At 38.9% G+C, this 72,089-nt stretch overlaps 3 protein-coding genes and 2 pseudogenes across 4 annotated transcripts; 4 read left to right on the forward strand and 1 right to left on the reverse strand.

The window, feature by feature from the left end:
* The first annotated feature begins 1,836 nt into the window (after positions 1 to 1,836).
* On the forward strand, positions 1,837 to 14,441 carry LOC116294735 (epithelial sodium channel subunit alpha). Of its 2 annotated transcripts, XM_031702389.2 has the most exons (13): positions 1,837 to 1,937; positions 3,737 to 3,991; positions 5,249 to 5,354; positions 5,606 to 5,816; positions 6,899 to 7,038; positions 7,994 to 8,157; positions 9,072 to 9,179; positions 9,300 to 9,414; positions 10,298 to 10,370; positions 10,816 to 10,873; positions 11,405 to 11,466; positions 13,095 to 13,170; positions 13,718 to 14,441. In XM_031702389.2, exons 2-13 carry the CDS (start codon positions 3,743 to 3,745, stop codon positions 13,898 to 13,900), a joined length of 1,545 nt encoding a protein of 514 aa, XP_031558249.2. In that variant the 5' UTR covers positions 1,837 to 1,937; positions 3,737 to 3,742; the 3' UTR covers positions 13,901 to 14,441. The 2 variants fall into 2 exon arrangements, with proteins under 2 accessions (XP_031558249.2, XP_031558257.2); XM_031702397.2 differs by lacking the exon at positions 9,072 to 9,179.
* A 6,818-nt stretch (positions 14,442 to 21,259) lies between these two features.
* LOC116294645 (FMRFamide-activated amiloride-sensitive sodium channel-like) lies at positions 21,260 to 22,557 on the forward strand. The gene is made up of 3 exons (XM_031702283.2): positions 21,260 to 21,394; positions 22,046 to 22,121; positions 22,364 to 22,557. Exons 1-3 carry the CDS (start codon positions 21,291 to 21,293, stop codon positions 22,514 to 22,516), a joined length of 333 nt encoding a protein of 110 aa, XP_031558143.2. The 5' UTR covers positions 21,260 to 21,290; the 3' UTR covers positions 22,517 to 22,557.
* Positions 22,558 to 25,156: 2,599 nt separating this feature from the next.
* LOC148906266 (uncharacterized) lies at positions 25,157 to 28,569 on the forward strand. Its single transcript, XM_089037712.1, has 2 exons — positions 25,157 to 28,368; positions 28,410 to 28,569. Exons 1-2 carry the CDS (start codon positions 25,157 to 25,159, stop codon positions 28,567 to 28,569), a joined length of 3,372 nt encoding a protein of 1,123 aa, XP_088893838.1.
* Positions 28,570 to 54,943: 26,374 nt separating this feature from the next.
* The window catches only part of LOC116294653 (epithelial sodium channel subunit alpha-like), a 20,339-nt pseudogene continuing 3,193 nt past the window's right edge, over positions 54,944 to 72,089 (forward strand).
* LOC148906267 (uncharacterized) lies at positions 58,722 to 60,183 on the reverse strand (annotated as a pseudogene).

Below are 72,089 nucleotides of genomic sequence, written 5' to 3' on the forward strand. Positions count from 1 at the left end.
CCTCCAAAATCATGGCTCTTTCCTGTTTTTAGAAGGGTAACTTCATATTTTTCGAATTGGTAAAAGATATATAACATTTCTGTATTGATGGATGTGATCTTTTGAAGTTGATTACATTGGTAATCGAACTACCATATTCAATATCATATTCTTATACTCATTAGTTGTGCATGAGCTCATCGACCAACCAGGGTTTCTTATTCGTACCACGTGCAATAGTTTGAAACCCCCATCAAGTACGACCGCACCCATATCAAAGTTCTAGTACTTTGAAATATTTCAAAGCCCTGCTACTATAGAACTTTGAAATATTTCAAAGTACTATAACTTTGAAATAAAAGCAAACATATAACATGTACAAAAAGAGTATAAGATGTCGTGTCAAATACTCGTCACTGTATTCTATTGGGAGGACGGTACGCCTCGGCATTTGAAACTCCACTCGGATTTTGAAACCCCAATAGAATACGGTAACTCGTATTTGAAACATTACTTCTTGTCGTATTTCTGAAGAATTTACCGTTTTCATGCATATAAACTTTGTGTTTATCAATCTCACGGTTTTCAATCGATAATGGTTCGTAAAATGGGGTGACAATTTGGCAACGCTTGGAGGATCTAGGGGGCGGGTCATTTACGTTCTTATAAATGGGAAAACCTCTAACGCAAATTAATATTCGTGACGTGCTAATTATTCGTAGGCAATACCTTTATATATAGCAGCTTATTCAATGCAATGTTTACGCAGCAGGCAACCCAGGTCACCCTTTAAGAGCGTTTTTTTTTTTTCAGTGGGGAGTGTTTATGTTCTAGGTTCCTTTGTTTCTCTACTACAAGTGTCCCAACTAACCATTATAGATTCTTTGTAAATATTTTTGCCACTTTTGAAAGCCTTTAAACTTTAATTTTTTTTTCATTCAGACATGTTCAAACTTGCCAGATATTTTCCCAATTTAGCGTGACAAACCTCTGGGGGAATGAAGAGCCATTGTTTTGAAACCTGTCGGGATATCATCGTTACTCGAATTTTTCGAAGAGTAAAAAAGAAAGAAAATGAATCCCCTGGAGGTTCGTCACGCTGGATTGGGAAAACATTGTCACACCACAAATAAGGTCTATGAGACAACAATTCAAAACTCGCCCTAGTCTATACCTCTATGTGCTATAGTGGGCTATAGGGATATAGAGATATTTTTGCTATATCAGTAAAATGAAAAGCTTCGGTTAGTAAGTGGACGGTCCTCATGCAACGTACATACTTTCTCGACAAAACTAGCGCTGTTAAAATTATTGGCTATTGGATATTTTTAAATGTGACTTAAAAAGAGATCCCACTTGGTTTTGGCACCTGGGTTTTTCCTGTTGACGCCTTTAGACTCTAGCAGAACTAAATTCTTATTTGTATTTTTTCGATAACTAATAAATTATAAGGTCTGAGCCTTTCTTTTTAGTAATGAGACTTTTTCATCTTGATGTTCTCTTAAATGTATAAATTTCTTTTTTTAATTCAAGCCAGCGGTACATCAATGAGGCTAATTGAAAGCTGCCTTGGCATTTCTGAAGTCAAAACGTACATGACAACTTACTTTTGGACATCTGTTTCATCAGAAAAAATAATTTCTTTAATGCGGACTCCTTTTTTTATTTATTTGCGTCAAAACGTTTTATTGAGTGGCTGAAAATTGAGATTTAGAATGATTTCATCACTGGAATAAAAAAGTAAAATAGTATCGTTTGATGGCCAATCATTTTTTGTCTAAATAAATGAGACTCACCAATAAATACCATACATATTAGCATCACAATATCTTGAGGTAAAACGGCTTGGAACGTTGTCATACGCATCGGATGCAGATGTTACTACTTGATTCAAGGTCTGTTGTCTTAACTGAATCGCTGGAAAAAGCTCCGTCTTTGGGTCCTTTTTATTACGTCAGGTAAACATTTTGCTTGAAAATATTCCAAAGTATTACCACCTTTTTAGAGCCTATTAACACAGTTTATAGTTTGATGCAAAAATATCTTTAATTTTGGATTTGGCTTGGTGTCTCTGAAATCTAATAATCGATGATTTATTGTTACAAATCAATCATTTTACTTATAAGGATAATGTTCAAGATTTTACCATACATAGTTAACACGTACATTAACACCCCAAATCCACTTAGCAATCGTAAGAAGTAGATGGTTTGTATGGCGTTTATAATTAAACCGACGGGAAAGTTATTCGCTTTACGTGCACAATACCGAGTATTTTGTATTTAACAGATGATAGGACGTCCTATCACCACCTCAAGGGTTTTCTTGGGTTTCAATCTTTACTTTTACTTTTTATTGACCTTTTGTGAGCTTAAATCGACTTTTATTACTTTGAAGTTTTAACTGAATTTAATAATATCTTTTCGCCAAATACCTTCATTCGCTAAGCTTTCATGTTTACAGTAGAAAATGTAAAGCAAGGATAACCTTGGCATCGATCTAATAAAATCCATTGTGTTTTTTTTCCGTCGCCGAATAGAAGCACCTGTTTGGTATTCTGTTCTACTACTGCTGCTACAATATCCAGTCATCAATAATACATTACTGATGAATATATTACTAAGCATGAAATTTAATAAGGAAGCGCTTCATTTCCGTACGATTAAGATGTTTTTGGGAGCGAAAGAGTGATAAAGTATGGGTACTAATTAGTAATTCGGCATTATTGCTCTATATTTGACTCAGCAATATAAATATTTCCTTCTCAGACAAGTTTGACAAATATATGAGTAGTATAAGATAAACAACTAAGTAAAGTTTTTGAGCTCCAAATAATTATGTAAAGGATGAATTGGTTTTCTGTGAGAGTAAGAAGACTGGCACAAGACATGTACAATGGTTGAGTTTTACATATGAGCACTATTTAGACCGGCTTAAGGTGGCTCGCGCCTATTTCACAGGGAGACAAGACTACAAATCTAATTTCGAATTTTTGTGACGTGATAAAAGGATGTTTGAACGTCATATTTAAGGAGAATTGATATTGAAAAAATTGACTGATTCCATGATGAATAAGCAGCTTTCCAAACGGGGATAACACAAAAGCCTTCCTCTCCACAAAGACACTGAGGCAAAGTTATATTTTTTCGTCGGTCCAATAAACTACAGGCTTTTAAGGAACTAATTTTTACGTACTGTTTTTTAAGGGACGATAGAACTTTCCAGAACTACAAAAAAAAAAAAGAAGACTTAAGAAGAAAAAGGATTGGTCAAAATCAAATACATCGCAAGATAGTGGAATATTGTGTCTATATGAATCATTAGTAATTTAAAACATTTCTCTTTTCGGTTACTGCAAAACATGCCTTGAACTAGTACCTCTAGGCATTACTCGTTAAAGCGCACACTATGGTTTTTCCCCGATAACAATACTGTTGCATTTAACACTGACGCATTGTTGAATCACTTTGACTCTGTTCCAGTCGAAACATCCTTTTCATATCTGTTTACTCAGTTAGCTCATAGCTAACTATTGTGAGCTTAGCAGAGTAAGTGCTAACTTCATTACATATAAACGTCTAAGTAAATTTCAACAAAGACATAATATCGCGAAATTAAAGTAAAAAAAACAAAACAAAAAAAAAAACAAAACCAAAAAAAACAAAACCAAAAAACAAAAAACTAGTCATTCTTGGTGTACTTGTTTTGTAGATCACACACAAGTGACACGAGTAATTTTTGGTGTACTGTTTTGTAGATAAAGATGATACTTGAAGAAAAAACTCCTCCGAGTAAGTCTGTGGACTCCTATGTACGAGAATACTGTCAGTACACAACAACACATGGGTTCAGCAGACTTTCCGAAGCTCGCGATCGTGGTGTTTCATGGCACGTGTTTTGGATTTTCATGTTAATCGGAGCCCATTCTTTATTTTATTATCATACCTATCTACTAATCCAAGACTACATGGCAAAACCCATCAGAACTAAAGTAACGATGAGACATGGCAAGGTTAGTGACGTGAATGAAAGTCCACTCATACGATCCGAGAAAATCGTCTTCTGAATGCTGTCTTCTTATTACGATATATAAAAAAAAAAAAGAGTCGGGCATAATAACATCTAAAAATGGTAGATTCTGCTTAGAAACTTAAAACACTATGGAATCCGTGGAGTTCCATCTGAATGTTTCCTTTCTTATCTGTCTAATAGGAAACAATTTGTTTCTAAGAATAAATTCAGAGTATCAGTCACCTGCAGAATCCCTCAAGGCTCCGTTCTAGGACCTCTTCTTTTTCTCATCTACATAAATGCTATTTACAAATCCTCTAACGTACTTGACTTTCATTTATTCGCTGATGATCGAACTTATTCCTTAATGATAGTAATTAACAGCATTTAGAAAATAAAATTAGTTCTGAATTCTATAAATTTTCACAATGGTTAAATGCAAACAAATGATCTCTCAGTATTGAAAAAAAAAACCAAAGTTTATCCTTCTCCATCCCTCACAAAAAACGATTCGATATCCATTAAAACTATCAATTGGAACTCATCTAATTAAGCAGAAGAAATCCGCTAAATATCTAGGCCTCATTATTGACAATAGCATGAGTAGGAAACAGTATATTCATGAGTTATGCGTGTAACAAAATTTCTAGAGGCATCGGTATATTTTCCAAACTGATACACTACTTCAATTAATCTGCTCAAAATCGGATGGACGCCACGGCACTGAGGACGTAAAGAGACCCTGGCAGTGACCAACCTCAGTGTCTGGCATTTAGTAATGATTTCTTAATGGTTTATGGTGGTATGGGTATGGGGTTTTTTTTTCTAAAGGGGGTTGAAAATTGGTGCAATGTACTTCGAAAGGCTCTATACCCTGTGTCTAGATCTTATTGTACAGCGGCCAGCCTGCGGGCAAAATAATCAATATATATTTCGTAGCACTATAAAACGTAACCTTACGATCACAGTCATTGAGTAGAATCATCAAATCTACAGCTATTTTTAGGTTCTCGAAAAACATTTATAGAAGTCAAGTCACAGCCGGCTACTTTGAAAGAGTTCACAAAGAAATTCAACCCACAACTTTCAAACCTTAAAGTGCTACTTGGACGAAAATCGCTCCAAAATTAAAACTCTTTCATTTGAGCTGAAACTTTGCTGAAATAATCCAAGTAGCACTTTAATTAATGGTTGAAAACATACTACTTTGCATTTGTTTATGATTGTTTGTTATTTTGTTTTATTTTATTATCATTAGAACTTGGCATTTCCTACTGTTACAATTTGCAATCAAAACTGTCTAAGAAAGAGCAAAGTTCCCTTGGATTTTAAAAATGAAATTACAAGAATTACAAGAGCAGCAAGTAAGAAGTTTTTTTTTGTTTTATCACTGAGTGGCAGATTTAGGGTTTTGAAAAGGGGAGCTATGACACACCCAAAACATGCAACCCTATTCAACTATTTATTTAAATAGCTTATTTGAATAAATAGGCTGTTTGGCTGGTCCGTCCAACCAACCAAACAACTGATGATTTTATAAGAACATGCGTAATAGGTAAATTACGAGCCTTACAGCCTCATCTTTCATGAACTGATGATTTTAGTTGATTCTTAGGTGGAAAAAAGACGAAAAATACAACACGCAAATCCCCAAGTAAAAGCGCTTTACCAGATCCTAAATTGAAACATGCTGACCATGCTGAATGGGAACTAATTCGAAACCTTTTTAATAAATATGACACAAATGAACTGAAAGAATATGGGCATCAATTGGAAGACATGATACTGGACTGTAGATTTAATGGCGAGGACTGTACGCCGGGGAGGTAACACTTTTATTAAGATGATTATTCTTATCCGTTTAAATTTTTGTCTGTTTTGTTTGATTGTTTGATAGTTTGATAGTTTGATAGTTTGATAGTTTGATAGTTTGATAGTTTGATAGTTTGATAGTTTGATAGTTTGATAGTTTGATAGTTTGATAGTTTGATAGTTTGATAGTTTGATAGTTTGATAGTTTGATAGTTTGATAGTTTGATAGTTTGATAGTTTGATAGTTTGATAGTTTGATAGTTTGATAGTTTGATAGTTTGATAGTTTGATTGTTTGATTGTTTGATTGTTTGATTGTTTGATAGTTTGATAGTTTGATAGTTTGATAGTTTGATAGTTTGATAGTTTGATAGTTTGATTGTTTGATTGTTTGATTGTTTGATTGTTTGATTGTTTGATTGTTTGATTGTTTGATTGTTTGATTGTTTGATTGTTTGATTGTTTGATTGTTTGATTGTTTGATTGTTTGATTGTTTGATTGTTTGATTGTTTGATTGTTTGATTGTTTGATTGTTTGATTGTTTGATTGTTTGATTGTTTGATTGTTTGATTGTTTGATTGTTTGATTGTTTGATTGTTTGATTGTTTGATTGTTTGATTGTTTGATTGTTTGATGTTTGATTGTTTGATTGTTTGATGTTTGATTGTTTGATTGTTTGATTGTTTGATTGTTTGATTGTTTGATTGTTTGATTGTTTGATTGTTTGATTGTTTGATTGTTTGATTGTTTGATTGTTTGATTGTTTGATTGTTTGATTGTTTGATTGTTTGATTGTTTGATTGTTTGATTGTTTGATTGTTTGATTGTTTGATTGTTTGATTGTTTGATTGTTTGATTGTTTGATTGTTTGATTGTTTGATTGTTTGATTGTTTGATTGTTTGATTGTTTGATTGTTGATTGTTTGATTGTTTGATTGTTTGATTGTTTGATTGTTTGATTGTTTGATTGTTTGATTGTTTGATTGTTTGATTGTTTGATTGTTTGATTGTTTGATTGTTTTGTTTGTATTCTGATCAACTACTGACCAACAAATTAGCCTTCGAATTCTTATTATCACCTGCTTTCTTTCTGAAGTGCTCAGTACGATGAAGCTTTCACGTGGCGTCATGTTTGGCTGGACGAAGTTGGAAACTGTTATATGTTTAATCGAGGCCTGGATGATAATGGGAAGAATGTTGATATATACAGGTCAACCTTGCCTGGAGATATGAATGGTAAGTGAATTTTTGAGCTTTTGATTTACTATTTATATATATTTTGTTGAGGTCATATCCTCAACAATCTAGTTTTTTATGTGTTTTCCCGCCGTGTCGTAAGTGTGAGTCCGCTAACCGGCTAATATCGCGGTCTCCTTGTGTGAACGTGTATGTTATTGTGTTTGATGGGTTGCGACGTGTTTATGTGCGTTCATCTATTGGTAAGTTTTTTAGTGTTCGCTCGCTAATATTTGTCGTGATTGTAATGAATTGTTCTTTGTTTATTAGGATTTTACTTTGGGAAGTGAAATTGTAAAACCTTTGGATGAATATTAAAATAAATGCACGTTTTCGCGCCAGTCAGTGTGATATCACCCTACATGTTTGTCATGTGAATTGCGATCTTCTGTGTAAGTGTACTTAATCTTGAGAAATACTGTTGTCGGTGGTGACTGACGTTTCGACCACCGGAACGGAAGTCATCTTCCGAATCCAGCGAGAAAACGAGAAAGTCAATGGAACTTATAAATATTTATCTGGATAAATCAAAGCGAAGGAGGCAGTTTTTTTAAAATCGATATCGCCGTCGTTGTGGTTGTGGTTGTGGTTGTGGTTGTGGTTATGGTTGTTAAAAGGTAAGAAAAGATAGACTGATGAGCGCTGTAAAAGCTGTAAGAAAACGGTTGACTACAGACAAAATCAGGCAAACTGAATTATTATCAATTTGGTCCCCAAGAATATCTAACATTTTTAATCAATAAAAATCAATAAGCTACTCACTTAAATAAAACGTTTCATGTACCCTAATTAAACCCGAATTCCGTCAAACTTCCTAGTATCCCACCATTTTAGAAAAAAAAACTTTTCATTTTAGCTTAGTATGACTATTGATTGATTATTTTCAGTTTATTTTTAGATAGTTTGCAGTTGCCCAGTAGCAGTTATATTTACTCAATTATCTTTCCTTAAATAGGACTACAGCTGATTTTGAATGTTGAGCAGTACGAATATTTAGACGACATATCACCATATGCTGGAATTAGAGTTGCTATAGCAACACAAGGCCAAATGCCATTCCCTCAATCACATGGAATAGACCTTGCTCCCGGTTTCTCCACTAGCATTGAATTAAGAAAGGTAATGGCACTTTTGTAAGATAATTCCGCTTTTCTGCAACGAAGTCCCACAATCCTGTGTTAAAAAAGTAAGATAGTTAAATATTTATAATAGATATTTATATTCTAAAAACTAACTTAAAAAAAACATAATTTATAAAAATATGAAAACATGGTTGAAGCACAAATTAGTTTTTGATCTGATCAACCGAAATAAGCTGTCTTAGGGCATATATACACTTCAATCCAAAATGGGGCACGGCCAGTTGAAAACGAGGCATCCAGGGCCAAACTTACAAATTTACAGTATTTTCTTGTAATTTTATGCTGCAAAATTGTCGCGTTCCTGAATGTAAGAAGAAAAGAAAGACAGAACAAGTGAACAAGTGTATACTATGCATTGGCACTATGTTGTTTCTTTGCATTTGGCCCTGGATGCCTCGTTTTCATGTAACACACTCGGCCGTAAGCCATTTTGGACTTGGGTGTATTGCTTTGGAGTTTATTAAAGAGAAAATAGCAAATTCGGATTACGAAGATTGTGCCACTCCAGAGCCCTCCTCCACTCAGTCCCATGTATGGATAAGCCTACCAAAACCAATGGATAACTGGCGGCATATAATGTTGGCCGTAAACTTTCTGCGATGAATTAGCATCCCTCTCATTTAATAGGCGTCGTGAAACTCTGCGTGTTATTATTATATAGAACCTCTGGTACTATTTTTATTTCTGGTTTTAGTTTTGATATGTCTGCTCGTTTTAAGGGAGGGAAAGGGTAAAGATCACGTAAATTGTATGGATTATAAATAAAACTTATATATGCCATTTGGAGAAATCATCCTGGTGTTGTTCTGAAAATTGAAAAACTTTAGTGTATAAGAGACTATAATGGTTTTCAGTTATTGATTTTCAATATTTGATTCCTATCGTCTTTAGAACCACATTACAAGATTGGATTCGTTTAGGAACAACAGTTGCGAAAAGACTGGTAAACTAGAGACTGCGAGCGTGTTTTGGCTTTACAACATGACCTACTCAAAAATAGTGAATACCGTGATTTGATTGCAGCCAACACCCGTACTATTGTTGTTAAATTCGATAAATTAAGCTTTATTCCTTTTTATAGATTGTAAAAATATCTTGCTTTCTCATTTTTCTTTTCAGGCATGTAAAATGTCCTGCCTTATTTCAATGCAAACCCATAAATGTAAATGTGCGCAGTTCCATCTAGCGACTATCAAGGACTATCGGTTCTGTGATTATTCCAACACCACAATCAGTAAGTTACCGGGATACTGAGTTACTGAGATACTTGCTACTTATATGGCAGTATACAAAGTAGTAAACTAGGGGCAGGCTGTGTCCATTAGTTTGGGGCATGTGCATTGTACAGGCAATTCTCATCAGCTCGCATTTATGAGACGTTCTCGATCAAGGACAATGAAAATAAACGATCAAACGAACGAACAAACAAACAAACAAATTAAATAAAAAACAACATAAAACAAATAAAACAAAACACACACGAAAAAAACAAACACACACACACACAAAAAAAACCCCAAATATTAATAAACAAAACAAAAAAAAAAAACAAACAAACAAACAAAAAAAAAAACAACAACAACAACAAAAAACCCCCCCCAAAAAAACAACAACAAACAACTAACACAGCTGAGGAAGCAACCAAATGACAAGCAAAAACCAAGCAAAGTAGAAAACAACATCCGAAATGCAGGAAGTAGAGAATATTGTAGGTATTTATTACCCAGGTATCATTCATGCCCTTACCACGTGCAACAGATAAGAGCTGCTATTATGTATTCTGAAAGCATTTAGTCATTACCAGACAAATCAAGGTAGCCGATATAGGGGACTAGATCTTCGGTTTAATGTCTTGACAGCTGACAGCATCATTTCTTTGTTGTGCATAAAAGATGCATGGATATGGATATAATTCAAAAAAATAAATAAATAAATAAATAAAATAAAATAAATTATATTATCAGGAGAAAGACAAATGGTATGAAATGGGAAAACATTACTTCTAAGTCAAATATGTCTATTTTTTGTATAGGCATATTGAACGTCTAATACTTTGAACGCGAAACGAGTTCGTGGTTCATTAAATCCGGCTTGCTTTTTCATTATTTTTGTTTTAGCTGAATGCCTCGATGATGTATATAGCCAGTTTCTCGATGGAATATGTGACACAAAATGTCCCCCTCCCTGTTCGTAAGTATCATCAGAAAGCTTGGTTTTTATGCACATTACTATTAGCGTCGCATTGTTTGTACTGACTTGCTTTGTCGGTTAAGGCGAAATGATTATCGGAGGAATTTACCGAGCCACGAGTCTTCGAAGTAAATTCAACATTCACGTGATAATCACTGAGCCTGATGGGAATAAGCGTTTTGTATAAGTTTAGACTTGAATATCAGAGAAAAGTGAAAATTAAGGATTAAAAAAACGTTTTAGTATTACTTTCATTTAGAAAGCTTTGGAAGACTCATAATCACTGCTCCAACATTTATTGTCGTCTCAGATTCACTGGTCGCTAGACCATGAATCACAGCACGATAAACTCTACAGTCAAGTATAAAATCATACTAAATTCCAATATTAATTGTTGATTTAAAATCATACTTTTTAATTAAAAGAAAAATGCTATCTATTTTAGGGAGGTTTACTTTACTACAACTATATCCTCATCGAAGTGGCCTTCAAATAGTTACGAGGTTGGTTACATGGGCGGATCCAGGATTTTGTTCAGGGAGGGGTGCTGTGCACAAAATTAACCCAGGGAGGGGTACACCCTTAGAATCAATGGGAAAAACAGTATTATATTGGTAATCTTCGAAGTAGGAGCACAAAGTGGAACCAGGGAGGGGTGCGCACCCTCTGCTCCCCTCCCCTGGATCCGCTCCTGGGTTAAGTCAAAGAATGATAACCTTAATCTATCAGTAACCACTACTTGAAATTGATTTGATAGTCAAAGCTCTGACTTGTCATTGGCGTCTGGCGTACAGTTAAAATCGGTTAAACCGCCAGCACTACTGGCTTCGGCCATGGATAGGTCTTATTAGACTTCTTAGGGATGAATTCTCAATTTGTCAGTCTGTGCAATCGTATGTTTATGCATCTCGATGGAAAAGTAAACAATTTTTGGTCCGCTCATGTTGTGATGTTTTTTTAAAGTCTACCGCCTTGAACCTACCTATAATAACCGATAAATGTTAAGTCAATTTTTATTTGTTATTCTTTCATAGAAAAGACTAAATGAATCACTCAAAAACGACTACCAGCTGTCGATGACAGAGGATGAGATAAGGTAACTAATATGCTGAACAACAATCAATGATATATCGATATAATATCATGGTAAAAAAAAGTATGTTTTCCTGGAGCATGCTTTGCGCGTCGTAATCATTATGCACTGTCTTTCACTGTCTGTCTTTGTCTTTTTTATTTTGAAAATTCCTTCTTGACAAATGCAGTCTTCGATTTGCCAAAAAAAAAATCACAACACTGAGTCGTTTACTTATTATAAATTTTTTGCAGTCATACTGCATCCATATAATAAGAAAGTGTAGACATATCTTTGTGACATGGCTCGGTACTTTTGTAATTTTTGCCATATGAAAAAAAAAAAAACCTCGAAATATGCCTTATTTATGATTGCTGATGACAAGCATTAAAAATTGTTTCGGTAAGGGTTTTTTTTGTTGCTTTGAATTATGTAGGATTAAGTCGAAATTAGACGAAGATTATTTAAAAAGGATATATCAACGATAGGCCTTAATTTTTCCCTTCCCCTTAGGCCTCCTTGAGTCTCCACTTTTAAGTAAAATACGGTCAGGTCATTGAAATGTCCTCTGAAAATCCGCCATGTGTTTCACTTCTTCTTGTCTCATGTCCTCGAATTAACGTGACTTGCGCGCGCTAGATTACCATAAATTGTGTTTTTGAGTATTTTACTTATAAAGCAATTTCATAATCTTAATTGATTTAAATAAATTGAAGATAGTTCCATCACTGGCAAGAGGAAAAAGGGTAAGACTTATTAGAGGAGCTCCCGCGCGGGCCCGCGGTTTATTGAGGTCATCTTTGTGCATGTTTTCAAAATCTTGAGGTTGGCATTTTTCCTCACATAATTCTCGTAAAATCTTGATTGCTCGTTTAGTCGATTTTTAAGTGCATGTAGAATCCTTGTCTTCTAGTAAATTGAATATTTCCGCCTATCCGCGGCAAGAAAATCGGGAAGACTCCATGTTTAATCTGATGTTTCGTGAAAGAAAACCTTTGAATGAATTTTGCAAGAGCGCGCTCAAATGTGTTGCTTTCTGGTTTCCGGTTTTTATATTTTTTCAATCACGTGACTTCCGGTTTTGTTATTTCCGGTCCATAACATAATATTCCCCTCCCAGAATGGTCGCCAGGAAACAATCTCGACCAATAGAAATTTGAAAATTGAATTTTGACACTTGGTATGTCATATATATATATATATATATATATATATATATATATATATATATAATATGCGCTTGTACACGTATCCGGATATTTTTGTATCCGCAATTTTTTTTTGCGGATGCGGGTTACGTCCACACGTGTCCGCAAATGTTTGTTGCCGTATCCGCAAATTTTACGAAAATGGATACGTGTGGACGGTGAAAACGATTCGAATACGCTGCGTGTGGACGCGAACATTTTCGTATCCGCAAAAAATTATGGACGGGGCATAAATCAGATACAGAATCCTGTTCATTTGCATAAGCCTTAAGATGGATTTTCTTGGCCAGATTCACTTTTATCTTAAAAATTTTAGCGAAACACAAAGGAACTAACCTAGACGTTTCATAAGGCTACGCCTCGAGTTTGTATATCGGATACAACACAGCCACTCATACTGTATATATTACATGCTATCGTAATACTTCCATGTTGTATGTCTAGTGACAACCTGATAGAGATGCATGTCTACTTTGCGGACCTGGACTACGTTCATGTAGAGGAGACACTCAAATATGAGGTAGGATTGAAAAAAAAAGAAATATATATATAGATAGTATTCAGATGATGTAATTTATACGTGAAACCTATCTTACTTGGATTTCCTCTCTTTTGTTTTTGAGATGACGAATCTATTGATTGCTCTCAATAAATCTTGAGATCATTTCCGTGTTCACATTAGGAAGATTGATTTTTCCTATCCTAATCTTTACTCGTTCCATAAGGCCCCGTCCACACGTATCCGCAATTTTTTGTATCCGCAATTTTTTTTGCGGATACGGGTTGCGCCCAAACGTGTCCGCAAATTTTTGTGGCCGTATCCGCAAATTTTGCGAAAACAGACACGTGTGGACGGTGAAAACGATTAAAATACGCTGCGTGTGGACGCAAACATTTTCGTATCCGCATAAAATAATTTGCGGATACAAAAATTTCCGGATACGTGTGGACGGGGCCTAAGACTCTGGAAAAAAAAGTGCACATTTGGCATTTTATCATCCATGATTTTATAGTACGTCTTTTATTTTCTTTTTTCTTTTTTCTGATTTCGATTTGTGTTTATATAGTTTCAAGATATAATATCCAATGTTGGTGGTCAGTTGGGGATGTGGATTGGTGTCTCCGCTCTCTCTATAGCTGAAGTCGTCGAGCTCTTCATTATTGTAGTTAATTTTCTTATCAATAAGAGGAAAACGCAAAGTGCTGTTAATGTTCAGCGTATTGAGGTGACACAAAGTGACGCCAGGTGAAAATCAATTGGTGAGAAGAAGGTGAACTGAGTCACATGACATGCAAGGCATGCTTTGAGTAAATAATACTGTGCGTTCGCAACACAGTCTATTCACAACAAGCACGCTAGAACGAGCACGAATTAAAGATTTAGTCGTTGAACTGATATGTCAGTGTTTAAGTTAAACTAAAATCAAGCAGTCGGTGGATAAGATGTCATTCGATACTGTATTGGCACTAAAACAACCGGTAAGATTGCAGTTTCCATTACTCAATAGTAGAATAACAGAACACGAGTCTTGCTTCTTTTTATAAGAATTATACTATATTGATTATTTTGATATCATCTTTAAATACGATTGTAACATTAGTGCATGAACAGCCTAGTTGCATGTTGCACATAAAATCATTAAGCATTACTGCAGTCTGTATCGTGAAATGGAGAGAAAACAGGAATATTGTCAAATGTATGCAAGTGTATGCTACTGAATGTCATCTGATATTGACATTAAAATGAAGGATGTTTTAGATACAAACAACACAATAAACCCACGAAAAGTTGTTTTTTTTAAACTAAATTTAAAACTAAATTTAAACTAAATCGACAGTTTTTGTATGACCGTGAAAACGTTGCTGCCGTAGGTGTGCCTTGCTGCGACCGTCATAATGAAGCTTTTTTTTAACGCAATGTGATTAATCTGGGAGTGCCATAATAACCCATCCGCGGCCGCAGTCCTCAACGTGTTTGTGCAGTGTTTCGGGTATAGTATTTGATTGGATGCAGAGCAAACTTTCGCACATTATGATTGGTCTGGCGTATGCCTTGCCGCTTCGCGACCGTGTTCATGCCGGGTGGATCAAGGGTGGATGCAGCCAGAATCTTTTTTTTTTCGGTGGGGGGAGGGGAAGTGGAGGGGAGGGGGGCCAATTGAGTTTAGGAGAGGCTAATTGAGTTCTTCCGTCAACACAATGGAAAACAATAAAAAAATGCATCTAATTCTTCAGTTTTGCTTGTTTTGTTTTTTGATTTTCTGCTGAAAGGGGCTTTAGCCTCTCAATGCCCCCCCCCCCCCCCCCCCCACCTCCTGGATTCGCCCTTGGTCCCCTAGTATCCGTTTGGCTAACGTCATAAGGAATCATAATAACAGTCTAATTTCCAGACTTGGAAAACAACCAGAGCCAAAAGTGGGTTTATGGTGGATTTACTGTCTCATAGCACCCGAAATTTATCAAGAATGCAGCATTGGCAAGTGTTCTTTGATTCTGCGGTGAAATTGTGGCCCAAGCTTTATTTTTCTTGCATTTATTGAGATTCCATTAGAGGCTGGTGTTTCCGTGAGTGTGCAGCCTTTCCATTTTCTTTAGTAGGAGGACGAAAACAAACCCCCATAACTCAGTTAAAACGCACCAAACTGGCCTCAAAAGATACAACAAGCTATCAAGGAAAGTCGTTTTTTTCTTAAGGTACTTAAAGGGGAGCCGGTGATGAATTTGGAAAGAAACTGCATACTTCAGCTTAAACTTTCAAATATTTTCTTGAATCCTCTTTATTCTAAGCCAATGATGAATGATTGATGGAAAGTTTAAATTGAAAAAATAAGTAAGCGGAACTAAAATAGTTTTAATTATCAAAACCTGGCGTCATGTAAACAAAGTAAAAGAGGTTTGATTCTAGTTTTGAACTCGCTTAGTTTCTCTCGAAATATACACCTCCTCAGAATCGTTGTAGCAACAAAAGCCTAAAGCAACAAGCCAAGACCGCTGTAATTAGTTTATTCATGGTGCATTTTCATTTATTGACTTCGCAAATTGCTCCAAGCAAGGCTGCTTGGGATGATAATTAGTAGAGAGCTGAGCCTTGGCTTGTTACTTGAAGCTCTTGGTGCGACAACGATTTTCGAAATAGGTGTATATACTGAGCTCCACCGTATAGCCTAATTTCTATATATGCATATTTCTAATACCGCTGGATCGCAGGGGCGAATGCATTAAGATATATTACATAATAGTTCTATTGGGCTAAATATTGCTGATGTATTTCAGGGTTGGTTACTTCACTAAAACAATATCTTCTTCCAAGTGGCCTTCAAACAGCTATGAGGATAAATTCATTCAAACGACGAGAACTGAGTGATAGAGAAAGAACTTGAAAGGAAAATCATGTTCTCAGTTCGAGCTGGGATTTGAACTCACTGCCGGCTTCCGTGTTGTAGTCGGATGCTCTAGCCATTAAGCCACTGGGAATTCTACTAGTGAACTACGGTCGTCTATAGGTTTCCTTGAATTGAAAACCAGCAGACGACTGTGACATATGAGTTAAGTTAAGCGTTGTATGCATATAACATTGAATGTAGTGGCAGACGAAAATTGTCCCCAATTAGTGCTAAAGCGCTAGAACGACTACACAAATAAAGATATTTATATGGAATGCAATAGAAGTAGTATAGGGGATGGGGGTTCCAGAGCAACGACCACCGGAGGATTACCCGTCTAAAGTGAATTCCTCGATTCGTACCGCGATTACCCGCATCCCGTGTTTATGTAGTTAAATATGTTAGTCTATATATGGAGTGCGAAGAATGTAAGAGAACTTTTAAGAAAGAAGTGGACTTGAAGAAGCATTTGAAGATGAAGACGAAATGTATGAGCAGCTATGATTGTGGATGTGGTAAGAAGTTTGAGACTAAGGTTAGATTGTTTTGGCATTGTCAGGATTGTGAGTATGACTACGACGATCTGAAAAGGGTCTGGAATTAGGTATAAGATATTTTCTATTATATAGATGGAATCCCAAAGCAATTTCGAAACGGTGTCAATACCCGGTAACGGTGAGATTGACGTTAGACAGTTTTGGCGTCAGTCAGAAAGGAAGGTCAAGAGGAACGCTTCGAAACGGTATAGAAGAATTAGGAGCCCTGAAAGCGAGTATAATGGTAGAAGTAAGTTTGTCAAAAGATGAGGTAACGACAACAGCAATGCTGCGATCAAAGTCACTGGTTATATTAGAGTCCACGAATCTGGATAGGTCACTCAGCGAAGCCTTAGAAGCAATAATGGAGTCGCTGTCTAACTACACGAAAGAAGGATCAGGTTGGACAGTGGAGGAGGTAGAAGGTATGGAGGTTAGCATGGCAAGGTACGTGCCAATACGAGGAGGAAGTTACGTGCCCCTGCCGGTGTGGGTAGAAAGGACGAAAGCCATAGTGAACGTAAAGAATGACGACAACCGCTGCTTTATGTGGGCAATACGATCCGCACTGTATCCAGTAGATAAGGATCCATGTAGACCAAGCAAGTACCCAACAGATGATTTGGAGTGGGATGGCGTAGAGTTCCCAATGCAGCTGACAGACATACCGATATTCGAGCAGGAAAATGACCTAGCCATTTAGAAGAGTGTATAGAATCCCATCGTTTCGGCAACCATTTTCGGCTACCTTTCTACTCCCACACAGGCATTCCTCGTAGGCACAAAGTAATATTTTTTGTGTCCTCGGTTGTGGTAGCAAGGGTGTCCGCCAGAATGACGCCCTTTTCTACTCCTGCCAGGTAGTATTTTTTGTCCACCAGTATCGGCACCCTTTGCAAGGGAGGCGATTCACCTCCCTTCTACTATCTACGCCGCGGTAGCTGCGCCAAAGTGGCTACGTAGCCCGGTATGCGAAGTCTGTAGAGACTTTCCAAGATCTCCAAAAGTATTTGTGTAGTTCTCTGTTTTCCTAGCACGTATGCGACCATACCCGCAGCTATGTAGAGATACATGTCTATATCCTATGGACCCACGGAATACCCCTATGGATCCATAGTGTTTGTCCATGGAATACCCATGCCCAAACCCGTATCCACAGATATATATGGCAACACCCAAAATACTATCAGAGGAGGAAATCGCAGGATTGTTGGAAGATCGACGAAATGGCGTAGGGCTGCAGAAGGTAGCCAAAAAGTACGGCATAGGCATACCAAAGATACGCAGGATAGAGCGAGAGAATGGTCTGGAGGTAGCAATCCCCGAAAAGCCACCAACTACAGACCTGCAGAAACATTTCCTAGAAGTACAGGATTCCTTTGCTATAGTCTTGGACGATCTCCAAAAAGCCAGGGAAGAACTGCGGGACGCAAAGGAGGAATTGCTAGCCAGGATGGAGCAGGAAGAAGATTCGTTCGAGAAAATAGACGTGGAAGAAATAGAGAACGAAGTAGAGGACGTATCCACGAAAATAGACTGGCAAATAGCCGGCAATGTACTATTTGCAGTCGTAGGAATAGCTGCCGTTGTTTGGGCACACAGCAAGCCACCCAAAGTAGTCTACTACAGACATCCAGCGGAGCCGCAGAGAAATTCTAGGATTCCGGAGATGGAGTAGAGACGTGCACCAGTCGGTCTTTCTTCTTTGCTTTGGTTGTCTTTTCTCTACCAATTTTGCAGTACAGCGGTGGTGGAGACGTCCAGTCTATTTTCTGCTCCTCCAGAAAGTGTCCCCATACCGGAGTGGTGGCGTGCTCCACCGTACAGCCCTCCAAAACGCACTCCGAGCATTTTTCGGAGAGAAACAGGATTGTCCTTTCTTTTTTCCTGTACGTGGTTCTAGCGTATTTCCAGCATTGGTATTCGCCCGGCTGCATATGCAAAGCCTGCACGCATTCTTTGTTGGGTGGCGCAGGCACTTCTAGTAGTCTTTCCGGGTGTTTGGGATGTTCTATTTTCCTAACCAATTCGTAGTACGTATCCAAACCAGGTCCTTCGGGCACGAAGACAGTGGCTATGTTGTTCTGCCACTCCACCAATATTTCTTCTCCTGGTATGGCAGTGCGTATGTTGCCGTTCGCTTCGAACTTTCCAGCCGCACACGCTTCCAATAGGGCTTCTGTGGCCCATGCTACAGAAGTTTCCCTATTCCTTCGCAACACTACGCGGTGCCTTCTTGCCAACCAGTTGGCATCCAAGTGTCTGGGGATCGCATATCCTAGTATCTTGTAGTCTCCTGCAGGTATTTGGTCCATCCTATGCACTTTGGCCCTAGGCGTCTCTGGGCCAAACGGGCTTTCCTCTCCAAAGAACAGTCTACGTAGATTGTCTGTCCTTCTGGACATTCTATCCAATGTTTTCCTATATTTTTCCAACTCTTTTTCTATGGCCTTCCTGTCTTCTTCTTTTTGCCGCAGGATGGACTGCCTTTGTTCCGACAGTTCTGCGTGGTATCTTTTTGTAGCTTCTACCCACTCGTCGCCTTCCAAATCGTCCCGTATGTCTTCCAATCTTTGCTGTCGTTTTCTTTTGGACAGGAAGGATATTCTGCGGGAGGAAGGCACTTCCAAAATGCCGAACGGACTCTTTTCTACTCCGATCCTTTGTGCCTTCTTTGTGCGCCAAACCCACTCCACGTGTTCCGTTGGGGGTAGCATCGTGGCAATGGCGGGTGCATTTGCATGCACTCGAGTGGGAAACTTGGACTCCGCTAGTATGGTTGGGGAGTCCTTCGTGTAGCAGCGCAGTGGAGCTATTTCCACCGGGTCTGTTCCTAGGATATCCACGCGGAATATAGGACATTTTCGGAACCCAAACTCTGCTATCGTCCAAAGTACGCATTGTTCCCACTTTTCGTTGCCTCGAACTCGCACACCGGCTATGCGCCGTGTTCTTAAATTGCAGTACCACGCTAGGAATATTTCTCCCGTCTCTTCGCAGCAAATGCAGCAGCATCTATCCAAGTGTTCTGCGAGAGCCAACCACATGTTCTTTGGCGGCTGTACTACGAATATGTCCTGCAAAGGTTCTAGCGTCTCCGCAATAGCGTTGGTGTGGGATTTGGAGAAGTCTTTGCCGTAGATGGATATTTCCACTCTACTGCATCCTCTCGCCTGCACATCTGGGTGCAGGAATGTCTTCCTAAGATGCTCGTTCGGACAATCCACGTACTCTGCCAACTTTGCGCCTACTGGGTTTTGCACTTCTCCGGCTTCGAAGTTGGAGACTATTTTGTTGTATATTTTCGTACGTTTTCCGTCTTCTACCCAAGTGCAAACGTGTTCTCCCACAGCATGCGTGTTCTCCAAAATCGTACCGTTGCGCCAACCGCCACTATGCTGCGGCACGTATCCCAACTCCCGCAAACGACGTACCAATGCAGCTCTATCCAAAGTTCCGGAGAAATCCTGTGTGTAGTCCACGGAGTATATTCCATATCCGTGTGCTTGTAGCAGCCTAGCAAACTTGGAAATGTTTTCGTCTACGGCTTCTATGGACAACTCCGAGGTGTCTACTTTGGCTACGAATACCGCGGCGGGTTCTCCTTGCAAACTGGACCACTTGGCTGTCATATTGGAGACGCGGTCTACTATGTTTCCCTGCCTGCACGTGTGCACTATGCTGGTTGGTAGGAACACCCCAAATGTCTCCGTGGCTGCAATGGATATCTTGGAGACTATTGCCTTCGCATTCCTACAAAGCAGCTTCTTTCCATACAAATTCTCTTCGGAAACAAAACCATAGACAAACACATCGTCTACGAAAGGAGGCAATCCTTCCAGCGGCTGCAGACTGGTTGGTCCTTCGTTGCCCCGCAAGTAGTCGCACTTAGATATGTCTGGCAGCAGGTTTCCGTCGCAGGCATTGTCCAGCAGCAAATGTGCTAGTAGCCTACTTTTTGCCCGTATACCCATCTCTTGCAATGTAGTCGAAATACTCTTTTGCTCCTCCATCTTCTATATATAGTAGTAGAAGCTTTTGGGCTACTATAGCGGTCTACAGACTTCGCATACCGGGCTACGTAGCCACTTTGGCGCAGCTACCGCGGCGTAGATAGTAGAAGGGAGGTGAATCGCCTCCCTTGCAAAGGGTGCCGATACTGGTGGACAAAAAATACTACCTGGCAGGAGTAGAAAAGGGCGTCATTCTGGCGGACACCCTTGCTACCACAACCGAGGACACAAAAAAAATATTACTTTGTGCCTACGAGGAATGCCTGTGTGGGAGTAGAAAGGTAGCCGAAAATGGTTGCCGAAACGATGGGATTCTATACACTCTTCTAAAGTCCACTTCTTTCTTAAAAGTTCTCTTACATTCTTCGCACTCCATATATAGACTAACATATTTAACTACATAAACACGGGATGCGGGTAATCGCGGTACGAATCGAGGAATTCACTTTAGACGGGTAATCCTCCGGTGGTCGATGCGCTGGAACCCCCATCCCCTATACTACTAATAGAGCAGTAACTAATTATTTCAAGGGTTCAAATCCATCTTTTTTTATCACTTCCTATAATTTTGTTTATTTTATATCATTTGTGTCTAATATATGTTTTTAAGATCATGTAATTTTAAGGATAATGTAAACTTACCGTATCTAAAACTTCATTCGTCTAATTACCAAGTAGTTCGCTATATCTTGAGCTAATGAGTATTACATGATGATAATCAGCCTCCCACTATATATTTGGATTTTACAGAAAAGACTCAATGAAACCCTTAAAAGGGATAACATGACTGGCATGACAGACACCGAAATAAGGTAGAGGTACTCTAGACTTAGCGCATCTGCAGTATGTAGCAGAATAACTGTGCCTCATATTTTCAGGCAATAGAGCTTATTCCTTGTGGTGCAATCAGTCTTCACATCACAGATAGACCACCTGCACAGTAAATCGGAAAGGGCGGTTTTGGCCCCAAAAATGGGGCCAAAAGTTTGGCCTTATAGTGCCCTCCTTAAGTAGGGTTATTGTGGCAATACCGGTAGGGGCCATTTCTTAGCTCTGATTTTGGGACTGTTGTAGCTCCTTATATGGATTTTTCTCCTGATTTGGCCTAGTTGAGGGGGGCAAAACAGTACTGATAGACCCATACCAATATGGCTTCTGTGGGGCCAACATTGCATTGTTCTATTTTAGCCCTTGCCTGGGCTAAAATACAACTACTTTGAAAAAGCCAGAATTGCTCTTTGGGGCCAAATTGGTCCTCTCAAATTTTTTGTGTGCCATTCTCTAGAAAATAAGATTCTTCGTTTGAGTTATACCATATTCATGTGGCTTTTCATGCGCATCCGTTAAACAAAGAAGTGACACTCTTGCAGTTGACACGTGGTCAGTAATGGGGAGATATTTGATCACGAACAATAATGTCTAATTAACTGTACTTTACTAAAACGCATACAACTATTTTATAGGGATAATTTGATAGAGTTACACGTGTACTATGCAGATCTGGACTATGCTCACGTAGAGGAAACCCCAAAATATGAGGTACAATAATGATGTTTTTAGCGTTTCAATGTAGGTAGTAAACCGTCATTGCATTGTGTTTATTACAAATGGGTTATGAGACCCTAATGCGCCGCCCTTCACGGCTGTTTTTGATGCTCGGAAGTCAAATCATCATGACAAAATATTTGGGACATTTGCTTTTCATTTTTGAAACTTGGCCCCAGACCCCTGAATTTTGTGTTTTTGCCCTTTAAGTTGTGAGGTATATTTTTTTCATTCAGTTTCAGGACATAATATCCAATGTTGGTGGTCAGTTGGGGATGTGGATTGGTGTCTCCGCTCTCTCTATAGCTGAAGTCATTGAGCTCTTCATTATTGTATTCAACTTTCTTATCAACAAAAGGAAGACGCAAAGAAGTACAACAAATAGTTAAAGGATTAACAGATGGGTACAAAGTTTACTGAAGTTTAAAACATAAAGAGCAAGTCTGATATTAATCTGCTAAACATCTTTGCTATGTTGAATTACCTAACAGATTCATAACAAAAATCAACCTTTAAGGTGGTATGGAACCATACTAATTCATATCTAATTTTGGATATTTTCATTCTCGCTCGCTTCGCAAAACTAGTGCGTCAATTTAGCTGAATTTTTATTTTATTTTTAAGATTTTTGTAAGTGTTAACTTTATTACGGCTGAAAATCAATCAGTGCTATTTTCAATTTTTGGCTTTTGTCTCCTCATTCTCATGTACGGTGTTAGCTGGTGTTTCTGAATTTTTCAGAATCATATCATCTAGTACTAATGCAACTTGTGTATAAATTTGGATGGAAAGTCTATGGCAAAAACATTCGACACATAAAACATTTTTTTGTTTGATTCCATCTTAAATTGAATAAAAAGCTGCATTTACACGGCACCGGACGAATTTTTAAAGTTGTACGTTTTGGGGTTACGTTCACGGGTGGCTGAGCTATCCGAATAGAGCTCGTACGCCTAGCCGTGCAAATTTGAATGAGGTTTGTATTTTCATACTTTTAAAGAGACGGTTCTGTGTAAACGGAATGTACAGGTCAAAGTTTTAACAGGTTAAAAATTCGCCCGGTACCGTGTAAACGCAGTCTAATGTGATTATCATTTCTTCACCTTTTATCTCAAAGTTAACCTCCTTTAACTTCAAACTTTCGTCGAATGTGTGCTTTTTTCCTAATTTTGAAGCTCGGGCCTATACACCCCATTGATTCAGAAGAATATGTGGTGAACGTCAAGCTTTCAACTAGTATATGTACAAATTCTCTGTACATTTGAATCCAGCTAAAGCATGGATCTTAATACTAGAAACGTTTCTTTGAAACGTTGCGATATGAGGAATGGTAAAGATCGATAACTATATATATCTATACTAGTTATATATAGTTTTATAAAATAAATTAAATAGTACGCACGCTGTGATTGGTTGATAGCCATGTTTGCATGAGGGTATATAAACACAGTTGTGACGTCACAACGTCCTTGTTTTCCCGGTACAAGTTCAAAAATTAAAAATTTACAATTTCTTTGGAGGAAAAAAACGCCCCCAAAAAAGTATTTTGAAGACGAAGTTCCAAATTTTGACTTGGGTCAGCGCCACAGGCATAACCCTGTGGTCTCATGCAGGTCTTTCTGATCGTAATATCATGACAATCTCTCGTTGGTCACCGCAAAGAGAATTCCCTCAGGAGCTACAACACACGTCCTCCGTCAGGACAGCTGCGGTTGTTCAACGACGTGTTTTCTCATGATTTAAATGCACCGCCCGATAAAGAATACAAGTATTTCAAGGAAACAGTCAGCAGCTTCAAACGTTTTCCAGCGATAGCTCTTCAGCTCCACAAAATATCTTCTCGAGGCAAGACGAAACAATCAACTTCGCTGCCATGTTTTCTCGCTGTCAAATTGAGCAAAACCACGTTTCTTTCAACCGAGAATTCCATTCATAGTGACACTTGTTATCCACTTTTGATCACTTTCGTAAAGATAATCAATTCTGAAATCTTTTATTAAGATTTCTATTCAATCTTTGGACATTTCTTTGTATTTGTTTTAAAGTTTTAGAATGATAAATGTTTAAAATAGCTAGCGATTCTTTCTCGCTTCACATTTGCCTCCTTGGCGTTTATTACACAAAATTTGATTGGCTAACGATCGAAGTTCGTGATGTATGGAGAATTCGTATTTTGATATGAGAATCAAATTCAAATAAAGATTTATTTTCTTGCAAGTGGTAATGCTTTCCCTTTGTATCTATTTTATAAAAGCAATAGAAAACTTTTTCCTCTGTGTTTATATAGCCTGATAGCAACACTCGGGGGGTTGGGAGAATTCTCGACAGTTATGCAAACCCTCGACTACGTCTCGGGTTTGTATAACTGTCTGGAATTCTCCCAACCTCCCCTCGTGTTGCTATCAGGCTATGTAAACACAGAAAAAGTTTTCTATTGCTTAAATATATCACACTGGTTTTTAGCTAGTTATATCTTTTTATATCTATATATAATTTGAATAGAATGAAGAGCATAGCTGTATAATTCGTCATCATTGTAGTGCTGACAGTTCACCGACGACATTTTCAAATGTTTATAAAAAGTCTGTATGATTATTCTTAGGAAAAAATAAGTAGTATAGGGGTTGGGGGTCCCAACTCACACACCACCCCGAAATAACCCGCCTTAAAAGCATACGCCCCGGTTTCATTCGGGTTTTAAGAGCAACGTGGCCCGGGGGTTATTCCACCAAGAGATTACGGGATCTTCCCGCCATCCACGACCCATTTGAGACCGTGAATACGGCCACCAACGAATGCCATTAAATATGCTAACATATATTATGAAGTGCGAACGATGTGAGAGGGAATTCAAAAGGAAGGCTGACCTAACCAAGCACTTGTCAATGCAAATGAAAGAATGCAAAAAGTCTTACGAATGTTTGTGTAGAAAGGAGTTTGAGACGCGTGTGAGACTGTATTGGCATTGTCAAAGTTGCACATACGACTACGACGACCTCATATAAGGTATAAGATATTTCCTATTATATATGGAGTCACGATCTAATTTCAACACCGTTTCCATACCCGGCGCAGGAGAAGTTGACCTCAGACAGTTTTGGTCTAAGACCAGAGAGAGAAGAAGGAAGATCTTAGCGAAGGGAGTTAAGGAATTGGGTGCGATGAAGGCAAGCATTGTGGTAGAACTAGACTTAATTAAGGGTGATGACACCGAAACTACGGTCTGGCTACGCTCCAAGTCATTAGTAGCACTACAGTCTACTAACCTAGCACCGATTTTGTCGACTGCCCTTGAGGATATGTTAGAGACACTCTCAAACTACACCAGAGAAGGATCGGGATGGGCAGTAACCGAAATAGTGGAGATGAAAATAAGCATGGCGCGGTACGTACCAATTCGAGGTGGGTCTTACGTACCTTTACCAGCCTGGATAGAGCGAAAGAAAGCAATCGTAAGTGTTAAGAATGACGACAATAAATGCTTCCAGTGGGCAATTAGGTCTGCCTTATACCCAGTTGAGAAAAACACAGCGCGCACGAGTAATTACCCGACAGACGACCTAGATTGGACTGACGTTTCCTTTCCAATGCAGTTAAGTTGTATACCAGACTTTGAGGAGCGCAACGACCTAGCAATAAACGTTTATGGAGACCGGGAAGAGACCATTGTTCCACTAATGTTGTCAAAGCACACCGGAGAGCGCATTCACCTATTTTACCACGGCGGTCACTATTCCTGGGTTAAGAACCTAAGTCGATTATTTTACAGACATACCAAGCATAAGTGCAAGAAGTTCTTCTGCGAATCCTGCCTGCTTCCCTTTCCCGACTTAAAAGCCTTAAAAAAGCACGATGAAATCTGCCGTGGCGTAGAGGAAGTTGAACAGCGTATTCAAATGCCAGCAAATAAAGACTTATTCTACGAGGATTTCAAGCGACAAAGCAAAGTTCCCTACTTCATTTACGCAGATTTCGAGGCAATAATTACAGACGAATACCAAGAATCAGGCAATACGCAGCGTAAAGGCCTTCACGAGATTTGCTCTTACGGTTACATTGTAGTGCGCAGCGACGGTAAAGCAGACGACCCAGTCATATACCGTGGTAAGAATGCGGCCGCACTCTTCCTAGAAGCCATTAAGGAGGAGGAAGAGGACATTAGACAGCGCTTACGCACCACAAAGCAACCAAAGCTATCCAAGGCCGAGCAGGCCGCGTACGCAAAGTCAATGACGTGCCACGTATGCAAGCATAATCTCCTCCAATTCGGACGGAGAGTTAAGAAGTGCTGGTCAGACGACGGCGCCTACCTTGGTGAAGCACACCCCAAGTGCGGGAAGTACGCACGCAAGGGTGAGAAGGCTGGAAAGCCAACCACGCACTGCATTCACTGTAAAAAGCCCTTCGAGGAAGACTTCTACGTAGATAAAGTCTTAGACCACTGTGAACTAACCGGGGTGTACAAAGGCGCAGCGCATTGGAGATGCCGCAACAAGATTGACCCAAACATGGATATTCCAGTATTCTTTCACAACCTTCGCGGATACGATTCCCACCTTCTCTTACAGGGCGTTGACGGCCACGAAGTTAAGTGCATACCGAATAACAAGGAGCGGTACATGTCTGTGACAATTGGTAAATTAAAGTTCTTAGATTTCCAACAATTTATGGCAGACTCATTAGCGAACCTAGCTAAGTATAACGAAGATTCACCAATCTCAGACCTTTACGAGGCAGAGCGCAAGGGAGTTTACCCCTACGAATACATGGATTCCTGGGAGCGCTTTAAAGAGCCTTTACCACCGAAAGAGTGCTTCTATAGTTCCCTAAACGAGGCTGGGATATCAGACGAAGAGTACGAGCACGCAAAGAAGGTTTGGAAGAAGCACGACTGCAAAAACATGGGAGATTACCACGACGTCTACCTACTCTCGGATGTAGTCTTATTAGCCGACGTATTTCAAAGCTTTCGGAAGATGGCAATGTCTTACTATGGATTAGACCCAGCAAACTTCTACACTGCCCCTGGGTTATCTTGGAGTGCCCTGCTAAAGAGCACGAACGCCCAATTAGACCTCTTAACAGATTACGAGATGTACAGATTTATGGAGGACGGAATTCGCGGTGGGGTTTGTGGGCCATCGAGGCGATTTGCGCGCGCCAATAACCTACAAGTTGAGGGGCACGACCCCGAGAAACCATCAACCTACATATTTTACCTAGATGCGAACAACCTTTACGGCTGGGCGATGTCCCAATACTCTCCAGTGCGCGACTTTGAATGGACTGAGCCACGCGAACCGGAGTTTTACATGCAAATAAGACCCGACAGCCGCAAGGGCTTTATCCTTGAGGTGGATTTGGAATACCCAGAACACTTACACGACCTTCACGACGATTACCCATTAGCGCCAGAGTCGATTGAGATACCTTTTGAACAACTCTCCCCATTACAAAAGAAACTTTGCCCCACATACAAACCATACCGCAAGCTTACTATGAACTTAATGAACAAAACGAAGTACGTAGTTCACTACCGCAACTTACAATTCTACGTGCGCCACGGAATGCGCGTAACGAAGGTCCACCGCGCATTAAAGTTCCGTCAAGAGCCCTGGATGCAGCCTTACATAGACTTTAACACGCAAAAGCGCACAGCAGCCAAGAACGACTTTGAGAAGAACCTGTTTAAGCTTATGAACAACTCAGTGTTTGGTAAGACAATGGAGAACATCCGCAAGCGGGTTTCGATAAAGATCGTAAATACGCGCGAAGAGGCTGAGTCTTATGTATCCCAGCCAGGCTTCGTACGCTACGTAGACATGCTTAACGTCTATGTAATTCACATGAAAAAGGCAAACCTTTACCTTAACAAGCCCGTTTACACCGGCTTCACAGTGTTAGAGCTGTCTAAGTTGCTCATGTATGAGTTTTACTACGACAAATTAAAACCAAAGTACGGTGACAAGTGTCGTTTATTGTACACCGACACAGACTCACTAATAATGGAGATTGAAACCCCCGACGTTTACGTGGACTGCCTTGAAGACATTGACGAATACGACACGTCCGGCTACCCAAAAGACCACCCACTTTACTCAGCTAAGAACAAGAAAGTCATAGGAAAGATGAAGGATGAGGTGCTTGGCAGGCCAATTGTAGAGTACGTTGGGTTAAAGCCAAAGATGTACAGCGTCTTAAAGAGCGACGGCGCAGATAAGAAGGCAAAAGGCGTAAAAAAGTACGTAGTTAAGAAGCAACTTACGCACCAATCTTACTTAGATGTCTTGAATACCCAAAAGACGCAGCGCCACAACATGAACTCCTTACGATCGTATCGCCACCAAATACACAGCGTTACCCAGGAAAAGGTGTCGTTGTCAGCATTCGACGGCAAGCGCTGGATGTGCGACGACGGAATTTACACGCACGCGTTTGGTAATCACACGATAAGCAGTTCTTCTTTGACGAACCCACGCGTGGGACCATCATGAAGATAATACAAGATGGGCTGACCCTTCTTAGCTAGCGCACTTCGGATCTGGTAAGTTTCCAAAGACCAATTAGGATCCGTAGCTCTTTTGGATCCTCCTTCTAATTCACCCGGCTCATAGAGATATCGAACCGTGACATCACCTAATCTCTTTTCCTGGGGGAAGACCGCCCTCGAACTTCTGACGTAGGACTTGTGTTCCACGTGTTTCTTTTTTATGGCATCCTTGGGTTTTATTCCCGTAGCCCTGGCCGCCTCGTTGTTCAAAGCCGCGACGACCTGGGGGAGCCTCTGAGTCCATTCCCTGTTGCGTTTGGAGGGATCTTCCAGCTCTTTCCAATACTGGTATCCAAAGAGACGCTCGGCCAAGGTTTTATTGAATTTTTCAACAATGCTCTGACCCCTGTGGTACTCAGCTTCGGCTCTCCTAATTTTAGTGCTGTGGTCTTTCAGGGTCTTAGTAACCACGCCCATGAACTCTGTCCCCGCATCCACTTGCAGCAGCTTAGGCCATTTCAAGACGCGCTTATAAATCCTACCTAGGGCTTCTGCGACTTCCCCAGAATCCTTGCTGGTTATGGGTTCGGCGTCCTTATATCTGCTTGCGATATCAACTACGGTCAAAGCGTATCTATAGGTCTTTCTTCTCACTTTGTCGTGTGGTAAGAAAATCAAATCCGCCTGATGAACTTCATTGGGGGCATTTACGGTAAAGCTGGGCCTGGGAATGTACTTGGGCACGGGAAGATAAACCTGCCAGAGGGTTTGTTTTTTTAACCAGTTCTTAGCCGTTTCTTCTGATACCCTGGCCGCGGTCGCGAGTTTCTTGATGGCCGACGCTCCTTTCCAATAGCCTTCAGGCCCATAGTAAATCCTTTTAAGTTTGTCCTCTGCGCGGCCCATTATATGAATTCCAGGACGAGATTGATCTTACGTCCGTTAAAATCCACCGTCTCTCCGTCCACTTTAATGGTGATGTTTATGCTTTCTACCAAATTAGACAAATCATAGCTCAAAGAAATGGGAGTGTATTCTACTGGGTCAGATGGATTACCTTTGGGCAGAAACTTGGACGTAAGAGAAGACTTTTCTCCATTGTTGTAACTATGGACCAAGTCGCAATAGACTTCGTAAGAGGATGCGACTTTCCATTTCACGGGTATGGCTGTGTCGGTAATTGTCTTGCCCGAGGCACATAATAATGAACCCAATGGGTCAAATTTTCCAAAAGTTACTGAATAATTTGGCATATTATGTTTGAGGGTCATTTCGTGCGGCAATCCTGTGGTGAGAGTATAACCGCGCTTGGCGAGCTCCTTAGCAAGGGTGATTGGCGTGTAATGTCCATCAGGTAGCATTTCACCTTGATATTTGCCGGGGCGCCTTAAGTACGGTGACCAAGGCATTGACTAAATTATACCAAGAATTGTACAAAGAACAACTAACCAGCCTAACCTTATGGGCTTTGATGGGGGGATTTAAATAAGTGGTAAAGTTATTTTTATCGCTTTCCAAAAAGACGATCATTATATTGTAGGCGCCAAAGGCGCCACTAGAGGCTAAGCGTAGCTTAGACTAAGTACGCCAAAGCTACGCCTCCGGCCAGCCCTGCAACTCCTACGAATACCAACTCATTGTCTTTTTGTTTCTTAGAAGGCTGATAGTAATTCTTAAACTGAGGCCTTTTTAACCCCGTCGATGCCGCTGGGTGTGCTTGCGCATAAAGTTTAAAGGCGTATTCTGTATTTTCGAAGTTCGTGTCTGCCTGCATCTTGTCTTGGTAGTTCTTGTCCAACCAATCCCTGTAAGCTTGTCTTTTTTTATTCCAAGCTGCCACGTCCCTTTGATACTTTTCCAGCGCTAAGTCGTGTCTCTTCCTTTCGGCGGCTAATTCTCCGCTTTTGTCGCCTCTGACTAATCTATCCAAATACTGACCACCATAATTAGCTCCAGTGAATGCTAAAGCTGCAATAACTCCGTCTGCGATTAAACTAGCCATTTATATATTGGGCAGGTACTTTTCCTTACGTAGGTAATCCTTTACCATGATAGCCCCGCCAACGGCAGCGGTCATCTTAGCAAAATTTGCAAGGCTCTTGCTTGGGTCTTCAGTAAAGTCTTCTTTGAGCACTTTCTTACCTACCCAACCAATACCCGCAACGATGGAAGTAATGATAGCTGCTTCTTCAACAGTTTTCAATAACGCGGTTGACATTATATTACAAAGCGAGAAGGTTATTCCATCACGGGTATTTTGCTTCTAGGCTCCTGCGGTACGTGCACGGCCTCCCACTTTACTTCTGGCTTTGTAGCCCGCCATTGTAAGTAGAGGCTGCCGGCTGCTATAGCAACTCCCAACGCGCCAATGACGTATCCCGGATTAATGAAGGATTCCTCTTCTTTCTCTTCCACCTTTTCCTCTTTCTTTGCTTTGTTCTTTCTATTCATCTCCGCGAGCTTCTTTCCGGCAGCGACTCTGCCTGGAGATTTAGCCTTGGTGATTCGTTGCTCCTCTTGGGGCTGCTCTACCTTCGACTCTGGTTCACTCATTTATTCTAAGGACTTGAAGGACTTGACAAGTACTTGGGAATGACTTAAGGACGACTTGAAAATAACCTGGGCGCGACCTGACCACATACTTAGGGATGACTTAACTAGGTACTTGAGGATGACTTAAGTAAGTACTTAAGAAGTACTTGAGGCGACTTGATCAGGTACCTCAGCAAGTGCCGCCTGGAAGACCTTTTCGACTTCTCTATCCTTCTTGAAGTCCTTCCAAGAGGCACCAAAGGTGCCCGCAAGTTCCTTCAAGTCGACATGCTGAGCTAATTGAAGTGCCGCAGAGGCGACTGCCATTAACTTACCACACTTCAAAGACAACCACCCGCAGGTTATCTTAAGTTCTTGGGCGATGACATAGTCCTCGCTTATGTCCTTCCGCAGTTGCTCCACGTCGTCTATGGGCAGCGCAAGTCCAAGCAATTTAGTCGCAAGTCGGATAGCGGAGTCTGCAACGGCATCCGTGGTCTTACTTGCAAGGGCGGCCTCGTACCTCTTATGGAACTTCTTGACTTCCTCGTTGGACAGCTTATTAACCTGCTCATGGGTAAGTTCCTTGCCTATCATTTCTTTACACTTCCCAGAAGACACCAGGATGTTAAGTTGTTCCTTGAGGTTACTTTCATCTAGCTGTGTGGGGACTTTATCTATCAACTGCTCAATCTCCATATACATTAGGAATCATAGATTCCAACCGTGTAGGGAAACCTCAAAGAGAAGATCATTTTGGAATGTTGGTGCGTCTTTAGATGCCGCATGTATTCGTGTAACTGTTCCTTGGATATCTCACCGCCGTAGTCGCTTAAGATGGTTTCCAGATCAGACTTGCTCGGAGTATAAAATACGACAAGTGAACCTATGTTTTCCCTAAAGGGCTTAGAGACACTGGTAAGCTGCTGGGAAAGTAACCAAACGCTAATATTGTCGTGTCTGCCGCTAAAGGCAAGCTTCACTAATTCGGAGGTGCGCTTTTTTACGTCGTCCCCGCAGGCAATGTCATCCAGTATGAGGAGGGTTTGCGTATCTTTAGGGAATTGTTTGTGTCAGAACTTAAGGTGGCTGGATAACTCGTTAGGGTCTAAGATATCCACGAAGAAGTCGTCATCTTTCACTCCTATGCCCGTCCAGGTGCGGTTATTCACGTAGGTGGGGCAGAGTAGCACGATATAGTCAAATCGGTATCTAAAGGGTCCTAATAGCTGCCCCACGACGAATTGGGTCTTTCCGCAGCCGGTGGGTCCTACTATCAGAGCGTTACAAGGCATGTGATCTGGGTTCATTTATATCCCTTCTCACGAAGGGAACTTGTTCCCTGATATATATGGAGCCTGTGGAAGCAGTGCAGAGAATCGTTAACGACATCAAAGATAAGAGAGACACCATTGAAATGCAAAGGGAGGAAATTGATCGCCTTAAAGAGCGCGTGCAGGAGTTGTACGATGAAATGTGCGGTCTGAAGCGCGCAGAACGGTTTGGTGCGTTAGTAACGATGGCAACGTGGGCTAAGGAGTCCGTTAAGGACTTTATGAAATATCCCATGTAGAATGTTGACAATAAGGTTAATATCTTTTTAAGTGGGTCTGGAAACTATTTCAAACCCCCTCGTAGAACGTTGAAGATAAGGTTAAATATTGGTTAAGTGACCTGGAAACTATTTCAAAAGGTACCTAATAACGTCGAGGATAAGGTTAAATATTGGTTAAAGGATGTTAAATGGAGGCTAAGATATAGTTAAGTATATATGGACTGCTTGGTGTGTAAGAGGGTGTTTAGTACCAAACAAAAGCTGCAATACCACGTTTATCGTGGTGTTTGTACAAAGAAGCCTGTTAGTAAGGTTTGTAAGGATTGTAATAAGGAATTCAGTACTGTTCAAAAGATGCAGCAACATCAAGAAAGACGCGTTTGTAGAATCGCCTGTAAGGACTGTAATAAGGAATTCAGTACCTCAAAGGAAATGCAGCAACATCTTAAAATGGGTGTTTGCTGTAAAGTAAGACAGTGTAGTTTCTGTAATAAGATACTTAGTAGTCGTCAGCGTTTACAAACGCATAGGAATAAACATGAGAAAACATACCGATGTCTTTCAAAGAAGTACAATCTAGAAGGAGTGGATTGTTACCAGTGCGGTGATCTTATCAGTCGCTGCAAACATAAAGATGATTACCTAAGGAATAGGATAGACTACCATAGGAAAATAAACCACGCATTTCCTTCTTTTGATCATGCTGAAGGTGTCCCGTGGACTAACAAGGAATACTGGAGAGGAGTGTGTGAGCAGTGTGGATGTGTCAGAGAAGAGTAGCACATCTTTAACTGTTTATTAACCAAACATTAAACATTATGAGGACATCCTTGGAATAGTTTCCAGACCCATTTAACCAATATTTAACCTTATCCTCAACATTATTAGGTACCTTTTGAAATAGTTTCCTGGTCATTTAACCAATATTTAACCTTATCTTCAACATTATGAGGACATTTTTTAGATCCTGGTCATTTAACATTTTGGGTTGGAGGATTCCTTATCAGTATTGGTATATATGGACTGTATTACATGCGAACCCCCTGCTGACTGTGTTAAAAAAGAGTCGCCGGCCCTCATTGTCGACGAACCCCACTTAGATAATGCTGCGCCTAACCACATAGGACCGAAGGAAGGATGCACTTTGCGACGTCAAACGCCCAGCGACCATCCTTCTTACCATACGACCTCAGATGCGTAAACTCCTGTCCTTCGATGACGTAACGAACGCGATCTGGCGCCCACAGGCTGTACGTGACATCCTCATGCGCCAATAACAACCGTAGCCTGTCTTCAAAGGCTACGTAGTTTTTTATTTCGTAGGTAACACCCTCCTTTAAGTCTCGCCAGTGTATCTGCCTCACAGCCTCAAACGCCATATATTCTATGAAATATCTTTAAGTGCGTCTTTAAAGTGTCTGCGTTCCTAAAGCGCTTGCAGCACCACCTACAATGCAGGCGAATTCCTCGCGCATACTCCGCGATGGCTCTGCAGATGCTGTCGTAGTCGTTGCTTATCAGCACCTTAAATCCATTTTCCTCGTAGCCGTCTAAGAGGCGGCGCTGATCCTCAGACAATACCCCGTTGCCTTTCGGAGTCTTCAGCTCGATGCAGAATCCACGGTAATGCTTATGGGCGTTCAAAATAAGCAGAACAGGCTGACCGCGTTGATATCCTTTCTGCCAGCACTTTATACGCTTGCCGTCCGAATCCTGCAGTTCGCCTAAACCCGGTGTTATGAGCATCTGAGGGTAAAACCGGCGGATGTAGTTAACCACCTTCTTATGTAAGTCAAATTCGTTTTCTATCTTAAGAGTGACTGTCTGTAACCATCTAGCAAAACGTGGCAAACTTCGAAAAATCGATTTCGCTCATACTTTCAAGTTAGTTAGGGTAATGTATCCTAAGAATCGCTGTATAGTTGGTTTGATCAAATAACGCTTTATTATGGAGAAAAATGGAATTTTTCAAACACTCCCGAAAACGCCGTTCGCGACAGTAAATTTTGACTCAACTTTCGCGGATGCTGGACAAAAAATAAGCAACACTGGGAATTAAAACAACCCATATTCTTGAAAACCAATCTATTGAGTACGATATGCGTGACTTTGGGATCAATTGTACAATTTTAAGATAACAAAATAATTTTATTCGCTAGACGTGTGTTTAGAGTATCAAAAAGTAGGTCTTACAAAAATATTCATTCTGAATGTGCTTAACCTCTCAGTCGCGTGAAACTTCGCTGGTCGATTAGTCAGATGTTGGTCTTTCTAGTGATGTAAAGAAATCTTTGGGCAAATGATTGTGTGTCACGCAGTATGTCTTCAAACTTTGGTCAAATTACTCATTTCTGACCTCTGGCTGCTTTCTATAACAGACAAGATACTAGTGTTTATAAGTAAAATACAAACTCAAAAACAAGCCTAAAACACTTTTATAGCCTTAAATAATGTAGCTGTTTAAGAATTCTTACCTGGCAAACTCTGAAACCTGGATTTTTATGAATGTTTTTAGACACAACATCGATCTGGTTTCTTTCATTACCGACTCGAACTTGTCAACGGCCGAGTGCCACAGGGAGCCCAACCTTTCTTGTTGTGGTGCAAAACACAGGAAACCCAGATTGATTAAAAAATCGTTTTAATTTGTTTTAATGATGATGCAAACACACACAATAAAAAATTTCACAACTATTCCAGTAAAACTTACTAAATTACATGATAATCTATAATATGAATGACTAATAAAGAGGGGAAAAAACTGCAGTAGAACCTTATTACTAATGTTAACAGTTCTAAATTGATTTTAAAGAAGTTGAACCATATACACTACATGCAATTTTTCTGCTCGGCATGTCATCATAAATGATCACCGGCCTCTAAGGTTCATAATTAGTACCAAACAAATGTATGTTAGTAGATGCAGAACATGAAAATCTTTGGAAAGTTTTTACGCATCCTTCTTCGGAACAGGTGAACAGCGTGTCATCATCGGTATCGCTGTCTGCAGTGGTCTTTGGTTTATATTTCCTACTTTGTCTAGGTATGACATCGCAGAAATCTGGAACCTGGTCATCAGAATACTCCATCTTCCTAAGGGTGGGTAAGGCTAGAGCTGACGATGTCTCCGTTGTTTCAAATTTCGTGTTGGGTATCTTTTTTCCTTTTCCAACGCCGTATGCTCTCCAAACCACAATGTTACGCTTTTTGAAGATAACATCATTGTCAAGGCTTACGCCTTCCCATTTCTCTGTGGGATATGTCTCGGGAATCTGTAAACCACACAGTGCTACACTTAGACCACGTACGCCACCATGTGATTCCATAGCGGTTTTCATCTGTACTGCGCTCGTGATGTCATTAATTTCCAGAGTTTAGATAAGTGTGCATGTGATTCTTCAGTACAGCAGCTTTGCGATCGCAAGGACTTTTGCCTCCTTGAGGATTTGAAAATCCATGCGCACGTTCACTTTGTGCTTCCTGGAGAGCCTTTGAACTCCAGCGTTATCTTGAGCGTTATCTTGTTTAAAGCTGACGGATTTCAGGTCTGGCATTGCACGTCTCAACTGGAGAATGACGTCAACTATAACTGCTATCACAAACAAGCTATCCTGGTTGCTTTTGTGAACACGTGCACGAGGGTTAGGTTTTGACATTCCTCTTTTAACGAACCAGTCGTGGGTGCCTCTGTCACATACATTTGTTCGGTACTAATTATGAACCTTAGAGGCCGGTGATCATTTATGATGACATGCCGAGCAGAAAAATTGCATGTAGTGTATATGGTTCAACTTCTTTAAAATCAATTTAGAACTGTTAACATTAGTAATAAGGTTCTACTGCAGTTTTTTCCCCTCTTTATTAGTCATTCATATTATAGATTATCATGCAATTTAGTAAGTTTTACTGGAATAGTTGTGAAATTTTTTATTGTGTGTGTTTGCATCATCATTAAAACAAATTAAAACGATTTCTTAATCAATCTGGGTTTCCTGTGTTTTGCACCACAACAAGAAAGGTTGGGCTCCCTGTGGCACTCGGCCGTTGACAAGTTCGAGTCGGTAATGAAAGAAACCAGATCGATGTTGTGTCTAAAAACATTCATAAAAATCCAGGTTTCAGAGTTTGCCAGGTAAGAATTCTTAAACAGCTACATTATTTAAGGCTATAAAAGTGTTTTAGGCTTGTTTTTGAGTTTGTATTTTACTTATAAACACTAGTATCTTGTCTGTTATAGAAAGCAGCCAGAGGTCAGAAATGAGTAATTTGACCAAAGTTTGAAGACATACTGCGTGACACACAATCATTTGCCCAAAGATTTCTTTACATCACTAGAAAGACCAACATCTGACTAATCGACCAGCGAAGTTTCACGCGACTGAGAGGTTAAGCACATTCAGAATGAATATTTTTGTAAGACCTACTTTTTGATACTCTAAACACACGTCTAGCGAATAAAATTATTTTGTTATCTTAAAATTGTACAATTGATCCCAAAGTCACGCATATCGTACTCAATAGATTGGTTTTCAAGAATATGGGTTGTTTTAATTCCCAGTGTTGCTTATTTTTTGTCCAGCATCCGCGAAAGTTGAGTCAAAATTTACTGTCGCGAACGGCGTTTTCGGGAGTGTTTGAAAAATTCCATTTTTCTCCATAATAAAGCGTTATTTGATCAAACCAACTATACAGCGATTCTTAGGATACATTACCCTAACTAACTTGAAAGTATGAGCGAAATCGATTTTTCGAAGTTTGCCGCGGATTTTGAATTTTGCTTGATCGTTACAGACAGTCACTCTTAAATACCAACTTATTTGGGGTGTCAAAGCGCTTTTCTATTTCGTATTTACCGGTCTTCCTTAATGCGGGTAGCACTTCCTCGAATACCCAATCACGAAACTCCACAGCTTTGGGTAGCTTAGAGCTAAATATTAGTTCGTACAAACCAGGCACCGAAATAAACACGGAATGTGGATGAATAGTAGAAGAGCGGTGATTTGGAGCCCCTTTCATGTCAACCCACATTTCCTTGTATTTATCGGAGACGTGATCCCTAATTGCGTCCCTGGAACGTTCATAACCTAACGCGGTTGCCACTTCCTTCGCCTTAAAGTACAAAGTTTCGCCTTGCGCAATGCATTGCAGTTTTGTTTCGTTGTTTTGGAATACGCGTAGCATCGTATATTTTAGAAATATTTTAACTTTTTAATATGCAACGCTTTTAAGTTGGTTCATTTCTACGCTCAGTTGCGCGTCAGACACCACGAAAACGTAGCAGTTTATTTTGTCAGTGTCGCCCGCACTGGCGTTTTTGGTGCGCTTGATCTCCAATGTTATACCATCCTGCGTATTTACTAGACGTAACCCCTGCCCATGTAGGTCTTCGTCGTTCGTCGTGCGCATGTCAATCCATAACGCATACTTATCATTAAAGAATTCCTCAGGGCTCATTTGGTCGCCAAACTTGCGCATTGCCTCCCTGTACACGTCTGTAGGCTTTATTCCCTGGGAGTAGACCTTGTTGGGTACTCCGTTAATATTCACGCCGACGGTAGTAATGTTGGGGTTGTGAAAGGCTTCGGAGTCGCGCTTGCCGGCTTCGTAGGGTTTGGCAAACACCAGCATCAGCCCCGTAAGACTTCTTCGGGGGAGGTTAATGCTTTGATTGATAACCTCATCCGTCTTATCCAAGAAGCTAAATGTCTTGTACATCACCACGTGGTCGTAAAGGAATGCCTTGCCAGAGCTGTATTCCATGCCAGCGCTGCGTGCCAGCTCTTCGCTGTATACCGTCTCATACTGCAGCTCTAAGTTGGTGATAGAATAAGGATCAACAGCCCCGCTAATTGCGCTGTCCATGCCTCCAATGACGTTTGTAGTGTCCGCCAAGGTTACTTCAAACTGTAACTCGGATAACTGTCTGGGGTAATACACACCATGGTTCGTAATCACTTCAAAGTCCAAAGGGATAACGTACTTGCTACCATAGGCGGCCTTTACCCTCGTTGCGTCTGCTACTGCGGTTGCTCCGCTGGAGTCCGTAGGCGCCGGGTTGGTATCGCTGCGAAGCTTACGAAGGATAACGCTTCCAATTCCCTGCTTTTTTTTCTTTGTGCACGGTCGAAGGCTGTTAGCCACAGATCCTTATACGTGGTGTACAAATCGTACCTATTTAAGTCTAAGAGGGATTCCCCGGCAAACTTGATTCTCATCTTAGAGACGAGGTTCCTGCCCACGTTATTAACGGTATAGCGCTTGTCCTTGGTGCTTGGTTGTATTGCTAGGTCAAACCTTAACGCCAAGGTGCCGGGTATTAAGACTAGGTTATCCGTTAGACGGGGTACGCCTACATACAGCGTCTCCCCTGGTTTTGCGCTGCTGGGAGTAAAGGTGACCCGGTGAAAGGTGCGTTCTGCCTTTAGTCCGCCAACCTGCTTAGGTAATACGTTGGGGTTTAACTTTGAGCTTATCATATATAATGGAAATAGAAGGAACGGATTTTGACCCCCTTACCGAAGAAGGTCAAGTCGACATTAACGATGAAGAATTTGATGAATGGACTAAAAACGCGGAGGCAAAGCCTTTGTTTTACGACATGGCTTTGGCAAGCAAGTATGGCAGTAGGTGGAGAAGCTTCAAGGCGGCCTTAAATCGCATGTGGCAATCAAAGAACCGCGGCCCCGTTCCTGAGTACTTGGAACTTCAAAACATAAATGAGGAACCCGAACAAGAAACCGTAGAGTGGGCAACGCAAGAGCTAAGGCAGCGCTATTCCCGCTTCGAGGCCGACGACGTAAGGCTTACCAAGCGTGGCGGCAGAGTCCTCATAAGCGTCCAAGACCTGAGATTTCCTGACAAAAACCGCTGGACGAAGCCACAACCCCTTTTCGACGAAAATGGCGAAATTAGGGGTGACGTGGCGAGATTAAGAGGTTTCCAACTAGCTACCCGGAGTGCGTTAGAAAGGTTGGCAACCCTGAATGAAAAGGTTGCGTTAGAAAAACGCGCCGAGGGGCTGCAAGAAACGTTGGAAGAAAGGGAAGCAGATTACATGAGACAGAACCAACTGCTTCTTGATGCTCAAAAGAGAGAACTTGACGACAAGAATCAGCGAATGATAGAAATGAGAGAACAAAGAGACAATGCCCTACGCGATAGGGACCAAGCCCAAAAGGCCTTCGAACTTGCCCTGCAAGACCTGGATATGAGCAAGGAGGAAGCCAAAAACTTACGTACCACCATAGCTGGCTCTTTAGAGGAACGGCGGCAGTTGGTTGCCGAAATCAACACTAAAGAGGAGCAAATCCGGCAAAGAGATCAGGCCATTGAAGACCTGGAGGGACAATTAAAGCGGCAGCAGAAAATAATTAATGACCAAACTCGCCCCGAAGAGGAAAGGGAAGCAGCCCAAAAGGAAGTAGAAACCCTCGAGGTACGCCTTGCGGAATTACAGGCACAAAAGGAAAACCTGGAAAAGGAGTTGGGGCTTACCACCAAGGAAAAGGTAAAAAGAGCCCTTTTGAAGTATGGCGTTCCACTGGCATTCGCGGTCGCTATTTCGAGCGTAGTAGGAGTTATCCTTAACGCACTTAAGGCTACGGGCGCAGGCGTAAGCAAGTTAGGTAAGGGACTAACGGACTTAGGGAAAAAGATGGCAGCCGGCTTACCTGGGCTGTTTGGTAGTGTTATTGGCCTGGCACTTAGGGCCGGCGGAGAACTGCTGAAGTTCGTGGGGAATAACATCTGGATCTTGGTAGTAGCTATCGGAGTGGTACTTCTGAAGAAGATGAGGGGTTGATCTTATCCTTGTGTATTACTGGTGGCTTATCGTCGTCAGGCATCCGAGGCGTTCTCGACGGGGGATAAGTAAAGATAGTATTCGCGCCGCCTTGATAATACGGAACTAGCGGTATGGCGGTCATGGTGCTAATAGGCTTATGATTCCAAACAGCATCCGTCGAAGGACCTATTGACGGGGCGGCATTTATCCGAACGCGACCGAGATTGAAGCCGGAGTTGGTGGCATCACTAGGGCGAATCTGTAACTTCGCATATTGACAATTAGCTATCATGTGAAAAGTTACGGGTGTTAAATCTTCTGGGGTAGTTCCGTTGGCTTCAAATGAGAAATGAACTGGGTTCCTATTGTTGTCTTTTTTTCTGTAAGGCCGTAATGGTCGGTTACTCTCATCAACGATCCTAAACCCAACATTACATGACCACCCCGTTGAAATATTAATAGTACACATGATTAATCCCAGGCCTCCAACCTTTACCCACAGCCCGGTATCAAACCATTTATCATTCACGTAGTCCTTCTCCTCCAAGTAATAAAGGAACCAATCTTCCTTCGCATGTGGATTCATATATTTCAGGGAATAAATTCCCTTCTAAAGACTAAGCACCGTAAGAGTGCTGATGCGCTTGTGATTATAAGCGTAGTCTCTTTGGTCCTCTATGCTATTTACCGTGGCCTTCCCTGTCTCGTCTACGCGCATTTGCAGCTTTACCTTTCCGTGGCAATCGGCAACCATGTGGAAAGTCCAAACGGAATGATTTTCAAGGCTGGCTTGGTTGGGCTCTACGGAGAAATGCGCAGGCTCCCTGTTGTTCGTCTTCACGCGCATAGGCTGCAGTATGCCATTGTCATCCAGGAACCTAAAGCCCACGTTGGCGTGGCTGCTCGTGCCAATGCAAATACTACAAAGGATTAACTTCTTCCCAGAGTAGTTCAAATTCACGGACATGCCCGTGACATCAACCCAAGATGCCTGGGTGTATTTTTTCTCGCCTGTGTAAGTCGTATAAACACAATCTACTCCAGCTACGTAGGGGTTGTTCATCGCCATATATAATAACTCAGACCAATGCTTGCGGCTGCTAAGCCGGCTTTTAGTAAGTTATGGTCATATTCCTCAGGTATCGTAGGCATGACGTGGGCCTTCTTTGATACCTTACCTACGGGTAGCTTCGTTTCGTGTGACTTTTTTGGCTTCTCTACGATGTGGGGAATGTCCTTGGTCATGTCAGAGTTCACGTCATTTGCCCCAAACTTCATGTCTTTGGTTGCTCGCTGCAGCTTGTTGTTGTAACCCATAACGGAATTGGTGTTAATAACCAAGTTACTTGGCATTAACCAACAACCAGGACTCAAGGCATAATCTAGCCGCACTTTAGATTGCTGCACCGCTAATTGATATCTTTGAACTGACTTGGATATGTCATTTTCTATTATTGCGGACTCAAACAGGGTTAGGAATTCTTGTTGCGTTTCCCGCGAAGCACCTTGGGACCCAACAATGGGGCTGCGGGTATTTACCTGCGCTCCCAGGGTGCAGTAGACGAATGCTTCAATGCTGCGGTTAATTCGAGCTAGGTTTCTTAGGCCTTTTCCTTTTAATAATACAAAGGGATCCCAAGGACTGGGGTAAATCGTCTCAGTTCTATCAATCAGCGTAACGTCATTCTTGCGACCACCCAAGTCGTAAAACTTTAGGACCCCGGGGTATTTTTGATGATACATGTCTGCCGGACGCACGCCGTCAACATGCCAAGCATAAATAATACCCAAGCCATGCGTGGCGCCTTCCCGATAACGAAAGTCTCTTTGCTGCGGCTTAAACTCATTCATTAGCCTTTCTAGGGCAGCGGAATCGTAGTGGTTATCCATTCGATTGAATGGCTTTTCCCCCGGCAGCGGTACGCTAAGCTCCTTCAATATGCGCCGCATAGTAAAGGCAACGTGGAACCTTAGAAAGGCAATGTCGAACATATCCGCGGCAACCCCGCAGCCCTTTGTAGCCGCCCAGACGGCAAAGTTTAACTGCTGCGGCCAGTACTTAAAGTTAGGCCCCTTTAACCATTCGTGGGCTTCTTTTCCTGAAGTGTGCGTAAGGTTAAAATCCTTAAAGATATCCCTTATTACTACGTCAAACGTTTGCTTACCCACTGGAATCTTTAAATGCGTCACTATCTTATCAAAGTCGTTTATGCCGCCTTCGGCATCGTAAAATGGGTAATCCTGGTTGGTTATTAATAGATTCTTTGGAAAATTAGGTAGCCTTTCTTCATGCTCGGGTGCCTTTTTTGTCACATAATGTGGTACCTCCTTTGGTTTCAAATCCTCATTGCTGTACATTCTGGAGCCGTTGAAGTAAATCCCATCGGGTCTTCTTTCAAACTTACTGGCGTCTGCGCGTGGAAACATCTTCCTAAACGCTCTCCAGTTGGCATAATCCCTGTTGTCATGATGTGGCTGCTCCTCAATATCATTCCCAAAAGCGTCGTACATTAGTATATATAATGGATGTTATACCATCAGCACCTCCACTTTATCCTGAACTTCCTAAGGATGCTGAAAACTTTCGTCTGAATAAAGAAAATTTAATACTGGCTTACTTGGAAGGGCAGACAAAACACTACGAAAAAGTTAGGAAGAAATACGTCAGAGCCTGGAGTACGCTACATAAGATTGCGATAACTTCAGGATCCATATCTGTTGTGTTAACGGGCTCCGGCGTTGCTACTTCGCTTACTGGGCCGGGAATAATTGTTGGAGTTCCTTTGGCCGGCGTTGGGGCAGCCTGTGGTATTATTTCGGCTGTTGCTACGGGCATTATGAAACAGTTGTCAAGCAAAATATCCAAGCATGACACGGCAATAGCTTTGTCAAGGGCTAAAGTAAATACAATTACCGATCTTGTCTCAAAGGCTTTGCGTGACAGAAAGATAGACGACGTAGAATTCTCGCTTATTCTGGCTGAAGAGGAAAAGTGCGAGAAATTAAAGTCGGACATAAGGAACAAAAAAACAGTCGTAAAAGATCTTTCCGAGGAATCTCGCAAAAAGATCTACCAAGAAGCGAAAGAAGAGTTTCAAAGAAAGCTCGCTCAGTAAACATTTGCTTTGAAAAAAGCGAGACAGGATTTTGTTTACATATCGAACGTCAGTCTGGAAATTACGCGTAATATTTATGCTAATTTCTCATCATATGGCATAAGATTCACTATCTTCTCGGAATCCATCCTAACAGTGGGTGGTTGGGGTCTATTTTGTAAAATATTTCATAGATTACGTCAGGGTAATAAGGAATATCCTTATCCAGCCGACAAAACATCCACTCGGCTTTTGTCATATCAGAAACCTCGGGAATAGGGTCGCCGGTAATTTCAGACAAAAGATAGGGAATAGCTTTGTAATATTTCCCTAGTCTTAATTTTTTCAGCGTTTTCCGTAGACTTTGCGGGGTTGGCTCTTTTAAGTGGTCTATGATTTTCTTCTTTACTTCGTTGTCTAAATATACCGGTCGATAACCTTGGATATGACTCATCCAGTCCCTAAAGTATTTTATTCTCTTATAAGGTGTTTTCTTACGACCTCCATTGGCGTAATACTGCTCTCTGGTGGCATTTGGTACGGCATTGCGAATGTTCTTACCACACTCGTAACACTGTGCTGACGTGTCATCTTCTATTTGCATTTTCTTACCACAACAAACATACTTATTTGGTTTAGTAGGTACAAACTTGGGTCTCAAGCACTTTACACAAAAGTTATAAACAAACTCTTTACATTCATGCATATATAAAATAAATATTTTGACTTTTTAGTAATACAGGGCACGGGTAACCCCCGCCAGCCTTCCTTTGAATTTCGCACTTCATAATATATGTTAGCATATTTAATGGCATTCGTTGGTGGCTGTATTCACGGTCTCAAATGGGTCGTGGATGGCGGGAAGATCCCGTAATCTCTTGGTGGAATAACCCCCGGGCCACGTTGCTCTTAAAACCCGAATGAAACCGGGGCGTATGCTTTTAAGGCGGGTTATTTCGGGGTGGTGTGTGAGTTGGGACCCCCAACCCCTATACTACTAAATAGGAAAACGAAATAAAGAATGCAAAAACATTTTAAACACATTTTATTTGTATCAATACCACTCTAGTAGATTATCAGTACATAAAGTCGATATTGTTTTTTTAAATTTTATTTTGAGTTTGTAGTCTTACTTGCATAAAAAATCTCAAAAACTCTTCTAAAATCAATTTATTCACTTTTCAAACTTTACACTGAGGCTGACACATTATAGCATACATATTTTAAAGCCACCTTTACAAAAGAAAACATGAGTTTTTCATGCTCTAACCATTTCATACTTCGAGTATATAAGCAGATTTAAAAATCTGCCTCAGTTGGGTTCTCTCTTTTTAATCTGCTTATATACACTCGATGTAGCATACACTTAACATAGATATTTACCGAGTGACAAAAACACATTTCATAAATTCACAAATATATTTGTGTTCGATAATATTCCGATATTCAGCGACCTGCACAGATATTGTAACTGGCCACGGTCACTCATCAGTTAGTTACCACCTTGTTTTACAAACTCCTTCTGATTGGCCTTTATTTTCCTATAAAATTCCCCTATAGTATCCGATGTCGATCTTATGGACATATATTCTGATAAGGGAGGAAACTACAGTCGCCATATTTCAACAAACAACTCACTTTAACCACGATGTCATCGTCTTTTAAACCTCGAACTTCACAAAAAACTTGATCAAAATGATCCCTACGATGAGGGATTCATTTCGTTAGAACTCTTTTTGCTCTTCCTCCAAGATTTCTATGAGCGAAATTTTCGTAAAGACACATTTTCGCTTGCAGAAAATTTTGTGCCATGTAATGTCAAGTTTACTACCTGCGTAGGATTCGGGCGAGAACGAATTTCGACCTTACTACTCTTCCGCACAGGATTTTTATAACGTGTATGCGATCCACCACTAGCCACCCCCCACAGGGCTAGTTTTGTTCTTGAAAAATCCTTCCACAAAGTTCTCTATGGTCGACATTTTTTCGCTTTTTTAGTTGGTTTTACTTGAAAGTGAAAGATAACTACAGATAATTCAATAAGATATCAGGTTTAATGAAAATTACAATGGATGTCTTTCATTTAACTTGAAATCCTGGAGATTTCCGTGCACTTTTTCTGGACAAAACTGCATCATCGTGAAAGCTGGTAAGCAAAAATCGATGCTTTTTGTATTTAACGATTTTTTGGTTATCCATATTAAGAGTTTTACGTTTTTGTATAGAGTATTTTTTACCGCAATGAAAGTAATAAATGAATATAGGTAATCAGATGGTTTCGAGTTCAATTTGGAATTAATTTGCACGAGTTTGTTTTTCAAAAAGTCCGTAATTGCGTGAGGCCACGGGGTGGGGAAGTAGTTGATGATCAAGTGACACGAAAGATTGAAGACGAAAGAAGAAATTGTCATTAAATGGTAAAAGTTCCAATCAAATCCCCCGCCCCTGCCCGGGTAATATATAATAATAATATTTATTTATATAGCGCTAAATCCACTAATTGTTCAGAGCGCTCACTAATAAAAAATAATAAAAATTGTACTAATTGTAAAATTATAAATTAAAAGCTAACTTAAACAAATGTGTCTTCAGAGAATTTTTAAAAACAGACACAGATGGAACTTTCGTATTTCTAGCGTTAAATTGTTCCACCGTCTTGGTGCAGCGACAACAAAAGCATTGTTGTTACGCCACAAAATGTAATAACTCGCACAAATTGTAATAACAACGCAAAATGTAATAACTTTTGACGCAAAAGGTAATAACTTCAATAACGCATTTTAATATCCAGAAAATCAATATTTGTTCGGTATAATGAAGTCTTCGTATCGTAAATGCGGGTTGGGTTTGGATATAGTCTTTCCTCGAAATTATGGTGACTGTATTTTTTAACGGCCTAAGATACAAAAGTATTTCTTCCGGCGTGACCTCGGGTCGGTTGCCGAAAGAAATCCGTTGAATTGGTTTAGTGAGCTCCAAGTACGGGTCAGAACAAGCGAGGTAGTATGTGAATACAGACAAATTTCATGGCTTAAAGACGCGAAGACTATTCTCTAATGCGACTTTGGCGTACAGTGATCTCCAAGTACGGGTCAGAACAAGCGAGGTAGCATGTGAATACAGACAAATTTCATGGCTTAAAGATGCGAAGACTAATCTCTAATGCGACTTTCTCGGTTCTATAGGCATGTGAGAGAATGGGCATGACTAAAATTTGGCGCTGGAAAGAAAATTCGAAGATGTACGGGTATTCAAAGACCCGTGATGGTTCGCTTTTGGGACTCGAGTTTCCAACCTTCTCTTATTTCTTAGTGGTGGGGGTAAAAATCTTAAATCGGGCTAAATTCAAAACATAACCACGCAGAGCGAAAGAAGTGCTATTTCTCAATGATCGGGTAAACTTTCGAGGCTTTATATCACGTTTCAATGATTTTATTGGAATTTTTGATGAATCTCCATACATTTCCTTATAACAGGACACCACAGAAACCAAGCTTGGGCTACCTGTGATGATGTCTGCAATTGGATATGTGTAAAGAACGTACAACAGCGATCCCAAGACCGACCCTTGAGGAACACCACAAACTAACGGCTGTTAATCTGATGATACATCATCAACTTGAACAAACTGCGTACGATTATTTAAATATGAAGTCAGCCATTTTAGTACATTGCTGTTTATTCCAAAACGGAAGGAAAGTCGAGATAAAACTTTTTAATATGATCAACAGTGTCAAAGGCTGCCGATAAATCTAACAATAGCAATATCACAGACTCGTTACGGTCCATCGCCCATAAGATGTCATTTTTTACTCTAAGTAAGGCAGTTCTTGTTGAGTGGTAGGACTTGCATACAGACTGGAAGAGGTCCGACAGATGGTTTGTAGTAATGTAGTGTGATAACTGGACTGAAGTAGCTTTTTCAATTAACTTGGAGACAAACGTTAAATGAAAAAAAGGACGGAAGTTCTCAAACTTGGTGAAGTCGGCGCCAGGTTTCTTTAATGTTGGTAAAAGAGCAGCAATTTTGAAGTCATCAGGAAAACTGGTACCAGTTAATAGAGAAATGTTAACAATGTTGGTCAGGACGGGCAGTAACACAGGAAAGCATTCTTTCAGTAACAATGCAGGTAAAGGATCAAGGCTACATGATTTACCTATTAATTTACCTGCAAGAGACTTAACATCATCTTCACTGATACCAGCAAAGTTCTGGAATTCACATGTTTGTCCAATATTGATTTTAATATGGTATCATAATTTACAGCTAAGCTTTGCAGGTCAGCATAATGATTATTGACTAACAGTGAGTTGGAGATATCTTCACGCAGAGAGGCAATGTCAATAGAGCGAAGTTTTCTGAAGTAAACAGTCTTTTTCCTGAATTGTCGAACCTTTAGATGGCGTGATGTAGAATTGTAAGAACAATTATCTTGTTTACTACCATTGTTATAGCGCCGTGATGTTGTGTTGTTATGCCTCGCACAATCCTCGATACCGTCAGATCTGGGATGCGGATGCACATCACCACATGATATTATGGGTACCCCCTCCCACCAAGGGATTTGCATTGATAGGTGCATAATTTGAAAAAAATTAAATGCGCGGGGTGTTACCAGTTTACATTGAGACGTCTGGTTGTCACGCCACTTTAGACATTGTTTCGTGCGTCTAGACGATAGTTGTCATGGATTGTTTCAAAGTTTGACATATGCACGATAACAAGTTTTCATATCCACAAGTTTCCCCTGTTATTATTTGATTTGATTGCAAACTTTCACGAGAATTCGATTGCTACTAGTAAGAATAAATGTGGGCAAGGATAAATTTAATTCTTTATGAGGAAAACCTATTACCAGTTCGGAGTAAGAATACACGTAAAAAAACAATTTCTTTTATCACGACGACCATAAAACAAACAGCAAAATTTTGCAAAAGCCCTACAAACAGCACGTGTACGAATGCAAAGACTAAAATAAACAAACTTCTCGTATCGAGATCTACAGTTTTTTATTGATAATTACTCGTTATTATCTCGTTGAAAAACAGATATTTGGGTGGCATTCTCAAATAAATAATACTCACCGAAGCTATTCATGGTAGCTTGTGTTGTAGACATGAACAACATAACATAGAAATAAGCCCACGAGAAAGTCGCGTGAATACACCATTATAGAGCAGTTTTTGCATGACTGTGAAAAGCTCACGCCACGAACACGGGATACTAGGATGCTATACACTAGGGATACGCCAGACCAATCACATTGCTCGAGAATTCACTCTCCATCCAATCAAATACCCTGAACACGGCATAAACACGGCGCGGACACGGTCACGCGAAAGTCACGGCACTTTCAGACCAATCACATTGCTCGAGAAAAATATCAGCCAATTAAAATTGAGCTTTTCAAAGTCATACGAAAACTGCACTAATATCATAACATGAACAAAGAGAAATTTAGGATTTTGGATATGTCTATAAAACAAAAATATCCATGCAACAAAGATGAAAAAACAAAACATAAAATTCATCTTTCTGATCAAAACATCTTTACAGCTGTTTCGTGTACTGCAATCACATTCCTTAGCATGAAGTGAATCTATAAACATGGCGTATCTCGTCACAAGCATTTCGTGGCATCCATTAGAGGTTGGTTGTTCAGTAGAATGCATATTTAAAGATGGATTACTTTGTTGAACAAGGCAAAGGCATACAAGGCTTTCACATTGGCATACAAGGCTTTCAAGGCATACAAGGCTTAAATCAAGACATACTTAGTTTTCAAAACATTGCGAACCAATCCGTTCCGAAATGATCACAACACTACTTCAACCTGATTGGATGTTTCGTTGTCATGGTATCGAGCAATGAGCCAAGGGTACTATTGCGCAACTTGTCAGTCGAATTTGTGGCCCAGAAGACGGGAAAAAAACCGCATTTTATGACTGGGACATCACAGGTATCCCAGTAAAGAAAGAAGAAAAATGCACGAAGCGAAGAACTCGTTTGTTTTGCGATTATTTTTGAATTAAAATCGGTTTACAAAATAATATTTTTTTACAAAACAGAAAAGAAATATAAATAACAAAGATTACTTTTGATCTTTAAAAAGTAAAAACATGTTTAGAAATCATTTTTTTCCTCTCCAAGACTTCAAATATTCGGACATTTTTTGAGAAAACAAGTAAGCATATTGCGAAGAAATTCTGCAAAACTTACATAAACCATCAAATATCCTCTTTTTTCAATTCCTAAACACTCAAAGGAAAGTTGACTAAGCTGCTTTCTTTGTACAGAAGTATTATTTACCTCTTTACGGATAAAGTAGGCAAATCTTTTGAAGTTTCAACATCAAGTTTCAACGTCTCTAAATCTCCGGCTTAAACTTTCGCGTCAAGTGACCTTGAACAGCTGTAAAATGGCCCGACTGATGTTTTTGTTTCCTTATTAACTCTCAAATAACAAGCAACGAGTCCTTCTTTTGCCATTCTCAACCTTTTTGCTTGTTTTTTAGCTGATGAAGCTTGACTTTTTTAGAATTTTTGAATCCATTTTTAAGAATCCATCTTGAATTTTCTGAGAACTTCCAGGGAGGGGAGGCTGTTCTGTTGCTATAGCAACTGTTATAATCTGATTGGCTAATTCAATTTCTATTGTTTTTTAGGCAATCAGAATCCTAAAAATTTGAAATCTGCACTGGTATTTCAGTTTTTTTTGCACTGCTACTTCAGTTTTTTTGCACTGGTATTTCATTTTAACTAAACTGCTGTCAGTGAATCAAAATTTAGAAATTATGTATATTATTATAGCGGCGCACCATAGATATAGAATATGGTAAACTATCTAACTCAGTTTTCGTGGTCATCGCATGAGAACCCTGTGGTAACGCTTAAAGTTTCGCCCGCCAGGTGTACATCGCGTTTCTGATTGGTCGAGCTTTCAAATCACACGTCACTTGGAAAATGACGACCTTTGTAACGAGCTTTTTAACTATCATTTTCTTTTTTTTTTTAAATATTGTAAAAACGAAACAAAAAATTATTGAAGAAATCATGGAAAAAAAGAAATCGCCACAGTGTGAAGAAAGAGGTTAGGACATTTTCTATTTTTTTAAAATTTAGTGTAGATAACATAACTACAATATTACCGGAAAACGAGCAACAAACTAGCATGACGAACGAGCGAAAAAAGTACTTGTTTTGCTCTTATGGTAAGAGTAGTTCATACATGATATGAAATAATCATTTGAAAAAGCACTTTTTGAATTGCACAATTAAACAAATACAAGAGATTTTTGACAAAGTTTAAAGCTAAATAACATTCCTAAAATTACGAGCAAAAGAGCAACGAACTAGAATGACAAACGTGCGAAAAAAGTATACCTGTTTTGTTATTATGGTAAGAGTACTTTCATTCTGAATTCCATTCAATAATTTTATATCTTTCTACAGATAATTTATCTAAATATTGAATGAGTTTTAAAATTACACCAAATATTCAACTGTTTATTAAGCTTTTCGACCTTGTACATGACTATAAAAATGAGCTTAAATTTGTGTTGTTGTGAGATATGTTATTGTATAAAGAGCGGTACCTTGTCTTTCGCTTTCCGAAAAGCTAAGAAAATATTAAAAAACATTTCCAAATGCCAATTTACTGACAAAGAAAATTTTATTTTGTATTTGCATTGCATTTTGCGTTATTTTCTATTTGCCTTAGTTGTTCTTGTCAAGTAAAAATGAATGTAAAATTATTAGTTTTTTAAAACCTTTTGTTGTTAATAGGATGAAAACTGGTAAAATTAAATTTTCCAAATCTAGTAAGCTTATGTTTTCAAGCTTCTCGAAAAATAGTTGACTTTTATGAATCAAAATACGGTTTTTGTAAAAACATAAAACTTTTGATGTGGATAATTAACCAAACATCGTTACTAGTGTAAAAGAAGTAAAAGTAAGCTTATGTATTTTGTTCATCTTTTTTTACCAGTTTTCAAGTCTGTTTTATAGTTTTGATTTGCCCATAAAAGTTCGGAAATCTCCAAAATTTCGATTTCAATGAAAGACATCCGAGGTAAATTTCACAGTAAACTTGATATTGTATTGGATTACATGTAGTTATCTTTCGTTTTTTGTTTTGAGTAAAAGAGATTCAAAGCCTAAAACTGTCGGCCTTGAAAAACTTTGTTGTGTACAAAATTCATATATGTTGGAGAGTATTCTCGCGCAAAGAAAACGATGTAGTGTATTTTGATTCGTTTTCAGTGCATGTTTTTTTATTATGGGAGACATTATCTTAATATTGAAAAAAAAATTGAAGATTTGTTTCCGATTTTAATTTTATCTTCCACATTCATTCAAATTGGACTTGCGTATCGAGAGCTCCGCTTTTAGGCAGTGCCTACATATATTTAATACAGACAAGCTTACTTTATTAGCAACAAAACAGAAAATAAGCTGGACATGAGATTGATTATTCAACTATTGAAACAATTTTTTTTTTTTTTTTTGCTAGGCCCTATAAACAACGAAACCGAACTGGTGTTAGCTAAACTGACAATTCATTCATTAGATATTTTCATTTACATTCAGGACTTCTAAAACGAAAAGCATACAAAAATTAAGCATCGATTTTTGCTTACCTGCTTTCATATTGATGCAGTTTTGTCCTGAAAAACTACACGGAAATCTCCAGAACTTCAAGTTAAATGAAAGACATCGTTTGTAATTTTCACTAAATTTGATGTCGTGTTGAATTATCTGTAGTTATCTTTCACTTTTCAAATAAAACCAACTAAAAAAGCGAAAACATTTTGACCATAGAGAACTTTGTGGAAGGACATTTCAGGATCAAAACTAGCCCTGTGGGGTGGCTGATGGTGGGTTGTGTACATGTTACAAAAATCCTGTTCGAGAGAGTAGTAAGGTCGAAATTCGTTTTCGCCCGAGTCCTACGCAGGTATTAGCCTTGACCAAGAGAATATTAAGTAAGAGAGCACATCTCCCATACATGGGTCTGTAACCATGAAAGTTTCTTGAAAATCTATTTTTAGCTCCGCGCGCAAGGCTGAGCTATGTTTAGTTTGCGATTCCTGATTGCTCAAAGTTATATAGTGACTTCCATGCGAGCGAAAAATGTTTATATCTCGACGAGAAAAATGCCTTCAAAATCAGTAAAAAGTTGAAATAATTAAAGTATCATGTGTTCTTCATAGACGAATAAAACATTACACTTAACAATTGATGTAAAAGAACATCAGGATGATTTTCAGTATACAACTAAGCTGAAAACAGCGAAGACGCCATGGGGAAGGAAACCGCGATAAAAAATTGCGATGAAAATAGCGAAAAACCTACAGTGAAGACATCCAAAAAAGCATTTATCGTAGTGTTTTCTATAGTAAATAAAGTTTAAGTTAAAGAACAAACTTGGACCGAAATGTGCCAAAGAAAATTTTCTGTTTTCACAGAGGAAAAAAGGCACTGCAATCTGAAATAATTTTTCACAATTATTTAATATGTTAAGTTTGCCAAAATACTGTATGTCACTTTATGCAAAAGACATTGCCCATTGAGAAAAGGTGAATTAATGAAAAAGTTTGACTATTAAAACTAGAACTTGCTTTCCTATTTGCACCATGAATTTCCGCTCTGCCTCAACGTTCAATTCAATTCAATTTATTCATACATTTTTTCCCTAACTTTTCAAATTCTGAAATCCCCAACAGGCTATAGAAATACAATCACGATATCGGCCAAGTAGACAAAAAGTGAAACTTAGTATTTGAAGATTCAAACTTATAAAAAAGAGATTATTTTTACCTGATTGAAGGGCATTTTACTTGCGATTTTTTCCGTTAGATGCTCTCAGTTCGGCGTACTTCTGCCTTTGTTTAATTCTTCCATTCCAAGCACCTTGACTGTTTTCAGCTATCTTAAAACCTCTTCTTTTTACTGGTAAACAACTGATTCAAAGAGTAAATGCTAAATTTTCTCTCAAGCTTAATGTTTTTTAAACTTTTGATTCAGTGAAGTCAACAAGTTTATTCATCGAAAATGCGGCTCTTTCGTAAACGAGTCCAATCTACCTTCATTTTAGATGTCCATTAGATAACTTGTCATTTTGAAAACACTGAAGTTCAGGTCAGAAGTACGTGTTCGTGGGATACAGCAATATTAACTGTATTTCAGTTTAGTTTAGGTGTAGAATTGTGGAATAACTTACAGTCTCTTCTATAACTGCAATCAACTCCAAAATGAATGAGTCTCAATCGAGCGACCATTGTTTTGATTTAAAAACAAGCTTGAATGATGTTGTCTCAGCTACCAGTATTTTTTACATATGCTGTTTATGGATTCCTTCAAAAACCTTTCAGAATTTCTCAAGGAATTCCTCTAAACACATTTTCTCGTCAAATTGAATAAAGTTTGGTTTGTCAACTGTATGAAGCTTGCTTTGTCACTACCGACCTCTTGCGTGCACATGACATCTAACCAATCAGGAATCGCATGCTAAAATAGCTCAGGCTTGCCTGAAAATAGATTTTCAAGACACTTTCATGGGTCACAGGGATATGCTCTCTTACTTCATATTCTCTTGCCTTTACATAACATGGCAGAAAATTTTCTGCAAGTGAAAATGTGTCTACGAAAATTTCGCTCATAGAAATCTTGGAGGAAGAGCCAAAAGAAATTAAAGAAATGAATCCCCCATCGTAGGGATCATTTTGATCATGTATTTTGTGGCGTTCGAGGTTTAAAAGACGATAAAATCGTGTTTTAAAGTGAGTTGTTTGTTACAATATGGTGACTTTAGTTTCCTCCCTCGTCAGAATATATATACATAAGATCAACATGAGATACCATAGGGGAATTATATAAGAAAACATGTACAAAGGCGCGCGCGAAAAAAAATAATGACCTAGCGCTTTCTTATCGATTTTTTTCGCATTACGGAGGACATTATCTTGATCTCGAATTTAAAAAATAATTAATTATTTAATTTTTCCGATTTTATTTTCCTCATTTACTTTGATCTAAATTGGGCTCCCTGTGGTTCCTGCTCATGCGCGTGCTCCAGCTCTATCTTTTTATGTATATTTACTGCGCGTGCTCCAATTTTATTTCCAGCGCGCGCTAAAGCAAGTCCGTTATAGTATGGCTTGAGCGCGAGCATGTAACGGTTTTTCATATTACGCGTAGCAAACGGTTCGTTTTTTGCTGTTTTGTCCTGTTTCGGTTTCTCGTAACGAACCTTGTTCTTAAAAAAAACACGAGCATTCATAACCACAGAATGCCGGTTATCATCACTGCAAAAACTTTTGTAAGTTACGATATAGAATTCATTTTATCGATAACTTTAATATGAGTGAAAACACAATTGAAATTGAAGAAAAAAAGTCAGTTCCCGCTCTTGTTTGGGAATATTTTTCGTACACAACAGCTCATGGATTTGCACGGATTCCTGGATCTAAAAGAAATTTTCAACGTATCTTCTGGTGCCTTATCTTGGCTGGAGCCTTTGGGATGTTTTTTTTCTGCAAGTGTATGATTTACTTCAGAGTTTTATGAGTCGCAATGTTGCCACACGAATCAAAATGCAACACCAAACGGTAAGAACTGTTGTTTCGATAAAACAGTAGAAACTTATGGATAAATTGAATCACCGTAAGAAAATTTGTTAAACTGACGTTTCGGACGCTAGTCCTTCGTCGGAGTAAGAGGAAAGAAAAGATGAGAAGGGGTGAATAAATACTAAGATGGAAAATAAAGTGACCAATAAGAAATCAGCATCAGAAGGAAATAAAAGGAAACAAAAGGATCGAAAAACTATAAGTGAGAAATGGTGAGCGAAGTACGACAAATCAGCGTATGAAGAAATAAAAGGAAAATAAAGAAGGATCAAAAAAGCAATAAGCGAGAAATGGAAAGCGAAACATGACTAATTAAGGATGGTGGGTACAGTTCGCGACCCATTTTTATTTGAATGAAACTGTGTCAGTTATTTAGAGTACCTAAGGGGCTATCGAAAAACGGGAAAAATTTTGGGGGTCCCCACGCATCCAAGCGAGATAATTGTTATTAAAGACCCGATGACGTGAGCGCATTTTGAAGCACTTCAAAAAATCACATATCCCTTGTGTTTGGCTTAAGTACATCGAAATTTTGCCTAAAATAATCTTGAACATAAATATTTTTCATATTAATAAAAAGATTTGAAGTTGCAAAGATGAAAGTAAATGTTTTATCTGCTTTTGTGCAAAAGTAGGTGAAATTTCAATTTTGTACAAAAACACAAAATCAAAAAAGTAACCACTCAAAACTATTTTTATTTTTGAAATAGCACATTCAAAATCATCTGAAGTGTATACAAAACATACCAAGCAAATAAAAAAATGGGGTCGCCATGCGTTTTTTGTAGTCATGATTTTTTGAATTTTAGATTTCAAGCTTTTTTCCAGCGATGGTTACAAATTTCCTCCACCCCTCCCCTGAGAGACGTGGTTTAGCATTGTATTATGGGATGGTAAACATGGCGGACTACTGCAAGAACTACTGGATCAAGAATACGGTCACTAAATGTCCTAGAAAATGCAATAAGAAAACCTTGTAGGGATAACTGAGTATTGAATAAAGCCCCAAGGGTTTCATAGGAGAAACTAAGTGGTTTATAGTAGGTGAAATTTCAGTTTAAAACTCCGAATTCGCATTGAATGTAAAACAAACTACCAAGAGTCCAAACCTTTTTTTCGTCGATCAATTCATGAAGTGCCTTTTTACATTCACTACACCCACTTTTTAACTGCTCCATTAGGTAATCTAACTCAATAATTCGCTCTCCTTCAATAATATTTTGTGTTTGTTTTCAAGTTTTTCTCTCTTGATCTTTTTCGTCTAGTTTTTGTCGCTTCAATGGAACTCTATTTCTGACAAATCTACCATATAGTCGTCGTTTCTTCTTTTCACAACATTGACTTTTATTTTTACAGTAGTATTTAACTATCCCATATAGACACACACGAAGAAATTGCTATTAAAAAACTGATGACAACAATGATCACGCGTTTATTTTGTTTTGTTGTTTTTGATATTTTTGAAAGCATTTAAGTTCCTGTGGATTACGTAATGTGCGCAGTAAAAGTGCGCGCTGACAACTGTACCCACCATCCTTAAAAGAGAAGCGTTCATTCATCCCATGGGGACTGACAGTGGCAAGTGAATGAATAAGCCGCATTTCAAAATTTTTGCGGGAATTATTACCGCCGCCTAATAAACTTAAGCCAAAGACAATGATGTTAGACTCCGTATGATTAGCGGAGTTAAGGGGCGGGAAACTGGTTTCGAAAGATCTTGTTTGCGAATTTAATAAAGGTGATCTCTGAAACGATCCCCTAGACGTCGCCCAGTTTCGCCGACATATAACGAATTGCAAAGAGAACATTCAATATAGTAAATTACATTGGAAGAAATACAATCAAAATGATCAGTAACATAAAACGTCGATTTAGGGCCTTTAACAGAGGTACGTGAAGAAGTGAAAGGACAAGTGTTGCAACGTTTACGTGAACAGCGGAAGGTGCCAGGGTTACTATCAAGAGCAAAGAGTACCTAGTTGACCAAAAAAGGACGCAAATTAAGATCTTTTTAAAAATAAAACATAGGGCGTTGGCTAAGAATATTAGCGGTAGTAGAGTCCGAAATAAGTAAATTAAAATTTCGATTAATGATGGGTTTAATCGAATTGCTAACAGGATGAAATGTAAGAGAGAAAGGAATGCGATCTTGGTTGGTAGTACGAGGCTTAGGAGTTAGAGCAGTATTCCGATCAGAAGATGCCTTGCATAGCACTGTTTATGATAGCTAAAGGACAGCCACGTTTATGAAAAAACGAACGCATCTCTAGTCATTTGTTTGAAAAATCAGTGTCATCGCTACAAGGGCGACGTAAACGTAAAAACTACGAAAAAGGAATAGATTCGAGAGTGTGTTTAGGGTGAGAAGACGAATAGAGTAAATGAGAATGCGAATCATTAGGTTTATAGAAGACAGTGGTACTGAGATGATGTGAAGTAATGCTAACGGAGATATCATAAGAAACGTGACAGAATGATCACTTATCTCCCAAGTAAAATCATGAGCGGGATGAAATGAGTTAACATAAGGAATAAAAAAGTCTTGTTTAGAGCAAGAAGCAGCGAAACGTCAGTTTAATAAAGCTTCTTACTGTGATTCAATTTATCCATAAGCTACTTTATATTGTTTTATTCAGAAACACCGACGCAGTCTACACTAGTTCTCTACTAGTTATCATCCACTCGTTTTATATAAAATAGCTCATTAATTTGGTGTTTAATACGCAGATGAAAAACCGCAGTGACATCAAGTAGAACAAATTTCCTGTACAAATTAAAGGTTCATTTAATCGTTTCCATTCGCATTCTTTTGAGGGAAAACTATGACTTATGGAATCAGTCTAGTATAGTTTGGGATGATACAATTAATCTGCAATAGGACTACATGTCTGTCTAATTAACAAATCGCAAGTAGATTTCCATTGTCTGTCCTCTTATTGATCATAGATGACGCCTTAAAATGTTCAAAACTAAAGTGGAACCACGAGCGCAGCGAGAATCAATAAGAGGACAGACAATGGAAATCTATGTGCGATCTGTTTTTTACAACAAACTGCGAAATGTTTACAAAATAAAATAAGCAAAACGTTTTTCGAAAATTTGTCATTCAAGGAAAGCAAGGCGATAGACCAAACAGCTCCGATTATTGTGAGCTTTTGAATATTTTCGCTAAGATAGTTAGTTTTCATGATCATTAGAGGACAGAGTACAGAAGTAAGACGAAGGTTTTTCGGTTATTTACTTTTGAAAACTTCAAAGGTTATTTTATGACTTACAAAAGTTTTTTTTCATAAAACACGTCAACATTTCACAACCAAACTTCCTACGCTGTGATTAGATAATTTTGACAGTTCTTTGACAGCCACTGTGAAGGAATGCTTGCTATTGGTCAAAACTTTTGACATTTACTTATAAATGGCTTTTTTAGTTAAGTCGAAAAGAGTTTGAGTCAGAACTCAAAGGTTCTAAAAAACGAAGCTTACTAATAAGTTCAGCTAAGAAAAGCAATGTCAATTTCGCTTGACAACATAGACATTCACGTTCTGGATGGAGCAGCCATTGAAGATCGACTCTGGAATGAAGTTAATGGCCATCTCAGACTGTACAACCTGTACAGAAGTGGAAGCAGACGAAACAGCCCTTGGATCTCGATCAAGCCTTCTACTCTCGCCCTCTGAATCGGTCAATGCACTGGAAATCACGTCCGAGCAGGTCTTTAGTTGCTGGGACGATGGTCTTCTGTTATAAGATAGAATACTCTGTTCATTGGTATGTCCAGAGATGCTCATTATGTGACGAGTCGGGGTTCCAGCATTTGACCACATGGTGATAGCTGTTGCTCTGACGCTGTGGTTCGTGTAGACTTTTGACAAGCCGGCTCCGATAGAGATTGACTTCATCATATCACCCAACTTGTTGATACCTAGAGGCTTGTTTTCATACCACACTGGGTCCTCTGGTGTAAAGATTGGCACTGGTCTTTGAAAGAACGCTTGTTGTTTGGGGTTAAGTTTGGAAAGATAGTACTTCAGGCACCACAGCGAATCGCCAGTTTCACCTGTTGAATACAACCGTGTTTCGTTTTCATAACTCTGCTTGCCACAAAAGCCACCCTGATGGCTTTTGGTCTGCTCCTCGTGAGTCATGGTTGCATATTCATTTCCTTCACCGTCAAGATCAAAAGTAAAGCTTTCTCGGCGGAGCTGTCTTTGGCCCTCACAACCACGGCGGCACCAATACAGGGTCACTATGAACCACACTTGCCGAAGGAGGCCGTAAGGATTCTCGTGGCTCAAAAAAGGATTTTTCTTGACTTTACTCACATCGGCTGGCTGAATGACTGGTTTGTGTTTGGTATTTTGTTTCTGTTCTCTTTTGTTGACCTGCAGCTTGCTCTCCAATATCTTGTTAGAGCTGTAAAATGCTGGGTTGTTAGTGAGCTTCATTGCTTTACCATTGACTGCAAAATGGCGTTCAACAGCATTCCTGTACCCAAGCAGCGAGGAGCGGCTATACTCTTCACCTTTCTGGTTTCTGGCCTCTGCATAAAACCTCCTCAGGATGTCATTTAGCTCGGCCTCTGTTAGATCCAACAAGGGCTTGCAAATTTTTCGCTCATGGCTTCATTCTGAAAATTGCATCAACAACTCGTAAGTAACTAAAAGTGAAAGTAAGATTATTTCTTTAGATTTCTTTATCCTTTTCAATATTAGCTGGGTTTTAATGCATATTTTCTTGAAAAAAATGAGCTGACCTACCTTGCAACAGTTTTAATACCCATTTGGTGTTTCTTTTTGTGCCCTTCGCGTTAGCACTTGACACAAGCTCATTCAAGTCTTTTTCTTCGCAAGTTGCAAAGCGAGATGAATTTTTCACGTCTTGCTCTATCTTTTCTGCCTCCAGAACTAAATATTCGTCGGCAAGACTATCAGCAAGATTAAATTCAAAGTTTGGTTCCTCTTCTGGTTCCATTGTCGACTTTTATTAGCAAAATAAATTCGCAAAATCACAGTCCTTACGATAAAATCTTACCGGCCAGTCTTGTTTCCAAAAACATTACGTCATCCATGTGTCTGTCCTCTTATTGATCATAGCTCTCAGCCAATCAGAATGTGTTAATTACGTTGTTGTAAAATTTGAAAATAATTGAATTTAAAAAAATTTGATTTCCAAATTGGACAGCATGTAGTCCTACTTTCGATACAAATTGGATAGCGCTATCCAGGCTTTGTGCAACCGAGCCCAGAGCGATAAACGAGTGCAGTTAATACTTTAATTTATAGAGGCGATTTACTTGTTTTATTCTAGTTATAATATGTATTTTCTATTTTGCCAAATAAATTCCTTTTTTTCTTTTTGCAGAGCATTGAATTTCCTTCAGTGACTCTCTGTAATTTGAATATTGTTAGAAAGTCTAAAATATCTGCAGAACTACACAGCTCGTTTGAGAATTTCTTTACCCACAGTAAGTATGTGAATTCATCTATTCGAACTCGTGGCCTGAAGTTTCAATACTCATATTATGTTTTTTAGAACATTCCATTCAAGGACGGATCTAGTAATGAGGATTCTTTGCCGAAAAACTCCACTGATTTTCCTTCCTCTTATTTATTGTTTTTATTTTTGTGTGTGTAATGCTATGCAAGTCGGACTGGTTAAATTAATTCACCATTTGCGTATGCACCCCTTTCATTCTATGATTTTTTATTTGTAGTGATTAGATATCTTAAACAGCAGTGTAAAGTACTACAATTTGGTATAAATATTAAGGAGATACTATCAATCCCACAATGGACCTCAATTATCCTCCGAAGAGAAATACGATTTGAATGCTGTGATAAGTGAAATTGTTCAATTTTTAGCAAAATAAACTTTATTTACCTAAAATCGTGGAAAGAAGTTAGCCAAGTACGAGCTGCACGTCAAGCACGAGGTAGCGATCGCAAATCGACAATAATCGAAAAGAAAGAATAATGCCGACGTTTCTTCATTTGAGGGGTGATTGGTTCCGAAGTTTAGCAATTGTCTACGAGACAGACTTCGGTAATCGACTGACTGCTGATTGGTTGTTCCAGTACTTTTTGGGCTTCCTGTGGTGTTACACTCTTACTCACAGACACACAACCGATGGCATAGTGGCTTCGCCTCTTCGAGGCAGTAGCCACAAAAAATGAAATAAACTTTTTTAAAACAGAATCCTGTGTATAATTTTCTCTCTTTTCCAGACGAGACTGCAACACCTTCTTCCAGTAATCGGAAGCGACGGTCATTGGAAGATAAAATTTGCTTTAATTATTTGTACTGCAAATGGAAATATGCTGCACTTGAGATGAACCAATCAACAACTACAACAACACAGACTCCAACTACAACTACAACGCCTTTAACAACAACTACTACAGTACCCACAACAGCTGCAAAAGCGAAACCAACAACAGCAAAGGGTAATGTTTTTTTAAAGTTTTTGTTCTAAATAAATCTGTTTTTCTGAACTAGTCTATAGATATAGTAACGCTTTGAATGTCTGCTGATCAAGGATAATAATAATATCAGTAATCGTCTTTATTTCGAAAGGATAACGAGTAACAATTGCCAATTTAGCACTGATCAAACATGTGGCCCTCTTTGTTTAACGACTCTAAGTGACTAAGACGGGATCGCCAATTTACGTGGTTATCCAAGCCAAGGCGATGACCAGAGCAAATGCACCACCTTCTACTCAGATATTAGTTTAACACCTTTTATGCTAGCGGCCTAGGAGCCATGACCTCCCGCGCATCAGGTTTACGATTAAGTGGCAGTAAAATTAGACTTCTACAGCAATGTTTATGCCGGTGCTGAACCGATATTTCTGTCTTACTTACTTGGACCATTACCAGCATCTCCGACAACAAATCAAACAACAACTAGTGCAGCTACTACACCAACTGGTAAGTATCTGCTTTTTAAGTCCACGGTAAATGAAAATAGTTAAGTGATGGACACATCGTTCTTTCGATTTACAGCAAAGGTATTAACGAAAGAAGAGAAAGAAGAAGCTGCATTTAGTGGGACATTAAGCCAGCCAGACCCCTCAACCCTCACCAAAGAATCGAGAGATACAGAGGAACTTTCTGTTAACTTGGCATCCCAGCCAGAAGATCTTATGAGAGAGACTGGTCATCAGTTTAGCGATATGATTTTATCATGCACTTATAGAGGAATTTCTTGCACGTAAGTTAATTACTTTAATGAACCAACTGATTTAAAGTTAGTTCTGATTCTATGGCGGAATATCCATCCAGACATTGTATACGTTTGGTCTGTTTCATTTGATCTATTTATGTCATTTTTGAAAAAATAGAGCGATTTACTTTTTAGCGTTTTCTTTGATGTGTTTACCGTTTTGTTTAAATAAGTGTTCCTCTTTCTCTTACTTCAATTATTTCTTTACGCTAATTCATTTTCATTTTATTTTTCATTTTCTCGTAAATCCTCTATTTAGCCCCCTTGGGGCTTATTTATTTCAGGCACGTTTTGGGGAGGGGGGGGGGGGGGGGGCTTATTGGAGAGAGGGGGCTTAATTGAAGGAGGGGAGGGGGGCTTATTGATTTAGTCAAAACGCAGTAAGTTGTACGCTGTCAGGATGTAATAGCATTGTAACATTTTTATTATTTGATTCACCTGTGTTATTCTCTCAAGTATAATTTACGATTATTGAGAAGAGCAAAATTAAAACACGGTAACATCAACAAAGCAAGCTAAAAAGAGATGTTCTGAACAAAAGGGGGAGGGAGGGCAGGGGGGCAAAAAGAGAGGGGCGTTTAACTAGGAAAAGGAAAAATCTCCTTTTCAACTGTTTTATCGACTTCTCTAAAGCAATACAATACCACGAAATAGGTTGTTTGAGAAAGTAAAGAAGATGGGAGTTAGGAGTAAATTTCTTTCTGTCTTAAAAAGCATGTATAGCAATGATTTTGCTGCAGTGAAAAGTAGCCTGGAAAGCTATGGCGTACGATCCCCGCCAAAATTCATGCCTTGAATTTGACATTCAAGTTTCAAATTCAACATACAAATTTTACACTTGACATTCAAAGTTTCGAATTTTACGCTCAAGTTTTGAACTTCAGCATTCAAGTTTTATATTCTACATTCATGTTTTAAATTCGACATACAAGTTTTATATTCTACATTGATGTTTTATATTCTACATTCATGTTTTAAATTCGACATGCAAGTTTTATATTCTACATTCGTGTTTTAAGTTCGACATGTAAGTTTATATAGCGTTCGATAATTTATAACTCTTCTTTTGTATCTTACATCAATGGGCGACATTTTTATTCGCGCCTTCCCAGGCGTCTTGCGTCTTGTTACTCGTTATGTGATGTTTACTCGCCCTGTCGAATATAAAATAAACTCCAGACATATCGCATCTTTAAATTTAATTATTCCCCTGAAACATATCTCTTCCGCGTTCCTAACATCAAGCATAGAAACGCTCTCACACGCATGAGAATTAGTTGTCATTATCTAGAGATAGAAGTGGGGCGTTATAAAAGGCCGCATAGAAAACCCGAAGACCGCATATGTACTAGGTGTGAACTTAGGGAAATAAAGGACGAGTGACACTTCCTGGTGAGTCTGAGAAAGAATTTGTTTGATTTTATGGAAAGCAGAAATTTAATGAATTAAAAAAAAAAAAAAAGAGTGAAACTAATTTTTCCAGAACTTGTTCAACCCTCCAGAAAAAATCCAAAGCCTCATTTGCAAATATGTGCACGGGTGCTTTCAATTAAGAGGACAATGATATAACTATTTATCATATATAATAAGATCTTGATTGATGAGGTTTTGATGAATGTATTTTCTTTGGCCATGCGCCAATGTACGAATTGTATACGGTGGCATTTGAAATAAATAAATTGTAACATTTTTTTTTTTGCCTTTAAAAAAAAGGGGGGGGGGCTTATTAGAGAGGGGGGGCTTATTTCCTTTGCGCATTTTCTTGCAGGAATTATACCGAAAAACTTTGGAGCCACTTTTGGCACTACAAATATGGAAACTGTTTTGTCTTCAATTCTGGAAAAGATTCGTTTGGAAATTTTAAGCCAACATTGAGATCAAATAAACCTGGTCCTACAAATGGTATGAAAGGTTGCAGATGTACAGTAATACATACACCCAGACTAAACCCTACTAATGTTCATTCAAATGATATATTTTCAAGGTCTCATAATAGAGTTAAACACTGAACAGCACGAATATTTGGGACAACTAACCCAAGAGGCTGGAATTCGTGTAGTTGTATCTAAGCAAGGCGAAATGTCTTCTCCACTAGAAAAAGGTTTTAGCATATCTCCGGGATATTCCACTTCGGCGGGAATTAGACAGGTAGATAATTTACTCAAAATAAGATATTTATAACTATTATTATTAAATTTTATAAAAATAGCCAATCAGAATGGATTTGCAAAATTAAGGTGTCATGTTTCCCCTATAAAATTATGGATTTCCAGGCCACCAAATGAAAAAAAAAAAAAAAAAAAAACCCGTTGTTAATAAGAGGTTACTAACAAGAGGTCTATAACAGTAATATAATAACTGATACATTTTATGTTTTGATTGCAATGGTGGACAGGTTTTTGTTTTTCGCCTTTTTCGCAGTTTTGCAGTGGCGTCATTTCCAAGTCACTATTTCAGATGAACTGGACTATTTTTGCCTATCAGACAATGATCCATTATAGCGTTATTTGTTCACCAATATTCATCAAAATGGGAATTTCAATTTCATTGTGGCTTTTCTGATATTTTTCTATTCGTCATCCCGAAGGTACACATAATTCGTGAGGATCCTTTTAAAAATAAAAGTTGCCGTCACAGTGAAGACATCGAATCGAACAATATTTATAGAAATCGATATAATATTTCCTATTCTTCAACGGTAAGTGACCATACATAATAGACAGACCTTTTCGGCTCGCTATATTTTTCCATTTTAGACCACTTGCCATTTCCCTAAGAATAAGATTCTTTGTTCGAGTTGTATCTATATTCATGAGTCCTTTCATGTGAAACTGTTAAACAAAGAAATGATAGTCTATAGGGAATGGTCTGAAACGTGGTCTGAAATGTTAAATTATTACGCCCAAGAAGAAAATGTGTATTATATGTAAATGCCATACAGGTCTTTTTCTATTCTTTTGATCGAGTAAATCTTAGTCGGCCACCAATTACAGATTGGGAATCGAAACTAAACGGCTTTTTCCTTTCTTCCTTCCTTCTTTTTTTCCTCCCTTTGTTTATCTTTTATTTATTTATTTTTTCCTTTAATTTTCTTTCTTCTCTTTTACTTTGTAAATTGATTTATTTGAAATTGATTTTCTTTTTTACTCTCTTGAAGGTTTGCAAGGATTCGTGCCTAGCCTACCGTCAGTTAGAAACCTGTGGCTGCATGGAATACAGGTTTCCAAATAAGGGCCAAAGAGTATGTGACGTTTTGAATCTAACTGTCAGTGAGTATCATTTGAAGCAGATTCGTATGACTTCAAACTCACAGCAAGGGCGTACCGTTCCGTGTCTTCAATGACAATGACTGTGCAATAGCCCACCTCCGAGATATGCTTCCATTGTCACGCACGAAGGTTTAAGTATGAGACTACGTGCTAAATTAAATTACATAGAACACAAAGCCAACTAGTTATATAGCAAAAAGTATATATGTATATAGTGATTACAATGTATAAAGAAAACAATTGAGAGAAATAAAATAGAAAGACAAAAGTTTAAGTGCTTAACTTTAGTTTCTTACATTAAAATTATTCTTACCGCCTGTCACGAATGACTGAGCATTTAGCACGTAGCCTCATACTGAAACCTTTGTGCGTGACAAGCGAAGCATATCTCGGAAGTGGGTCATTAGGGTCTCCAAGCGTTCGAACTTGAATATATATTATGGACCTAATGTTTATATAAACATTTTCATTATGGTGTTAATGTGCCAACAATTTTGAAAATAGGTTTTGTCACTTTGCTTCATTGTATGTGCAATACATTTCTGGTTGGCAATTTAAATAACAATCAATCCAAACAAATTTGGTCATCGTACACCCACCAATAGTGACCTGGTGCCTTATACTATTAACAATTAGACTACGAGGTGGAGTTTTCTATGAGTCAATAGATAGTCGATGAGCGAATCGACTATATGAATCATAGAAAACGAGAAGGAGTAGTCTAATTGTTTTAGCATAAACATACTAGCTAATATTATAATATTGAAAAAAAAAAAAAAAAAAAAAAGGGACTGAAAACGTTACTGTACAAAGCGACGGTGAACCCGCGAAGTATTAACGTAAAGCATTTTTATAGCTTTTTGTCTCTATTATTACTGTCAAAACTCTCTTTTTCTTTGTTTTTTATCTTAACAGTTCTTGGGATCATTTTTTCTAATTAATGAGTGATAAACTAAAATAATTTATTTACAAATACTTTATTGTCAGATCATTCAAACCGTGCACTTTCTTTATAGTTTTCTCTGTTCTTACCTTTTAAAAATCTTCCTGAATACATTTGAATAAGTTGTCTTTTTGATTTTTTCTGTTCTTTGAACGGATCCTTTTAAAATGCCATTATTATATCAGTAGTCAGTTGTTTGTCCGTTGTAAAGTTTGCACATGAAAATCTCTGTGAAATCTGACGGCCGCTCTTTCGGGTTAAAATTGCCATAATTCTTCAGTTTTTACTTATCTGTACCGTTTAAAATCTCAGTTCCTTTCCTTGATACAGTCTTGTCTTTTCTACAATCGATTTTTTAGAGAACGAGCAGAGATTTTGGCAAAACTTGATCGTACACTTGTTTATTTTTCGCTACTCGCTATCTATCACAGGATAGATGTTGAGTACGTTAGCCAATCAGATTCGTGATAGAATGCTAGTAGTTTTTATGCTATATGATATAATCATGAACCAGTAAAACAAAAAGCCATTAATAATAGCCAAATGTTAAAAACCAGGGCCACTTAGACAGCGATAACCATTCAAATTGTAGAATGAAAATAATACATATATTATTCCAACTTTGGGTAGTTGAGCCAAAACGGAAAATAATAGCTTTTAACATATCTTTCTATTCCCACGGGAAAAAAATGATTATAGCAAGTTATTTGTTTACTCGTTACATACGGGTCCAATTACAAAAGACCCCTTCACAGTTCCCTGCACCATCCTGAAAGGTAGCCGTGCATTTGCATCGAAGCTAGGCGAACGGTGAGCTTGCAATGATAGAGACCTTTTTTAACACCTTGAACAATTATGTACATGTTCTATCATTGCAAGCTTACCGTTCGTTTCGCTTCGATGCAAAGGCACGGTTACCTCTCAAGATGGCGCAGGGAACTGTGAAGGGGTCTATTACCTTTCCCTTTACATTTTTATCAATACCGTACAGCCCAGTTTGTTCATTTAATACGATCGGACGAGGCTTAAAAAAACCCAGACATTCTTTTCCCATAACTGAACTTTTTTATTGATTGTTGTTCTGCATTGTGATGCAATTCAAAAATAACTAGAATTGTTTTAAATTATAAAATTATGAATGCATTGACATGAATAGCCCAATATATAATAAATTATATTTTTGCTTTTTAGTTTCCTGTTTGAATGAATTACAAATGCTGTACCAAGAAAACAAACTTGGTTGTTCAGAAAAATGTGGACCGCCCTGCATGTAGGTAGACTGAGTACTTGTTCTTATATCATTGGAATTTCCTTTCATACATGTTTCTGCGTCCCCACAAATTCAACGTCAACGTCAACGTCAGGGTACGGTTAACTTATGCATAGATCGAATTTGACTTTAACGTTTGGAGTTTTTTCAATCCAACACATTATGTGGTAATATTGGTGTATACGATGATGATAATGACGATTATGATGGTGCTGATAATAATGAAGATGGTCATGATGCTAATGGTAATGATGATGATGGCGATGATAATGATGATCAGAATGATGATGGTGATGGTGATTTTAATGTTGATAATGACGATGATAATCGTTTTTATTTAATTTATACAAGGTAGGCATTAAAGCTAATAGCCTTTGTGGCCGTGTATCCTCCATACACACTCCTTGCTACATTCGAGTATTCTATACATACAACTCTCAACTCACATATAGATTGTTTTACGGAGAAGGAAAACCGGAGAACCCAGAGAAAACCCTCGTTGCATAGGAGAGAACATCACATCAAACAATTCACATGTGGCGACCCGTTGGACTCACAGCGGTGAAAGACGACGCGTTGGCGCGAACGCCACCCATGCCACCCATGTGATGATGTTGATAATGATGATGATGATGATGGTGATTATGATGGTGGTGATTATGATGGTGATGATGATGGTGATGATGATGGCGATGACGATGGTGATGATGATGATGATAAAGATGATAATTAATAATGATTGTGATGATTATGAAGACCACGACGACGATATTGATGACGATGCCGTGCTTGGTAGGAGCATCAAATGAGTTCAGCTTACTGAACATTGTGTTTTTTCTTTACTTTGTTTATAGTGAAGATATTTTCAAACTCACAATTTCCTCCTCAAGATGGCCGTCAGACAATTACAAGGTAAAAAAGTAAAGCTCATGAAGCTAAAGAAAATAAATGAGCATAAAATGTAAAAAAGTAAAAGCAAAAGGAGTAACACATTTTGCGACAACAGAGTAACAGATTGAGTGCTTGGAGTACATTTATCTACTTTGAAGGTCGCGTTATTCAAGTTAATTCAAATGCTTAGATCATGATCAATACCCCACTTTTCTCTAACCGACTGCTAAAAAAGCGTTGAGCAAAAAAATAAAAGAATAACGGTTGTTTTCGTTTTGCATTTTCTTTCATTGTTGCTTTATTTGTAAGCAATTAGATTCAAAATCTTTCCCATAGCACAAAAAATCTTAGCCATGATTGTTTTACATCTGATAGAGTAAATTTCTCACAAAACTCCAAGAAGACAGAGGTGTATATCTAGATCCCGACGCCGATCCTAGGTAAGATCTAAACAAAACCGCAACATTCACTACTGCAAGAGCGAATAAAATGGGGAAGGGGGGGGGGGGGGGGGGGGGGGGGGGGAGTTGTCGATATTATATTCATTCGCTTAAGTGATTCATAACACTCAATATACAATGGCTTTGTTCCTTTCTTCTGATTGGCACAAGATTAGTCAGCTTTATCTGTTTGACAGTCGCACAAGTAAGAAGTAAGAGTAAAAAGTAAAAAAAAAATAAAGGACATGTCACGCAATAATAAAGCAGCAACAGATTGGGTATATGTGTATGTACTAACGAGTAAAACATTTCATCTAAAGGGCCTACTTTGTCAGGTTTCAAATCTTCTTTGAAGAACTCAACTATGAGGTAATTGAAGAATATCTTGCATATGAGGTGAGCATTACTCGTACGTTAAAGTACAATAGACCCTTGACACTTGGAAATCATTAAAACTCTCTATATTATAATATGAACACATGAAGATATAGAAATATAGATTATATAGTAGATATAGAAGATATAGAAATATTGTTATAGTGCTTGGGAACGAGGCTATTTCGGGCGAAAGCCCTTGGAATTAAGTTCGGAAAAATTAATTGCCGACCTCACTGGGAATCGAACCCACGACCTTCGGAATTGTACTACCGATGCTCTACCAGCTGAGCTAGAGGTCAGACTGAGAACAGGCCGGGGTGAAATAGATGTTAGATCGCGGTAATTATGATGCAAAGATGAGAATATGTGGACCGCGTAGCTTCATGAAATACATGAAGATATAGAAATATAGATAAGTTGTAGTGCTTGGGAATATAAATAGATTGATTTCGTACATTTTTTTGTCATATCTATCCATCTGGCAACAAAAAAAAAAAAAACGAAACAAAAACAAAAACAAAAAAAACAAAAACAAAAACAAAAACAAAAACAAAAAAACAAAAACAAAAACAAAAACAAAAAAAAAAACAAAAACAAAAACAAAAACAAAAACAAAAACAAAAACAAAAACAAAACAAACAAAAAACAAAAAAACAATACAAACAAACAAAAAAGTTGATGAATTCAGGTCACTTGGTCACAAGAAGTCCAAAGAAATTTACAAGGACATTCTACCTATGTACATGGTAAGAATTTACATGAACAACCAACAAGGTCTGAAAATGTCCACGGAAATTTGCAATTTCCAATTTCCATCCAAATTTCCATTTTTGCCTAGTGTTTATGCTACAAACGCTATCGATGATTTCTTTGACCACATTATTATTCCAATCCTGCAAAAACAAATTTCACTTTATGAATGTTTTGTTCATTGTCAGTGTATTAGTGAGCCTGACTTGTGTAATATATAGGATAACCACAATCATCTTTTCATCCTGCATAAATATGAAATTTGAATTTAGGTGTCGTCAACTAAATATTTAACTAATTTAGATAAAGTTATATAACTATTCAAAAGTGTGATTATTTAATTCACTCTATTGGATTTTATACTATTTTTGTTGGCATATAGGTTGTTGGAGTTGGAATATTCAAGAGTGAAATTTACCTAAATTAACTGAAAAAAGCAGATGGCCTATGACGTCAAATTACGTGAATGTGTAATTTATTATTTAGAATAGCCAACATAAACTTTGTTTTTAGAAGACTGGCAATCGTAACGCTGCACTATAAAATTTTTTTCTTTGTTAACTTAACGAGGTTTTTTGTAGTGTGATAACATTTCGTGTGAAAACTGTGCTTCTCCACTGACTTCTTCAACTCAAGTAGTTTGTTGGTCAGTCCCAACCGCAGCAGTTGCAGGACGGCTTCTCTTGGGATGAGTCGGTGTTGAAGGGACAGATTCTATTTGTGGTGTTGAAGGGACAGATTCTCTTCGTTTAGAACTAGTAGAATTTTTCTCATTTGGGGCTCCCTCTATTTGCAATCCATATTATTCCCCCGCACGCCGTAAAAACTTGCTGATGTTGGAAATATCGAGATATAAAGTCTTACTGAGGTAATCTGAAGGTGTGAAATGCTTCAGTTCGAGCTTCATTTGCCTCACATCACTTGCCATATTTTCTCATCGCTATCTCCACTTTCTGTAAAACTGAAGATAGAACCTGGGTCTGTTGATTTGGACGTAAGAATCACAGCCTTGTTGTGATGAAACACAGTGTAAACCGAAGACTCTTTCTTGAGGAAATTCCATTTTCTCCCCTGAGCTTTGACTCGTTTTTTAGAGGTAGCTATCAGAAAAGTTTATAGATCTTTTAAGAGATTGCTTGATATCTAGTAGACTTCTTCGGGTCAAAGCTTTCAAAAAATTATAATATACTTGGAACTGTCAGAGAGCTTGTCAACTGAATCACGTCAGTGTTCTTTTCGATGGTACACCTATTCTGGACTGTGTTATCGCCTACTTTACTGTCAAACTATATCAAAATGATCAAATTAACTTATGGCTTAAAACCTTGACCGGACTTTGGACTTGACTTTTTGCGTTCAATTCCTAGACTCTAACTAACCACCTCTCTTTAAGATAATGGTTACTTCTTAAACATATCGGAGAGTTGTTAGTTTAAAAGACTAGGCCAGAAATAAGACCAAAGAAAATAATATGCAGGCTCTAGGGTCTCCAGGTGCCTTTTTTCCAGCTTACATACACGCTTGTCAATGTCAATCAACGTTTCCGAATACGTGAGTAATCAAATGTTTTCACAGTCAATTTTGCAAGAGCGATGCCCAGAGTATGGACAGTTATATGCAGGCCTTACAAGATGTTCAAAACATTTCAGCTCAGTTAATATGGATGGTTATTCGGAATCAACAGACGAACCACTGACTCTTTCATGCTCCTT

Source organism: Actinia tenebrosa, unplaced genomic scaffold (genome assembly GCF_029948245.1).
Source record: "Actinia tenebrosa isolate PJP-AT-01 unplaced genomic scaffold, QUT_ActTen_1.0 PGA_scaffold5__44_contigs__length_20552954, whole genome shotgun sequence".
Lineage (NCBI taxonomy): Eukaryota > Metazoa > Cnidaria > Anthozoa > Actiniaria > Actiniidae > Actinia > Actinia tenebrosa.

Coding starts and splice junctions, on each gene's coding strand:
- LOC148906266 (XM_089037712.1), top strand. CDS start 25,157: ATGGAGTCACGATCTAATTTCAACACCGTTTCCATACCCGGCGCAGGA. Junction 28,369..28,409: donor AAGGCAAAAGGCGTAAAAAA/GTACGTAGTTAA, acceptor AATCTTACTTAG/ATGTCTTGAATACCCAAAAG.
- LOC116294735 (XM_031702389.2), top strand. CDS start 3,743: ATGATACTTGAAGAAAAAACTCCTCCGAGTAAGTCTGTGGACTCCTAT. Junction 10,371..10,815: donor AAATGTCCCCCTCCCTGTTC/GTAAGTATCATC, acceptor TATCTATTTTAG/GGAGGTTTACTTTACTACAA. Junction 11,467..13,094: donor ATGACAGAGGATGAGATAAG/GTAACTAATATG, acceptor TTGTATGTCTAG/TGACAACCTGATAGAGATGC.
- LOC116294645 (XM_031702283.2), top strand. CDS start 21,291: ATGATGATAATCAGCCTCCCACTATATATTTGGATTTTACAGAAAAGA. Junction 21,395..22,045: donor ATGACAGACACCGAAATAAG/GTAGAGGTACTC, acceptor ACTATTTTATAG/GGATAATTTGATAGAGTTAC. Junction 22,122..22,363: donor AGGAAACCCCAAAATATGAG/GTACAATAATGA, acceptor TTTTTCATTCAG/TTTCAGGACATAATATCCAA.